General features: G+C 47.0%; 2 protein-coding genes, 2 long non-coding RNA genes and 1 pseudogene across 4 annotated transcripts; 2 read left to right on the top strand and 3 right to left on the bottom strand.

Annotated features, from left to right (window-relative positions):
• Positions 1-4407: 4407 nt before the first annotated feature.
• On the top strand, positions 4408-6150 carry LOC123158256 (E3 ubiquitin-protein ligase WAV3-like; annotated as a pseudogene).
• A 4715-nt stretch (positions 6151-10865) lies between these two features.
• Positions 10866-12525, bottom strand: LOC123158255 (myricetin 3-O-rhamnoside 1,2-glucosyltransferase UGT709G2). Its single transcript, XM_044576318.1, has 2 exons — positions 12210-12525; positions 10866-11914 (listed from the first exon to the last, which is right to left on the bottom strand). Exons 1-2 carry the CDS (start codon positions 12523-12525, stop codon positions 10866-10868), a joined length of 1365 nt encoding a protein of 454 aa, XP_044432253.1.
• A 22651-nt stretch (positions 12526-35176) lies between these two features.
• Positions 35177-38076, bottom strand: LOC123163049 (uncharacterized). Its single transcript, XM_044580807.1, has 3 exons — positions 37515-38076; positions 36591-37423; positions 35177-36259 (listed from the first exon to the last, which is right to left on the bottom strand). Exons 1-3 carry the CDS (start codon positions 38074-38076, stop codon positions 35369-35371), a joined length of 2286 nt encoding a protein of 761 aa, XP_044436742.1. The 3' UTR covers positions 35177-35368.
• Positions 38077-63182: 25106 nt separating this feature from the next.
• On the top strand, positions 63183-68030 carry LOC123155671 (uncharacterized). Its single transcript, XR_006477563.1, has 4 exons — positions 63183-64307; positions 64514-66930; positions 67320-67382; positions 67812-68030. It is a non-coding gene; the product is annotated as an uncharacterized lncRNA (long non-coding RNA).
• Positions 66356-67805, bottom strand: LOC123155672 (uncharacterized). The gene is made up of 2 exons (XR_006477564.1): positions 67551-67805; positions 66356-66433 (listed from the first exon to the last, which is right to left on the bottom strand). It is a non-coding gene; the product is annotated as an uncharacterized lncRNA (long non-coding RNA).
• Positions 68031-72089: the final 4059 nt, after the last annotated feature.

Genomic DNA, 72089 nt, shown 5'->3' with positions numbered 1-72089 from the left:
GTGCACTGCAAGCCAGGGCGGCTGGACTGCAAGGGGAGGAGGGGTACACACCCACTGCAGTGTACGTGGGAGTCACGGCGCACTGCATCGGCAAGGTCGTGCTGCTCCAGTGGCGGATGAGATGGCTAGCGGCTCCACTCGATCCAGAGCTTTGCCGCCGGCAACTTGGGGCCTCCAGATCCGCTTGCTGATGGGTAGCAAATCCCGGGAGACTCCGCTGCAGTTCACTCGAGGCCACCGGGGTCCCTGGAGAAGCACCACAATCAAGGCCGCCGGTGACACATCAGGAGGCAAACCGGTGGCCCATGTGGACAAAAAATATGACGGCAAGGAAGACACCGACGCGTTGAACGGGTGGTGAGAGGATCGAGAGGAGGGCACTGCACCGGGCCTGGCTCTCCGCCATGGTCGTCGTGGTGGAGCTGCTCCATTACGTGCACCAAACGGTGTTGTTTTCTCGTGGCTCACGTCGACAGATCCGCTCGGGATCGAACGATCTGTGCCCTCGGCCACTGGATCCGGCGAGGCGAATCTCACCAGCAGCACGAGGGAGAGGTGGATGCGAGGTATCTCGCCGGACTGAGGGAGATGCGAAGCAAGGTGGCGGTCGGAGCGGGCGGTGGCGCACAAACGCGGGGTTGGCAGCGCCGCGGGGGGGGGGGGGGGGGGGGGGGGGGGGGGGGGGGCGAGCAAGCTGGCCAGAGCAGCTCCCCGCCGCTGGGTCGGGATCCACTGGGAAGGAAGTAGGTAGGGGAGGGAAGCACCTGCCCGCTGTGGGGCAGCCTCGGCTTCCCGCCCGCCGCCCCGCCCTCCGCCATGTGAGCTCCCCTGCTCAAGGTAGCGTTGAACAGGGAGCCGCCGGATCCAATCGGGGGAGGAAGGTGAGTCTGGGGGATGAAGAGAGGAGTGGGGTGGGTAGCGTGACGGGGCTCAGAGGCCTCGGCGGCGCGGAATGGCGGCTTGGTGTGGGCTGGATCCCGGCGGGCGGCACTGGGAGTTGGCCGGGGCAGTCGGCTGGGGCGGTCGGCGCCAGTAGTGGCTGGGGCATGCGGAGCGAAGAAGATGGGGAGAGGAAGAAGGTGGGAGGAGTGGGGATGATGGTGGATCCGGCCGTGGTGACGCGGATCTGGCCAGGATGAGGCGGATGCGGCTGCCGGCGGCGTGGTAGGTGAGGTGGAGGGTTGTGCCGTGGGGCGCCGCGGCTGGAAAACGACATGGGAGGTGGGGGAAAAGGAGTGCGTGCAGTTCTGTTCGGTACAGGCATGGGTTCGGTTTAGGTGGGCGGTGCCATGATTAAGTGTTATCAGAATAAACAATTCGATGTGCAGAATAAGGTCTTAAGGGGCGTTATCATAATAGACCCACCCTATATATATATATATATAGACACACACCTAGTAGTCATGAATTAAACAAATAGTCATCATATCAAAGTTATACATGGCATACTCCCCTCCATACGATGCACCAACAGGACACTACTAACACGTGGATGGGGTGAACATCATGAATGTCACAGAAAATAATAAGGGATAAACACTTCTCTCACACGAGATTTAATTGAAAATAAAATCACGAGGATGAATGTTCAAAACAAATTGATCGACAAATACTAGGGGTCTAGAGGATCTATGATGATGAATACACCTCCAAGCTACATAAAAACTCCAAGTGACAATGAGTGATGGCAGCCTTCCGATGGACTCCGAGTTGATCTCTGGTGGTGGACTGTGGTGGGGGTGGAGTTCTAGAGCTCTAGAGAAACTGTGACAAAAAACATGTTGTATTCGGATCCATGAAAAATACAAATATATAGGAATTAAAAGGGTAATGCTGTGATACAGTCCTGCTGCCCAAGTGCGGGGGCCATGTGAGCAATTTGTTCGCCTAGGGTCGGCTCTCGTGTACCCGCTTATGTGGCATTTCTTCCGCTAAGTCAATATCATTTCTTACAAAAAATAATTTATGAGATTTGGTGTACGTATAAAAGTTACCATATCATATGGAATAAGGAGTGACATAAAGAAAAAAGTTGCACAAAGTGCACGAAGGTGCCTATGTTATTTCAAACTATGCGAGGAAGGCACGTAGATTTAATGTAAGTTGGATATTTTTACTATCATAATGTGTTAAAAGAACAATATTACGGGAAAAAATAGATATAGTTGACAAAAAACTAAAAACCAGGATTTCCATTCGGCAGTCATTCTTTTTATTCAAGAGATCATCATAAGTGTAATTACACATACCACAGCTAATAGATCTTCGTGATGCAACTAGATGTGTCACAAATGAATATCCAAGGCGGAATACGATAAAATTATATAGCAATGTGTGCTAGAAATTTTGATCAAAAACAATACGTGTGATTGTTAACATGGTAGATCTACTTTTTGGTATAGCACAACTTATAAACTTGAAAGCATTACTGGCAACTTAAACATTCATGTTCAAGTTGGTGTTAGTAAGATCAATAGGATTAATCTAATCTTACTGGCAACCGACTAGAGATCATATATTGGTGGTGCCATTGGATTTGAAATGATTAGGTGGATGATGACACACAATAAAAACCCATAACCGAACATAAGATGTGAGAACTATACCATCCCAAGCCACTATATATAGTCACGTTACATGAAAAAAAAATCATGCTAGGGTGATTGAAAGATGATTGGATTTTAAAAGTGGGGAATATCTAGGAGAAAGACAGTAAAAATGGATATATGAATTGCATGTTCAAAAATAAGTAAATGAATCTAAATTTCCCTAAAGGGGACAATATCATTCGATTTGTTTTAGGAAATACTTGAAACTTTTTTAGCATATTCGTATACAAAATTATATTCAAAGTTGCCTCTTGGTTATATTCAAAAACATGCATCTAGATTATTATGACTGTGTGTTTTGTAGTGAGCATGCCGAAGAGACTCCGAGACACTTGTTCTATGATTGCAATTTTGCCCATGACTCTCGATCGGGACAACATTATTCCTTCTAGAAAGCCTGGGATCTCATGCTTTGATGATATTATGTTCATCCATTGTATGTTGCCAGCAGCAATTGCAATGGTCATTAATTCAAGGTTGTTGGAGAATTTGGACCCAACAAAGTGGCAAGATATTCAGGAGAGAAGTGCCAAGCATAAACTGCTGGAAATTCAGACTCAAAGAAGATCTTTTATTCTTGCAGCATAGAATAAAAGAAAAGCATTTAAGTAAGCTAAATCAGTGGATTACTGATGCTTGCAGTAGTTTGTAGACATCTACATTAGTTTTATCATGTTCCCCTCCCCCCCCCCCCCCCCAAAAAAAGGCATTGTTTGACTTTAATTTTGTTTTTTTGTTGCTTGTAAATATTTATATTTGGATTTTAATTAAATTACTGTAGAAATATTATTCTATGGTTGGTGCATAAAAAAAGTTGTATTAAATGAGCGATAGTACGATTCATATATTTTTCCTTGAAAGAAAAAAATTATGGGTCGGAGGGAGTATCAAACGAAGACAGGCGTGGCGACACCTTAGAGCGGGAAATTGAGTATCAGGCTATCAGTTGCAGTTGATGGTGAGCATCTTATGATGCAGATCCACATCCATGGAACGAATTCGATTTTAGTACTAAAAATAGCAACCAAAAAATAGCACGCTATTTCGCCGTTAAAGCGTATTTGAAGAGAAAACGCTACGTATTAGAGAATTCAGCCGCTATGGCGCTATTCGCGTTATTAGCATGGTACACCGCGCTATAACGTTGTAGTGTGTAACGTTATAGCGTGCATGGTGAAAAAGAAACAGAAAATAAGGCAAGCACAACTGCGCAGCCCAGCAGGCACAAATTCACCCGTCGGCCACGACCCTCTCGCGCTCATTCTCACTTCCCCCCGCCACAACCACAACCCTAGTTCTCATCATCTATTCCGCCGAGATGAGTGGCGGAGGCGGCAGCGCTAGAATCTGCTTGTGAGCGGGGGCAGCGGCATAATCTGGTCGCGAGCGACGGCAGTGGAAAGACCTGGCCGTGAGCGGAAACACCTGGCGGTCACATCATCTATTTCTAGATATATTTCAAAAAAAAATTCAAACATTATTTTGAAATATAGCATATGCTATTAGTGTGCTATAACTTGTGTAGCATTTGAAGAAGGGCCTCGCTATATTTTGTAGCGTGCTATTTTTTTCATTGAAAAATGGACATGCAGTCTCTAAGTCGTGTGAGCTACAGGCCCCCATCGAGATCCAGGACAGGACTACAGCTAGCATTAGTAGATATTTATATATAAATATGTTGTTAGGTTATGCATCCACAAGCACCAAGACAGTAGCTCACTGAGTAAGCTGCTAGCTGCTAGCTGCTAAACAGACCAGCACTCTGCCGGTTCTAGCAGCTAGCCATCGCAAGCTCAGGATGATGTTCGCCGACGATGAGAACCCTGCTCCCTTGAATAAAGGTACAGTCATGCGGTTTGATAGACAAGAGTGTTTATAGGAATAATGATCGGATATGTGCATGATCATGAATTATATGCATGCATGCAGGGAGCACCAAGGGGCTAGTAAAGATCAAGAAGCCGGCGTACAGCAGGGACGACGTGTCGCTGAAGGCCGACGAGGTGACGGCGGTGGTAGAGCTGAACGCCGCGCCCAGCGCCGTGGTGAGGGAGGGGCTGGACCTGGTGGTGGTGCTGGATGTGAGCGGCAGCATGGCGGAGGAGAAGCTCGTCAGCATGAAGCAGGCGATGCAGTTCGTGATCATGAAGCTCACCCCGGTGGACCGTCTCTCCATCGTCACCTGCAACAACAGCGCCAAACGGCACTGCCCGCTGCGCTCCATGACGGAGGATGCCCAGAAGGACCTCAAGGCCGTCGTCGACGGCCTGGAGGCCTACGGCGGGTCTAACATCAAGAGTGGTCTCGAGACCGCGCGGGCAATCTTCGACGGCCGCAAGATCGTAAAATCCCGCAGCGCCAACGTCTTCCTCCTGTCCGACGGTCTGCAGACCGCCAATGAAGCCAGGGAGACCGATCTCGGCAGCGCGGGCGTCTACACGTTCGGTCTCGGCAAGGACTCAGATCACCAGGTAACTGCTCGATCTATCTCTGCCTAGCAAAGTCCAGCTGTTTAAGGTGGTGATAGATGATGAAGCTGATGATTTATCCCATTTCTAGCTGCTCAACGACATCGCCAAGAAATCCCCCGGCGGGGACGTTCAGTACCGTGGTGGACGGGTCGAACCTGACCAAGCCATTCGCCCAGATGCTGGGTGGCCTCCTCACCGTGGTCGCGCAGGACGTGCGGCTCATCCTCACACCCAAGAAAGCGGACGGCCTGAAGGATATGGTGGTGCCCGAAGACACCGACTACACCAAGACCACGGACGCCGCCGGCGTCATCACCATCCACTTCGGCACCCTCTTCAGCGGAGAGTCGCGCAAGGTCACCGTCAAGATGACGCTCTCGGAGTGCGCCGTCGGCACGACGCGGCACGACGCGGTCTTGGCCGAGGCCCAGCACAGCTACAGCGCCCAGTCGATTGTGCAGGGTCTCCAAACCCCCGAGAACCTCAAGATCTTCCGCACCCCGAACCCAGCCACCGTCGCCGGCAGCAAGGCGCGTTGGGTGCTGGCCGAGCTGGCGCGGCGGCGGCAGGCTGAGGCGATCAGGAAGGCCATGGCCCTGGCGGACAACGGTGACCTCGACGGGGCGCGCTACTTGCTTGTAGACGCGCAGAATGCACTGGAGGACGTCTTGCTGGACGACGGCCAGAAGCTGATCGACTCGCTTCGCGCCGAGCTCGTGCAGCTCATCAAGCTCATGGCCTCCAAGGAGCTCTACGAGGCGCAGGGCCGCCCCTACGCGCTCGCCTCCGATACCTCCCACGCCCGCCAGCGGTTCGCTGACAGGGGAGACGTCACGGACACCGCCCGCCTCTTCGCCACGCCGCGCATGGACACCTACCTCGAGCAGGCCAAGCAGTTCGACAAGGACCCCACCAAGCCGCTGCCCTCCGCCGCCGATGACGTCAAGGAAGAGATCGCCGCCAACCCCATGGCCGCCTTCTCCTCCGAGCTCGCCTTTTACCTCCGGAACGCAATCGAGGCTCTGCAGGCCATCGAGAAGATGGTAGCCGCCCCCACCGCCACCGCCTAGGCCATTTGTGCCTCAATTTGCTTTCGTAGTTTCTCTCTCCTGCGCGCTGCTCTAATAATTTGTTCCTTTAGTTAATTACTCCTCCAATAAGCGCGGACGCCCCTAAAATCCTAGTACTGGTAGTACTACCATCCAATATCCATCTGTTTCATCTACTTGTCAACCCATTTGCTTCACTGGAATAATTTCACTACCATCATCGATCCTGTTTAATTTCACTTCCCCCCACGGATGCGTCTACATTCTTTTTCTCATTTCTGTATTTTAACCAGCTTGTTTACTTTACATTAAGCACTGATTTGTCATGCTTGCCAACTAAACTTGCCATCCACGCATCACTAAAACTGCCACACAAAAAAAACATTTGATTTGCCATGCTCAAATCCCGAATGTTCGGGATTTATAGGGGTCTTTGTTGAAATCATTGTATTTTATTCAGTTATTTCGGTGTTCATTTCGGCCAAAAGGACAAAAGTTTCAACTTGAATTTGACTGAGATACAACGATTTTTTTTTAGAAAAATCTAAAACTAATTTGAATTTATGTGTACTACCGAAATTGCGTAAATGTTTTAACCGAAAGGAAATTATTTCAGTATGTGCCGAAATTTCTCAGATTCCTGGACTGCATACACTTCAAATGGAAGGATTGTCCATATGCTGAGCACCGCCAATACTAAGGCCATCATTTTTGAAGTAGTTGTGTCACAAGACCTCTTAATTTGACACTCTTTCTTTGGTGTGTCAGTGTCTCACAATCACATCAATGTGTTGCAACGGCCTCCATTGTTTGCGAGATTGTGTGTGGACCAAGATCTTGCGTGCAACTACACAATTAATGGGCGTGAGTATAGCATGAGATACTATTTTAGTTTTGCTGTGATGGTATCTATCCTTCGTGGGTGACCTTTTTCAAGACCATTTCTGATCCGATAGGTAACCAAAAATCACTTTTCAGCAAAGTAAAAGTGTACTGGAAAGGATGTGGAGAGTGCACCAAGCCTATCTTTTAGAAATGGGTCCAGAGACATCGCGGGAGGTGACGATAGTTTGTGTAATCATTTGCAACATAATTGTGGATGATGAGGGTAAGGCAGTTCACCATTGCCTACATTTTCATCAAATGTGTGATCTTGTCAAGCTTCCAGGGCAGAATCCAACAATGTTTGACCAAATTCTCTAGATGCACCATCAGTTCTCAATTGAGGAACTCATACGCAACTTCAAAATGATCTAATTGAGCATTTGTGGGCGTCTCGTATGGATAATAAGAACATGTGCCCGAATAAATTGAATTCAAATTTGAACTATGTTATTTCTGAACTTTATGTTTGGATTGTAGTTTTTTTTTATTTGAATTATTGTTGCATTGGAATATTTATCTTTGAGTTATTTTGCATTGTGGAATTCAAATTTTAAAAGATGGTGAAACTTTATGAAACTTAGTGATACATGATACACCACAAGATAACATAATAAAATTTGATACATGGTGTATTCGACTCATTACATACTAACCTTGTGAAACATGGCTCCTAACTAGAGAACATAAATAACATAATAAAACTTTATAATATTGTTCATAGCTTTTGGGAAAAATAATATTTTCCGTCATGTACCATACTTATCATGTATTTACATGGTTTCAAAATGATGGATATGGAACTTGAAGAAGAAACGGTTTTTTTCCTCCTAATTTTTATTTTCAAAACGGTTTTTTATCTCTCCCGGTTTTATGCTAGTTAATTTAGGTGGGAAGAAAAAGAAATAATAAAGTGCTAAAAGGGGACTTGAACTCAGGTCAAATGCATGCCCGCTATGCCTAATAATCATCCCACCCATCTTAACTTGTTGTCCATAGTATGCAAACAACGGTATTTGAACCCTTCTTCTTTCTACTACCATGCCAACGAAAAGCTTAATTTTAGGCTTGATAACTTTGGCCGAGCAGCATGATAACTATGACATGTGCATGCTGATAACTTCAAACATTAACACCCCTGGTTAAAAAATGACATGATAAAGTTGGTAACTATATCATGAGAAGGCCGGTAACTACAACGTGAAAATCACAATAACTTTGACATGTGCAACATCATAATTTTTGCACAAAATTTAAAGTGCGCGCCGGGGGGGGGGGTGTATGTTTTAACAACCCCCTTCCCCTTCGTGAAAGTTACCATGCCGTTTTTAGTGTAGGTTATGGTTTTGAGAGGAAGCCTGATAGCATACAAAAAGAGGACAAAAAACATGAAGTTTTGACATACTACATCCCATGTTTCAAATTACCGCGATGTTTATACAGTTATCAAGTTTCACTTTAGCTATTATATTGCAATTTTCACATAAGTTACTAGGGTAAAATTTCCAATAATTTTTTCTCATAGGTCAAAAAATAACGCAGTGTTTCCCCGAAAAAATTACCACGGTGTTTGTAAATAAGTTGTCAGTTCTTCGGTTTGTGTATTAACGTGTTATTTGCACACAATTTACCAAGGGTATGTTTTTCAACCACCTTTCCTCCTTTTGGTCAATGTTACCGTGGTGTTTATACCCAAGTTATCAGATCTGCAGTTCATATATTATCATGGCACTTACACACAAGTTATCGAGTGTATGTTTTTCAACAACTTTTGCCCTTTGTAAAACATGTTACCGCGGTGCTTATTCGTATATTACCATGCTATTTTCACATAAGTTACCAAGGGTGTGTTTTTAAACAAAATTTTCTTGTTTGGTCAATGGAACCGCGGTGTTCTGTACGTAAATTATCGGGTATGTGACACATATATTACCGTACTATTTACACATAAATTAGCGAGCATATGTTTATCAACGAAAAGTTTTCCGGGTCAGAAAGTTATCATCATGTTTTGTATGTAAGTTATCAGTTAAGCGGTGCTTATATTACCACGTTATTTACATAGAGATTACCGGTGGCACATTTGTAATACATCCCTTGGGGTCAAAGTTATTGGGGTGTTTGTATGTATTCTATCAAGTCCGCGGAGCGTTAATTATCATCTTATTTACCCATAAGTTAATGTGGTTAATTATGTTTTTCAACCACTTTTTTCCTGGGGTCAAAATTACCATGTTGTTTGCGGGTAAAATTATCAGGTCTGCGGGGTATGTTTCTAATAACTTTTTTCCTTGGTTCAAAATTACCGCGGTGTTTTTGCGCAAGTTATCATGTCTACAGTGCGTATTATTACCGTGCTATTTGCATAGAGTTACCGGGGTTTGTTTTCAATAATAATTTTCTATGTCAAATTTATCATGGTGTTTGTACGTAAATTATCATATCAATTGTATATAAATTATCATGGTATTTACATAGAAGTTACCGAGGGTATATTTCTACATCAATCTTTCTTCAATCAAAGTTAGCATGATATTTATATGTAAGTCGTTAGGTCTTAAAATGTAGTACAAATGATGCACCCGTGAAGCTAAAAAAACCACAAAACATGTTTTTTTTAGCCAACATTAACTTTTCCTAACTAGGCCTCTACATAGCATTGGGCATAGCCCAACTCTTTTCTCTTTCTGAAGCCCATTGAGAATGTTGTCTTCAACCTCCAACCAATGGAACCTGTATCTGAAAACTGAAAACTGAAAACACAGATATAAAGAACTCCCAATTATCCATCTTAGTTGTTGATTTAGGCTACGAATCGTGTCGACTTCAACATGAAATTCATAGATCTCTTCATTGCGAATCCATTTTAGATGAGCACAGAACTTATTGTTAAAAGATGAAGGAGATCGATGCAAGTGTCCTATCTTCAAGTCGGCGCTGGCCGGAGCCTATGGCCTTGGCTAGAAGCTCGGCCAGCAGAACAGCGGGCAGCAGTGGCTGCTATGGCCGAGACGTGTGGAGGACGTGGTCCTCGATGGGCTGCAGGGGAGGCAGGAATCCCATGGAGATGGTGATGGAGCTCCTGCACCGGCAAGTGTTGGCCGTGGAAGGGCTATGGCGGCGACTTGAGGAGGCACTGGTGCTCGAGGGGTGCAAGGGAACAAGTGGTTCGACCGAAGCTACTGATGGCCGGTCAATGCGTGCTCGCGGCGCCATGCCTGGGCGCTCGGGCGTAGGAGTTGCGAACGGGGGAGATGCAGATCGAGCGGTTGCCCGATCTGACGGCGCAGGATGCGGTAGATCGTTTTGCAAACTGCCACATGGTTGCCAGATACATATTTCGTCTTTTAAAATGTATTCGAAAAGTGGTGTTGTCTCGAAGTCCTCATTGCGTGAAACACAAAGATGCAAACGTATCATAAATTAGCCTCTTTGTTCAAAAGATAAATTAGATTCAAACTTTGAAATCATGTGAAGAAAGCATGGGAGGGTGAAGTATTATTGTGTGCACTCTGATAGGGAAAGGAGGAGAATGGTTTCAGGAATATGACGAAAGTTGTCATGATGATGGAGAAAAAGTGACGTGACTGATGCATACTTAAAACTACTCCATCCGTTTCTAAATATTTGTTTTTTTAGAGACTTCAAATGGACTACCATATACGGATGTGCATAGATATATTTCAGAGTGTAGATTCACTTATTTTGCTTAGTATGTAGTTATTTGTTGAAATATCTAGAAAGACAAATATTTGAAAGGAAGTGAGTAATAATTAAGCAGTACGACTGAGATACATCATCATAGGCTCACGCACGCACGGGACCTCCACCGGAGAACGGCCTTCCCCACATCTTCATCCTGACTGGACTTGCATGGGTCTGAGCTCCCTGATGAAGCCGACGAGCCGCTCCAGGTCGCATGACGACGAACCCCCCACCGCAACGTCTAGCTTCAACTGCTGCGCCATTGCATGGGCCCTGCCTCTGAGCTCGCCGGACTCCATGGCTTCCCTCACCTTCCCCTCTACGATGGCCCTGTCGCAAAGGTCCTTCATGTCCAAACCCGTCCTCCACACCGCGCCTACGAAGCGGCTGTTTATCTGCTGGTCGGCGAAGAAGGGCCAGCACACCATCGGCACGCCCTCGGCCGCGGCCTCCAGCGTCGAGTTCCACCCACCGTGCGTCAGGAAGCACCCCACCGCGCGGTGCCGCAGCACGCCCCTCTGCGGCGCCCACTCCACCACGCGCGCCTTGCTGCCCGCCTCTTTGACGGCTTCTCGGAGCACGGAGCTTGTGGTCTTGACCATGTCCGGCCGGAGCACCCAGAGGAAGGCGTAGCCGGTGGCGACGAGGCCGGCCAGGAACTCGGTGAACTGCTCGTGCGAGATGACGGCGAGGCTCCCTAGGCTCACGTACACAACGGAGCGGTCCCCGTGGCCGTCGAGCCACGCCATGCAGCTGTCGTCCTCGCTCCACAGGCTAGCGGCTGCGTCATGCTCTGCATGGAGAGGGCCTATGGCGAAGAGGTCGCGCATGTGCGGCGCGATGCGCGCGAGCGCCGGACCCTCCATGGACGCGGCGGTGTTTATTATGAGTGCCCGCGCCTTGCCGGCGTGAGCGATGCCCTCGGCGATCGCCAGCAGCATGGGGTCGAAGGCGCCGTCCTCGCTGCGGCCGACTCCACGTGGAAGGTCTCGCCGCCGTAGGAAGCCCTCCATCCCTGGGACGCCGCGCACCGGGTCGTCTGCAGGGAAGGGGACCTCGCCGAGCTCCACGAGCCTTGGCACGGACAGGTACGCCAAGTAGCTGCACGCGCTGGCCGTGCGGAAGGCGAGAGCCGGGACGCCGAGCTCCTCCGCGATGTCGACTGCGAACGGCATGATGCCGTCGGCGATAACGCAGGCATGGTTTTCAATTTCAGTTTCAGAAAAATTTCAGCACCAACCGAAATCACTGAAATTCAATGAATTTCAGTGATTTCAGTTTCCATTTCAGCCAAATGATCGAAATATTCACTTGAATTCAATTAAAAATTTGAATTTTTTTTAAAATATTTTGAAAAATATTGGAATTGTTGTTCTATACTGAAATTGCTGAAATATTTTGGCCGAAACATAATATTTCAGTGTCGACTGAAATTACTGAAATTCAATGAATTTCATCGAAATCTCACTGAAAGTGAAAACCATGAACGCAGGTCAACGGCGGTGCATCGGATCGAAGCGACAGGAGCAGGGCGCGGTACGCAGCGCTGCCCGTCGTGAACATGGACTCCGAGAGCTCCTTGAGGCTGCGTACTGAGCGGGGGTGGTCGTCCGGGAGGCCGTCGGGAACGGACAGCAGGCGGAGGCCCGGCGGCAGCGCCGCTGGGACAAGGCGGCTGAGGTTGTGCTCGGTGTGGAGGAAGGTGACGCGGAAGCCGGCGTCGAGGAGGGCGGCTGTGAGATGGAGCATGCAGTTGATGTGGCCCTGCAGCGGCCACGGGAACACGAGAACATGCACCGGCGCGTCCATTCCTTGGGTCAAAGCTATGCTTTTTGTGTGAGAGGGCGTCCCTTCGACTCCAACAAAAGAAGCGGTATTGACGATAAATCACCAGTGGACATGGTGCCACGCGAGGATGTAATTCTGTCCATCAGCTCTCACGTGATTCGTGCAGTTTTAATACACAAAGCTTGTATACTAATATCTCTTGACCGTATACAGGTAGTATAATTTTCTTTTCCGCTCTGAGCGCATTTAGTTTTGTCAGTCTGGATGGGTACCTGCAACACGCATTGAGTTACTCTCCATTTATGTGCTACCAGCTTCCGGCGATAGGGAAAATATTAGATGCTATCACACATTACATGCTACCATGCACCCGTTTTTCAAAATTCGTTTTTAAACGTTTCATAAAATTCCAAAAAAAATTGTGAGTGTTCAAAAGGCATGTGTCTACAATCTGTAAAAAGGTCGAATCAAAATTTGGAACACACATTGAGAAACAAAAAAGACAAATTTAGTATGAATAGTGCCACAAAAAGACAAAAGCCAGAATGAAAATATTTACATACGGATTTTGTCCTTTTTGTTTCCCCATGTGTATTTCGAATTTTTGACTTGAACTTTTAACAGGTTGTCGACATATGTCTTATGAACACTCATAATTATTTTCAGAATGTTTTGAAACATCTAAATATGTTTTTTGAAAAATTGTATCATGGGAACACCTAATGTGTGGGAGCATAGGATATCCTCCCCAGGCGAGAGGAGGAGATGGGTAGAAGTGGCAGTTGTGAAAATAATCCAAAAACTATGTCAGAGACCAGACGTATGCTGGCCTTTCGGCAACAATGATGATACCTGGCCCACATCCTAGTGATCCCATCATAATGATGTTTGTCGGTGTCAAAACCGGCGGATCTCGGGTAGGGGTTCCCGAACTGTGCGTCTAGGCGGATGGTAACAGGAGACAAGGGACACGATGTTTTTACCCAGGTTCGGACCCTCTCGATGGAGGTAAAACCCTAGTCCTGCTTAATTAATATTGATGATATGGGTAGTACAAGAGTAGATCTACCACGAGATCAAAGAGGCTAAACCCTAGAAGCTAGCCTATGGTATGATTGTTGTTCGTCCTACGGACTAAAACCCTCCGGTTTATATAGACACCGGAGAGGGTTAGGGTTACACAGAGTCGGTTACAATGGTAGGAGATCTACATATCCGTATTGCCAAGCTTGCCTTCCACGCCAAGGAAAGTCCCATCCGGACACGGGACGAAGTCTTCAATCTTGTATCTTCATAGTCCAGGAGTCCGGCCAACGGTGATAGTTCGGCTATCCGGACACCCCCTAATCCAGGACTCCCTCAGTAGCCCTGAACCAGGCTTCAATGACGACGAGTCCGGCGCACATATTATCTTCGGCATTGCAAGGCGGGTTCCTCCTCCAAATACTTCATAGAAAATTTTGAACACAAGGATAGTGTCCGGCTCTGCAAAATAAGTTCCACATACCACCGTAGAGAGAATAATATTTACACAAATTTAATCTGCTGACGTATTTCGTGGCGTGACACCACACCACGGCCAAGCCTTTATTTACTGCTCCACCTCAGCGCGTTTAGCAAAGCGGTTTCCTTGGCACGTCTTGTCAAAGTAGAGATCGTGTCCCTTATTCCAGGATTCTCATTAATACGGGCGTGGGTAACCCAACCGCGCCATTGATTACAGTGCTTGGGAGATAAGCGAGTTTTACCAGGCTGGTGGGGACGCATAGTTTCGTCCGTCCATATAAGGGGATAAGGATCCACCTTTTTACCTACGCCTTCTTCCTCCTTTGCTTATCCATTTCCGTGCACTCGAGCTCCAGCGCCCAAGTCCGCACATCTCGCCTCAACCTTCCCCAGCCATGTCCGGAGCGGGAGGCAAGTGGATGGCCTCCTCCGTCACGGAGGGGCACATCAAAAGGCTGCGAAAGGTCGGATACTTGTCCAGCGACATCGCGCATCGACTCCCCGACAAGGGGCAGCTCATCCCCACCCCCGGGCCCCATGAGAGGGTGGTGTTCCTCACCCACTTCCTCCACGGACTAGGTTTTCCACTTCATCCATTTGTCTGGGGGCTCATGTTTTACTACGTCCTGGATTTCCACGATCTGGCCCCGAATTTCATCCTCAACATCTCGGCGTTCATCGTCGTGTGCGAGGCCTTCCTCTGCATCCAGCCCCACTTCGGCTTATGGCTGAAGACCTTCAATGTCAAGCCGAAGGTGGTGGGCGGCCGCCAAGCGGAGTGCGGAGGTGCCATGGTGGGCAAGATGCCCAACGTCCTATGGCTCGAGGGCTCCTTTGTGGAGACTATAAAGGGGTGGCAATCGGGGTGGTTCTACATTACCGAGCCGCATGACCCTAAATGGGTAGCGGCCCCCGAATTCCGATCTGGCTTCCCTACACGGCTCACCTCTTGAAAAGAGAAGGGCCTATCATGGGGTGATTCGGAGGAGCTGACCGGACTCCAATCCTGCGTCGAAACCTTGGTGAACAAGAAGCTCAAGCTCATCAACGTAGTCCAGGTCATGCTCATCCGCCGGATCCTCCCGTGCCAAAAACGGGACTTTAATTTGTGGGAGTTTGATCCGGCACAGCACCAAACCTTGAGCAGGCTCTTTGACACTACGTACGAAGATGCCTGGAAGGTGCTGTTCAAGGGCGCCGAGGCTCCCGCATCCGCTACCGAAGATCGCGGATTCGGCTCGCAGCGTCAAGCCGGCGAGGTAAGCTATTTTACCCTTTACAGGACGTTTATTTTCCATAGTTTGACTCTATGCGGGATCTAAACTCCCCTACCTTTGACAGGCCTGGCAGAAGAAGTCCGGGCAGGTTAACTGTCCGGCTCCCTTACCAGAAGACCCAGCGGGCGCCTGATTGACGGGGCTGCTGGTTCCGACACCTCACGTGGTGCCGGATAAGAAGGCCAAGAAGAAGGCCACGGGAACCCGAAAGAGTTCCCGGCGTCAGGTGTTATCGGACTCATCGTCCGATGACTCCGAGGCGGACTCCTCCCGCGAAGACGAGGAGGAGAAAAAAGAGGCTTCTCCCCCAGCGGGGGGAGAGAAGAAAAGGAAGGCCTCCCCAGTGGGTCCAAGAAGGGAAGGACCCTTCCTCCGGACTACTCCACCAACGCCGACGACGGCGAAGAGGAGTGGCCACCGAGGGCTAAGCCCCTGGCGACATCGTAAGTGTCCGGATACCAGAATAATTCATGGCGTTTCGTTTGTCGCATAGAATCTCCTAACGCCGAATACAACCCTGCAGCCCGCCCAAGGACGGGCTCGACATTTCAACGAGCGGCTCCCTGGCTCCATCGGACATGAACATCACTTCACTTCCGGCCGCCTCCTCTCCTCGCGCTGCTGATGACGCCGAGGTGGGGTCCCAAAAGGGGCCCAGCCAGGAGGAGGAGGTCTCGAAGGTGCCGCAAGGCAACCTCCCGGACTTTGGGCTTAAGGGGGATCAAACCCCAAGGGGTTCTAAGTCCGGCCCTGGGCCGGACTCCGCACCGGAACCTTCAGTGGTTCCGGAGTTCGACGGGAGGTCCCTTCTTAAGAAGGGCGAGACTGCGACACCGGTCTGCCGAACAGGGCTTCTGGAAAATGGAGTCCTGAGAATAAGAAAAAAAAGAATGACACAATTGGGAGCCCCTTGTGCGGTTGAGCCGCACTTTGGGCATGTCGTGGTCGCGCCCCTCCCCCTATGCCCATGGTATCTCCAGAGCGTAGTTATGTACGCGTGGTACTGGTCTCGCGATTTCGCGAGGGTTGGGGTGGGGGCCGCATTGCTACGCGTGCTCGGAACGTGCCAGGTGGTCTTGTTGTAAGTTACTTCGGGCGCGCTTGACGGTGTCCGGAAGTTTAGTAGTCGGACTCGAGAATTGCCTTAAGAGGCTGCTTTGTACTTCCGTCGCGAGGGCCGCCGTATGCTCCTCCATTCAGAGAGAGCGTTCGGTGTTTCCATTGACCGTGATTACTCCTCAAGGGCCTGGCATCTTGAGCTTGAGGTATGCGTAGTGCGGCACCGCATTGAACTTTGCAAATGCGGTTCGTCCGAGCAGTGCGTGATAGCCGCTGCGGAACGGGACTATGTCGAAGATTAATTCCTCGCTTCGGAAGTTATCCGGGGATCCGAAGACCACTTCGAGTGTAATTGAGCTTGTACAGTTGGCCTCTACACCTGGTATGACGCCTTTAAAGGTCGATTTTGTGGGTTTAATCCTTGATGGGTCTATGCCCATTTTGCGCACTGTATCCTGGTAAAGCAGGTTCAGGCTGCTGCCACCGTCCATCAGGACTCTAGTGAGGTGAAATCCGTCAATGATTGGGTCAAGAACCAATGCGGTGAATCCACCGTGGCGGATGCTAGTGGGGTAGTCCCTTCGATCAAAAGTGATCGGGCAGGAGGACCACGGGTTGAACTTTGGGGCGACTGGCTCCATCGCGTATACGTCCGTTAGTGCACGCTTTCGCTCCCTTTTGGGTATGTGGGTTGCGTATATCATGTTCACTGTCCGCACTTGTGGGGGAAAGCCCTTCTGTCCTCTATTGTTCGGCGGCCGGGGCTCCTCCTCGTCATCGCTATGCAGCCCCTTGTCGTTGTTTTCGGCATTTAACTTGCCTGCCTGCTTGAATACCCAACAATCCCTGTAGGTGTGGTTGGCTGGTTTTTTGGGGGTGCCATGTATCTGGCACGAGCGATCGAGTATTCAGTCCAGGTTGGACGGGCCATGAGTATTTCTTTTGAACGGCTTTTTCCGCTGACCGGGTTTAGAGCCTCTGAATCCGGCATTGACTGTCGTATCTTCAGTATTATCGCCGTTAATGTGGCGCTTGTGCTTGTTGCAACGCGACCTGCCATTGCTGTCCTTGGTATCCGAACTACCAGGGTTTTTGGTCAGGTTGTTACTGCGAACTAGCCAGCTGTCCTATCCCGCGCAGAAGCGGGTCATGAGTTATGTGAGGGCTACCATGGATTTCGGCTTTTCCTGTCCTAGGTGCCGGGCAAGCCACTCGTCGTGGATCTTATGTTTGAAGGCTGCAAGGGCCTCTGCATCCGGACAGTCAACAATTTGATTTTTCTTGATTAAGAACCGTGTCCAGAATTGTCTGGCCGATTCATCTGGCTGCTGAATTATGTGGCTTAGGTCATCAGCGTCTGGTGGTCGCACATATGTGCCCTGGAAATTATCAAGGAATGCGGCTTCCAGGTCTTCCCAACAACCAATTGATTCTGCTGGCAAGCTGTTGAGCCAATACCGAGCTGATCCTTTAAGCTTGAGTGGGAGGTATTTGATGGCGTGTAGATCATCACCGCGGGCCATGTGGATGTGAAGGAGATAGTCCTCGATCCAAACCGCAGGATCTGTTGTGCCGTCGTATGATTCAATGTTTACGGGTTTGAAACCCTCGGGGATTTGATGATCCATTACTTCATCTGTGAAGCATAGTGGGTGTGTGGCGTCTCTGTATTGGGCTATATCACGACGCAGCTCAAATGAGCTTTGTCTACTGTGTTCGGCCCAGCCAGAATTGTTGTATCCGGTGTGACGGTTTTCATCACGTGTCGTGGGGCGCCCACGCGATCCGTAGATCGATCTTATTTGCCTTGCCTTGTCCTCCAATATGTCTCGCAAGTTTGGCGCATTTCCTCGTGGCTTTGTACTTTTCGAGCGACGCTGGGGTGCGGCTTTAGTGGAGGGCCTAGAGGCCTCTCTGTTGCGGCCACGAGGTGGCCGGTCGGCCGCGTCATGCACTGGTGATGTAGGTTTGGGTGCTTCCTCCTCTAATTGGGGTAGCAGCCTGCGTTTTGGGTAGCTCTTGGAGGGGCGATCGAGTTTGTACTCTTCGGCTGCAAGGACTTCGGTCCATCTGTCAGCTAGCAAGTCTTGGTCAGCTCTAAGCTGCTGCTGCTTTTTTTTGAGGTTGCTTGCTGTGGCCATAAGCCTGCATTTGAAATGCTCTTGTTCGACGGGATCCTCGGGCACGACAAATTCGTCGTCGTCGAGGCTTACTTCATCTTCGGAGGGAGGCATATAATTATCGTCCTCTACCTCTCTGTCTGCCGCTCTATCATGAGGGATGGCTTTTTCCTCCTCCTGTGTTGAATCCTGCTGGAGGGGGTTGTCTTCGGCACTGTCCGGGGTGTTATTATCTCCCATGCCGGAATCACCGTTTTTGCTGTTGCGGGATTTAGAGCGGCGCCGCTGACGCCGGCGCTTGGGCTGTTTCTTGGAGGGGTCATCCTCCGTTGTTCCATTGTCATTCTCATCTTTTGGGGTGTCCACCATGTATATGTCGTATGACGAGGTGGCCTTCCAGTGCCCTATAGGCGCTGGTTCTTGGTTGTCTCCTGCATCGTCGTCCATACCGTCGATGTCTTTGGAGTCGAAGTCGAGCATGTCGGTTAAATCGTCGACAGTGGCGACAAAGTGGGTGGTGAGTAGGCGTTGAATTCCTTCGTCGTCTGCATCCCAACCTTCCTGACCATAGTCCGGCCAGGGCTCTCCTGATAAAGAGAGAGACTTTAGTGAATTTAGGATGTCGCCAAAGGGCGAGTGCTGACAGATGTCCGCGGCAGTGAACTCCATAACCGGCGCCCAATCGGATTTGATTGGCAGGGGCGCGGGAGGTTCGGAGTCCGGAGAGGAGTCCGGCACCTCGGAGTCACGGGCTTTGCAAAGGACAGGGATGGTGTTCGGCTCAATCGCCGTAGAGATTGTAGTCCCCGAGGCGGTGTCCAGCCACTCGTCCTCGATCGGCGAAGTCAGCTCTGAGCTAAGGGTCGGAGCGGACGCTGGTGCGGCCTCCAGGGCACTGTTCGGCGGCAGAGCTAGATCATACCCATCGAGACAGTGCGGCGCGCTTGGCTGTGGCTCGAATCCGTCGAAGATCAAGTCTCCGCGGATGTCATTCGTGTAGTTCAAACTCCCAAATCTGACCTGATGGCCAGGGGCGTAGCTTTCGATCTGCTCCAGATGGCCAAGCGAATTGGCCCGCAGTGCAAAGCCGCCGAATACGAAGATCTGTCCGGGGAGAAAAGTCTCACCCTGGACCGCGTCGTTGTTGATGATCGGAGGAGCCATTGGGCCTAAAGGTGACGACACAGAGGAACTCTCAATGAAAGCATCAATGTCGGTGTCAAAACCGGCGGATCTTGGGTAGGGTTCCCGAACTGTGCTTCTAGGCGGATGGTAACAGGAGACAAGGGACACGATGTTTTTACCTAGGTTCGGGCCCTCTCGATGGAGGTAAAACCCTACTCCTGCTTGATTAATATTAATGATATGGGTAGTACAAGAGTAGATCTACCACGAGATCAAAGAGGCTAAACCCTAGAAGCTAGCCTATGGTATGATTGTTGTTCGTCCTACGGACTAAAACCCTCCAGTTTATATAGACACCGGAGAGGGTTAGGGTTACACAGAGTCGGTTACAATGGTAGGAGATCTACATATCCGTATCGCCAAGCTTGCCTTCCACGCCAAGAAAAGTCCCATCCGGACACGGGACAAAGTCTTCAATCTTGTATCTTCATAGTCCAGGAGTCCGGCCAACGGTGATAGTTCGGCTATCCGGACACCATCTAATCCAGGACTCCCTCAATGTTGATTATGGCTCATTATCAAAATCCACACTAGCAGATGTACTCACGTTCATGTTAATTTGCTAGTATTATTTGCATCCTTATCATGTCCGTTTAGTAGTAATGAAGACCACAATGCTGCTGCTCCTAAATGTAATACTAGTTTCTTGCAATCCAGTTTTTAAAGCACGGCATATATACATATTTGTGTTAACATTTTTTATTTCAAGAAAGACTAGTAACTAAATTGTCTTAGACCCCTAACACCATGTATATGACATTTGAAAAAATAAAACATCATATATATGTCGAACCTTACCGTCTCCACTAGGGGAGGCACTATCACAATCCCGGAAAAAAAGTTATCTAGAGTAAGGAAAAGTATTTTGTTTCCGTTCGCCCTACAGTGGCATATTTAATGGACGACGGAAGAAATTTAGCAACACTTTTCCCACAGGATCTCTTGTAAGAACAAGTACTATGAACAACTTAAAAAAAGTACTATGAACAACGGTTGACCAAAGAAAAAGAAATGAGTCGTTAACCCATGCGGTTTAATTACCAACATTCAAGGTGTGCAGGAAAACCACTGGGCATTAAAGATGCGCAGCACCTCACATTGATCTCTCAAGTTAGGGATGGCAATGGGTAGGGTATGGGTTGGTACGACCTTCTTCTACCCAAACCCATACCCATAGAAACCTTCTATACCCACCCACTTCAATACCCATGGGTATATATTTATACCCATGCCCATACCCATCGGGTATCCTATACCCAATGTGTATCCAATGGGTACAATGTATAGCATTTAATTTTTTTAAGAGGTAGATAGATAAGTCCGAAATTCAAGTGATGACGGGCAAGCAGCATAGCGCTGATGCGGCCTCCTTCGATGGGAAGCCTCTTGCAGGAATCAAGCGAGTATGAGCAATAGCTGGTGGAAACCCGGTGCAATGGGAGCCGATGGTGGGAGTCGGCGATCGAGAGATTAGTAGGAGTCTGGTGAGGATAAGTCGAGATTTTATCGTTTTGAGGAGACGTGTAGGACGTAGGAGGAGTGCCGAGCATGTGCCTATGGGCCTATGAGCTATAGCCAGTTTAGGGAGTACGGGATTTAGGGTTGGGCCATAGGAGCTGGATGTTGACCCCACATGTCATAGGAGTTATTTTCATTTATTAACTATCTGTGGGTATCCATTGGATTACCCATGGGTGTATTTTCATACCCATGCCCTATCCATATATTTTTCGGGTATGGATACCCATTACCCGTGGGTACAAAATCTCTCAAACTCTTACCCATGCCCACTATTTTTGGGTAGGGTACCCGCGGGTACCCATACCCATGGGCAAAACTGCCATCCCTATCTCAAGTACCAGCTTCAATTAAGATGCCCAACCACCAGCTCATATACCCGTATTTGCTGAATTAACGTAGCGTAGCGTTGGCATATTCATTTAAGGGAAAACTTTGTTTTTGCCACTCTAGTTTTTGCCAACTTTTCTTATGCCACTCTATAATTTGACATTTCACTTTTGCCACTCTTAGCTTTTGACAATATATCACTTTTGCCATTCTGTGGCAAAAGCAAAAGTTTTAGAGTGGCAATTGTGATACATATCAAAAGCTAAGAGTGGCAAAAGTGAAATGAAAAATTATTGTTTTTTCCACGAAATGGCATTTGTGATGTATTGTCAAAAGCTAAGAGTGGCAAAAGTGAGATGTCAAATTCTAGAGTGGCATAAGCAAAGTTGGCAAAAACAAAGTTTTCCCTTCATTTAACCGCTATATAAAGTGTTAATCACATAGCATGCATGGACTGCCCAAATTACATCCTCGCGTGGCACCATGTCCCAAAAATCCACGTCCGTGGTATTGATGGCAACTCAGAGCATCTCCAACTACCACACAAAAATATCGCGCCCAATAAAAGTTATAGCGCGTCACTGTAGCACTTTTAATGCGCCGGGACCAACGTTGCTTTAGTATACGCTCAAAAACGCGCGCCCAAAAAGCACACAGTGCAAATTGTGAAGCACGCGCAATCCGGAGCCCAAAATATGTTGCGTGCGATAGCGTTTTCAGAGCGCGTCCAAAAACTTTTAGCACTACACCTTCTGTTGAAGATGTGCGGCGCCCAAAAAAACAACTTTTTAGTGTGCAAAGCTCTTTTTGGGCGTCTGTTGGAGATGCTCTCAGTGCTTTCGTATCATATTTTGCCCTCTAGAAGTATAGTTTAAAAAACCGGACCAGACCGGTGGTCGGACCTAAAAAACCCGGAACCAGCGCCCCTATCGGTTTTAAGCTAAAAAGACCGACTTGTAATTGGACCAAAAACTCATGTAAATCGGCCGGTTTTTGCATCAACCGAAGATATAAAACCGGCGGTTGAACCAGTGCCTCACACAAAATAGAAAAATGACCTGCGTCAAAGGGAATTCAAACCAATGATGCTATATACAGGTGCATAAGTTGCACCTCTGGCCCAATAATCATCTTGGTTGGCCAACTTTCTAGTCAAATTTATGTACGTGATTGTCACATCTGTTTAGTATGACACTAGTTCACAAAACGTATTATTTGTACTCCCTCCGTCCCAAAATTCTTGTCTTAAATTTGTCTAGATACGGATGTATCTAATACTAAAATATGATTTGATACATCCATATTTAGACAAATTTAAGACAAAGATTTTGGGACGGATGGAGTAGTATAAAAGCCAAACATCGAACCGGTGAACTGGCGGCCTCGCCTGTTCGATCACCAATTCAGTTTTTATGCCTAGAAGGGTGATAACTAGAGGAAATGCAGGTTGCATCAAAGAATGGTTGAGATTCCCATTGCACATGCGACCAAGTTTTGTTTTGTCTTCGCTGAAGTTTTTCTTCTAACTTGTGTTCGCTGAAGAGTTGACCACCTAAGCAAACCATGTACAACTTCATTTATGCCGAGGGAAGAGGTTTTCAAGTCGCGAGGGCCTGATTGGTTCCTTATCTTCTTGGATCAGTTAACCCATTCAGTATATAAATCTTACTTCATGTTCTAGAAAGCTTGGCACTTACGATATGATTTATTTTTGCTAAGAGAAAAAGTCTATTTTGGATTCAGCTAGCTTTGTGGATAACTATTGGACGACGTTTCCTTCCCGTCCTACCATTCCAATGTGGAGTTCATCCCTGGCGTCAAAGGAAAGGGATTTGAAGATGGGTTCAAATCTGTTAATGTTCCTCCGATTAGTCGTGAGGTATGGCAGCCTCGGCCTTTTGGTCATATTAAAATTAATGTGGACGCCAGTTTTATGGATACAATTGTACTGCGAGTGTCTTGTTGTTGCTAGAGATTCGGTGGACAAACTCATTGTCTCCTCGTAATATTATATTGATTTGTGTACCAGCGTTGATGAAGTGGAGCTTCAGGCGTTTCTCGCAAGTGTTTATATTGATATCACTCTCCATAAGCATGTTATTTCGGAAACGGGTTGCGCTTTTGTGGTCTCCTTCCTTGCACATGATAATCTTGATAGGTCTTCTCTCGTGGATCTGGAGGAGGAAGCGGTAGCCATTGATACGTTTTGGATGTATCTATTTTTCCAAACATTTTTGCTATTATTTTGGCATCTAATTTGTATGATTTGAGTGAAACTAATCCGGGCTGACGCTATTTTTAGCAAAACTGCCATAGTGTTGTTTCTGTGTAGAAATAAAAGTGCTCCGAATTGGACGGGAATTTCTGGAGATTTGCTTTGGAATAAATAAAAACACTGGAGTAAAGAAGTACTTGAGGGGGGCACCAGGCCATCACATGGCCAGGTGGCGGCCGCCAACCCCCAGGGCGTGACACCTTCCCGTGTCGGGCTCCTGGCCACCGCCTTGACCTGATTCCAGCACTATAAATTCACATCTCCTCCGAAAAAATCACAAGAGAAATTTCATCGTGTTTTACGATACGGAGTCACCGCCACCTTCGGTTCTTCGTCAGGAGCCGTAATCTGGAGTCTGTTCTTGGTTTCGGAGAGAGGGATTCGTCGATATTGTCATCACCAACCCTTCTACATCAACAATTTCGTGATGCTCACATCCAAGTGTGAGTACTCTTATGTAGGCATATGGAGGTAGATGGGATTTTGATAAGATTTCTTATGTAATCGGTGTCAGATTTCTTAGGGCTTGATCCCTAGTATCCACTATGTTTTGAGATTTATGTTGCTTTGACTTAGCTATGCTTAATGCTTGTCACTAAGGACCTAGTTTCATAATTTCAGATTTGAACCTATTATGTTTTCATGAATATACTTGGGTTATTGATTATACTTGCAAGTTATATATACCAGTTATTGTTCTCAATCCTGGACCCCGAAATGACAACAATTGGGATACTCTAACGGGATGAAGATAATTTGAGGATTACATGTATCCACTATATGTTAATACTTTGTCCCAGTTCTTTATTAAAAGGAGCGCCTTAATTGCCTTTAGTTTCCAGGGACCCCGCCGCCATGGGAGAGTAGGACAAAAAATGTTATGCAAGTTCCTATTGCAAGCACGGATGACTATATACTGAATACATGTCAAGCTAGTTTGTATCGCTCTAAGTTATGACTGTTGCATATTGAATCTCATCTGAATGCCCCATCGTTACTCCATGCCAACACTTTTCCTGCTATAGTTGCTTCCGTTATAATCATTACTACTCCACTTTGCTACTGCTTTGCAATCATGTTGCTATTTCTACTTCTGCTACTGTTACTCTATCACTACTACTATCATATTACTGTGCTACTAGTAAATTGTTACAAGAAAGTTATCTCTCCAGGCGTGGTTGAATCGACAATTCAATTGAGGGCTCATAAATATTCTTTGGCACCCCTTGTGTCGAATCAATGAATTTGGCTGAAATACTATCCACGAAGACTGTTGCGATTCGCTATACTTTTGGGCCATCAAGACTATTTTTTTGGTGTCGTTGCTTGGGAGCACAACTCTATTTATTAAGTTCACTTAGGAGTTATTTATCATCTGCAATTTCTCTTTACTATGAAAAATATCAAGGATTCCAAAAACAAGATCATCCCTGTAAGACAAGAGGAGGTAAGAACCTTCCAAAAACAAGATCATCCCTATTTTTCTTACCTTTTCTATACTGTCTTACTTTTGCTATTCTCTTTTCATTCTTTTATTTTATTTTATTTTTTATTTATTTTCTTATCTTTGTTAAGGCCTTAAGAAATACTAAAGTATTTTCAACCTTACTTTGCCAACTTTTTCATGCACTAGAAAATTACATTTTCATTGTCTTGACTAATTGCTTGTAAATACACATTATGGCTTAAATATAACAAATGAACCCTAAAAAAGAAAATTTTGATATGAAACATGTAATGGTGTATACTGAGTGTGACATTCAAGGACAATCAATGAAGCAACCGTCACTTTGTATTCAAACCTAACTTGTTCCATCTCGAAACATAGATTGTTCCTTAGAGATAGTCTTATTTCTAAGCAATGTATGCTATAACTTTTGTTAAACTTCCTCAAACTTTTACCATGGCCTCTAGGGATCATACTTTTCACACTTAGTTTACTTTTTTTAATTAATAAGATCAACGATTTCCATGTTCGACGTCGAGTGTTGGCACCCTGCTTCAATAAGGCCCAAACAAGATTCAAGAACACAAACAGAAATTTTCAACCATTTTTTCAGCTTATTTATGCACTTGTAGTTCCGATTTTAATTATATCCTTTAAATGCCTAGAAGTGCACTAAATGACTTAAATATAACAAACAAACCTATAAATGCCAAATTTTGACATGGAAAATTTAATTATGTATGTTGAGTTTATAAAGTTTTTAAGGTCAACGTATGAAGCAACGGTCAATTGGTACTGAAACTTAATCCATTCCATCTCGAAACATAGATTCTTTTGAGGAAGGTCTGGTGTCTAAACATGTAAGTTGCACAAACAAAAATCAAACCTTCTAATAAATTTATCACATCCTCTAGGCACCATATTAGGTTTCATGTTTTTTAGACATTTTTGCATTTTTGGAATTAAAAAAGTACATGTTCAGGGTCGAGTGTTGGCCCGCTGACTTTGGAATTCCTTTTCCCTTTAATACTGCCTAAACATAGACTCAGGAATATAAATAGGGTTTTATCCAATATTTCCAACTTTTACATGCACTTGCAGTTTAAATTTTAATTTATCCATTTAGTGTGTAGAAATACACTAAATGACTTTAATATAGCAAATGAACCCCAAAATGTGTCAATTTTTTACATGAAACATACATGTAATGGTGTATGTTGGGTTTAGAAATAAATTCAGCGTCAATCGATGAAGCAATTATCACTTCACCTTCAACCCTGACTCGTTCCATCTGGAAATCTAGATTTATCCTTGGAAATGGTCTGATTGTAAACAATGTATGTCCAAACTTTTGCAAAACCTTCTGAAATCTTTACCACATCCTCTATGGACCATATAATGATATCATGCCATGTTTCATGTTTTTGAGACTTCATTTGCTTTTTTTTAATTATAAAAACCAACAATCTCCTTGTTCGGGATTGAGTCTTGGCACCACACAAATGTTTGAAATTCCTTTTCATTTTGTTGGATTATGCCTAAACATAGACTCAAAACACAAATAGGATCTTTCAACCCAAATTTTTCAAAATTTCATGCACTTCCATTTCAAATTTTAGTTAGGTTTGTTAAATGCCTAGATATACACTAATGATTTATTAGCAAATGATCACTAAAATTACCAAATTTGACATGAATATGTAATTGTGTATGTTAATTTTACAAAAAGAAATTCAAGGTCAACTGGCCGGCAGTGATCACTTCGCCTTCAAATCTATTCTGTTCTTTCTTCCTCGGTGATTGTCTGATTTCTAAGACGTGTACGTTAAAACTTTGTGAAACATTCTCAAAAGTTTACCACATCCTCTAGGTATCATATCATGGCACCATATGATGTTTCATTTTTTTTCATTCTTCATTTCCATTTTCAGAATTAAAAAAAACAAAGAGCTCATTGTTCATGGAGGAATCTTCGCACACTGATGTATGGAATCCTCTTCTTTTTTTTGTATGAGGCCTAACATAGACTCAAAAACACAAATATGATTTTTCATCCCTATGCTTTCAGCTTTTTCATGCACATGCAGTACAGTTTTTCTTATATTCGTTAAATGCCTAGAAATGCATTAAATGACTTAAATATAGCATCAAATTTTTATCTGGAACATCCCTAATTTTTCCCTTATGAAACATATTACATTATATTACTAGTGCCAAATTTTGATTCTTTTTGGAACCTTTTGCTAGTTTTATGACATGAATTGCATTTCTAGTTATTTATGAAATAATATTATATTTTGAACTTCATGTATATAAGAATTAATCTATACATACAAAAAAAACAAATAGTTAGATGCTTACATATATTTATGGCAACCTCCAAAAAATAAATTATTTTAAAAAAATGCTCTTGAAATCCAAATGAACACATGTTTTTATTGCTTTTAATTATTTGCTGAGTGTCTTATAAAAAACACTCGGCAAAGACCGTGCTTTCTCAGGTTTTATGTTTGTCGAGTCCCGAGTGTAACACTCAGCAACGCCGGAGAATATTATACGGAAACCAATATTCAATAAGAACTTCGTGGAAACCATATTTTAAAGTTTCGAAAAAATCTGAGAAAAATATGAGATGTTAAGAGGGTGATGTTTTATTGTCATGCAAAATTTCAAGTTGAAACACATTAGGAGATGTGAGCTATGAAAAAGACAAATTCAGCCCTAAATAGTGACATTACTGTTCAACACTATTCAACCTGTTCAACACTATTCAACGCTGATTTTGTCTTTTTCATAGCTCACACCTCGTAATGTGTTTCAACTTGAATTTTTGTGTGGCAATAAAACATCATCCTCTTAACATTCCATATTTTTTTCAATTTTTTTTGAAACTTCAAAGCATCTTTTTCTCGTGGTTTTTATCGGTTTTCACCGAATGTTGGTTTTCGTATGATATTCTCCCAAGCAATGTACATGTTTGCCGAGTTCTACTTTTCACCAGCTGTTTTGTTCGGAGCACTTGGCGAAGGCCTTGTTTGACGAGAGCCTGACAAAATGCACTCGACAAATCGCCTGGCACTGGACAAACAACCTTTCTTCCCCATAGTAAGGGCATTATTCATTCAATAGAGGGGAGGGCGGTAATAGTGTTGTGGAGTCATGATCGATATGGTCAAAGACAATATCTACGTACTCTTAACACATTGCTGGGGAGCATGCATGGTATACAAGATAAGTGGAATTGTTTGTCCCCACCGCAGTGTCACAACCTTTAAGAACCATTCTTGATGGTAAATTTCTGTCACACTTACCTAAAGTACATGTTCTACCATAAGCGCTATGTTTCCCAAGCAACCACGGCCAAAAAAAATAACTCTTCACTTAATACACATTTTTTATTAGAAAAGGAGGCTAAACCCCGTCTCTGCATCAATAGATGCATACAATCATATTTATTAATTATTCAACAAAGGTATGACAAGAACATACATCAAGCCACCCGAAGCCACCACTCACAAATACAAACTCGATAGTATAGAGTTCTCTCGCTCCCCGTATCTAAAACCGGTGTCGTTGCCGATCCATCTCTATAATGTATCGGAACCAACAGCCGGTGCAGTAGACCTAAAACATACACCACATGCACATGTTTTAGAAGCCGCCATCATCATCGGACCGCTGATCCATCTTCAGGAGAGAGATCCGCATCACCCTTGCCAGTCCGGCCATCCTTCGCGCCACCACGGCGCCTAACGGCGCCACCGCCCTGCGCTCGTCCATCCAAACATGAAGACTCTGGAATATCTGTCGTGCATAGCCCTGTCGACCAGGCATGACACAGTGTAGCACCTGTCGGTCAGGCATGACTTGATATCTCCACCGAAACTCCGTGCAAGACGAAGCCTCTTCACCTCCTGCCTCTGTCTTCCCTGAAAATATTATTCAGTAATAAGAAATTTATTTCATGCAATTCAATGAAGTGCCATCTATCTACCGTCGTGTCCCTCTATTTCTCATTTACTTGGTAACTCATTGCCTTGCTTTTTGAGTAATTCCACAAACAAATGTTCCTAGTTTGTGTCACAGCGAATCAAATTTTGCAGATTCCCAACACACAATTTATTTACGGGGTAAAGTTTCTAAAGAGATTCCCTTTGCCAACAAAGTAAGGTATCCTTATAATTCTAGTTTGCAATGTTCCCGAACCATACTGCACCAAGGTAGTACCACCGAAGCACCGGCTAGCTGACTGCTATAATCATGCCACATGCATGTACAGTCCACCTACCTCATCAGCCTCGCAAACCTGCAATGGGGCGATGACCAACCGCTGCCACTTCCATTTTACGTTTCCTTTTTATGTGCCATTTGCATGTCTAATCAATTTAGCGTCCTCGCATATTGCACTATATTTTTGCCTATGGGATAATGAACACTGTCTCCAAAGTATTTTATCAGTTATGACCAAGCACACCATGTTACCCAAAAATTTGTCTGTGTCATCTCACATGTGAAGGATGGGATGGCGTCGAGATGCTAATAGTTTTGTTGCAATAAATTATAAGGACCTTGAGGAGACTAATTATAAATTCAGCAAGTCCTTGATGGGATCTCATCGGGTCTTCTCTTATTTTCTTACGATTCCAACTTGACATGCCACATGCATGTACTGTCCACTCGTCAACTTAATCACGGTGATGAACACAAAGATGTGGGTCAATCCAAAGGGATGTGGATCCAATTAATGTGCTGATTCCATTTTTGATGTGAAGGGTCGGATAGCATCGATCGAGATGCTAACTTGCAGTAAATTAGAAGGACCTTGAGGAGACTAGGTATAAAATAAGCTAAGTCCTTGATGGGATCTTGTAGATGGTGATCCAGATGTCTTAAACTTAATCTCGGTGATGAACATAACGACAGCAAACATAATATCTCTTGACAGGGAATCACGTGGCCTGTTATCCTGGCGTCAAATGGAAAACAAAGCTTACTTTTAACGACCTAGAGTCTGCCCTTGATTATGACAAGAAAATAAAGGCGATTTTTTTGGCGGGAAAAGAAAATAAAGCCGATTGATTTTCAAGGGGAATAAGCTGGTTGCTACTTTTTTTTTTGAGGGGCAAGCTGATTGTTTTTTAAGAGCGGGCAAGCATTTTTGGACAAATCCAAGAATGGATGCGAGCACCAGGATTTAAACCTTGGGGAGCTGGGATATCATTGTCCACCTAACCATCCAACCACGGGCAAACTGATTGGTACTGCTCATCCATGAAGATATTTTTTTAATCTAAACCCACTTTATTAAACAACAATTTTCATGGGATACAATGGAGATCTGAAGGATTAAGAAACCAATGATGACGACCCATGTCCAGACCGAAAACATGTTTGCTAGGCTATGTGCCTCAATATTTGAGCCTCTTTCTTGTTCATCCATTAAGATGGTGACAAAATTCTAGTTCGCTAACCTACTTGGCCCATGAGCAAGCCCATTTTAAAAAGCCACAAGCCCACAAACACGTGAGAAAAGCCCCCTCCCCACCTACAGTTCTAGCGCCCACTCAGCTACAGCGATGGGCCCGCCCATTCCAACACTCGTAATGCAGTACCTTGCCAGGTCACATTTAGTTGTTGGTCGACGGTTGACCGGTCAAACATTGACTTTTGAAAAAAAATGATTTTTAAAAGAACCCACAAAAAAATCAAAAGAAATCATGAAATAAAATGTTCACGGATTTCTTGAGCACGAGACGGCCGTCTGGAAGGGCCTAGGGGTCCCCCTTGCTACGGCAAGGGGCTCTATTTTGGGTTTTGTCGTTGCGTCCCTTGTCACCAAGGTTTCTCGAGCATGAGGCTTCACCCAATGAAAACCCTAAAGTTCACACATGGCGCTCAAATGTACTTGTAGATCCTTGGGATCTAGTGTTATGTGAAGGCAAGTTTTTCCCTTTCCAAAGGCAACACATGAATGGAAGGTGTCGCATGACGAACGAAGCAATAGGCACCATCAGATCATGGGCCTCTTTCTCCTCGCAAAAAAAAAGATCATGGGCCTCTACAAATGGAGAAGCTGAAATCACCCCACATTGAATTCTTTGGCTAGTAAGGCTTCCCGCTGAGGGGGTTTCTATTTAAAATATCTGCCATGTACGACACCATGAATCCAATTGTTTCAATCAGGCCCGCCGGCCACCTTGGGCACTAGCAATCACTCCTACCCAGGAATTCCTCATGACCTGGGGGCAGTACCTTGACTTACATGCCTCCAAGCGGTGGTGGAGTGCTTGCGACCCCTCAGCAACATCAGCAGGATCCCCGTGAGGGTGAGAGCCGCCTTGGTCGTCAAGATCTAGCAAGGCACCACGAGCACCGACGTACACAAGAAGCTCCAATTACCGATGGTGCCCCTACCCCTAGGAGCGGCAAGAACTACGACATCTGCCAACAATGATATGTAGCATCTCTGACCACAGGGCCTCGGGGCTAATCTTTGCAAGCCAGCACTTTTGAACGAACCTTGACTGCTGGTAATGGATATCCGGCTTGGCAACGCTCCTTGAGCTACCCGCCTGGCAGCCTCTTCTTCCAACGTCGCACGACTTGTTGCTTGGAGGGGTAAGGCATCACGAGAATTTGTTGGGTTGCACCAGTGTCCCCCCTCTGCCCATCAGAGTGTCAAACAAGGTTAGCATCATGCATTCAAGAAGTAGTGGACGGAATGTGGGTGTCCAACAAGGGCAATCTCAAATCACACCCTCCATAGTAGGCAGGGGGCACCCTCAAAAGAATAGTAAAAGATACCAAAGCCAATGGACATATCTACAAAAGGGAGAAAGTGAGAACAAAGCTAGAAGAAGTTCAAAATGTGAGCCATCTCCTGTGGTGGTGCCCACGTCTTCGAGAAGGTCACAAGTTTCCAGGCCTGCCCACGAGCCCTAGGAGGAAGGAGAGTCATCCATCACGAGGGGGGGGGGAGATAGGGCATCTTCTCAAAGGGGCATTCCCACTGGCCCTTCCTAATGGGGTCCATAGAGCCTGTTTCCAGGGATTCCTATAGCAAAAGATCTCCTTTGGCTCTGTGGGGAGCTTGGAGAACTTCATGGATCTATGCTCCTCAGGGGTGGTCTCCAGAAGGATGCGAGTTGCCAAGTGGTGCATCTTGGATGCCTCCTATCACTCCAGTTCATTGAGCTCCGCCCTCATTGGCTTGTCAAGGGGATAGTGCCCGGTCGTGTTCTGGGGTTGTCTCGAGTTCCTTCCAAGTGGCATATCGGGGTCGGGCTGCGTCTCGCAGGGCTCCACCCTCTTACACCATTGGCACTCCAGAGTCCTCTCATGCCGCTGCAACGTCCTTCGATGAACCAAGGGATACGCCCTTGTCATCCAGTATGCCGCCGCGGGGGGGTTGGCCGCCATGTTTGGCGGTTGGCCGCCATGTTGGTCGGCACTCATCCCGTATGAGCAAGATTTCCTTTCTCTTTGTTGGGAGCAAGGAGCGACGGGGGGCGGTGGTGGAAGCAGCTACATGACATGGATGCCTTTATGGCTCGAGGACGCCATGCGTGCAGCTAAAAGAAAAGAAAGAAGAAAGCTCAAGGAGGGAGGTATTATGAAAAGAGTGGAAATGCCTCTCCCCTAGCTCGCTCCTTATATAGGACTAAGAGTATCCCCAACGATAAATGAGCAATGGGGGGCCGTGTGGGTCTCCATGCCGCACCATTGGTCGGGGAGCGTCTTGTCATTAATTCGTCATTGGGTAGCGGAAGAGCCCGCCATGACGGAGGAGAAGCATTGAGCCAAGTGCTCGTGGGCTGGCGCTTCAGCAAAAAGCACAACCTATCTCTAGCTCTCCCCACCAGTGGAACCCATCCCCGTTTCCATTGATGGGTCGGGCCAGGGGACACTACTCCCTCCGTCACGGTTTAGAAGACGCGCTTGGAAATTCTCTGGGACCTAGGTGATTATCTATTGGTTGTGAGATGGGCTAAAAAAATAGCATTCACGCATGCATATAGAAATAGTATATCGGAGTACTAATTAGCTAATAGAAATAAATGCAATGCGCCCTAAACCTTGTCTATTGTGAAAACGCACGCAAATTTAACTGTGTCTTCTAAACTATGACAGAGGGAGTATCGGCGATATGAGGAAGGGAGTCCCCTCTCCCTCTCGTTTCTTGGGTGGACCATAAAATGGATCTCGAAGATGTTCATTGCTATCAATAGTACGGGGTCAGGGTCCCTACCTCCAATTTCTTCGAGCAGGCCATGGTCGACCCCACCCGACCCCTGCCACGCTGCTTACCTAGGGCTCCATAAACCATACCCCGAAGCGGTCCCTCACTATCAACAGTACGGCCCAGGGGTCCCCTCCTTCAATGGCTCCAAGCAGGTTGTAGTCGGCCCCGGTGACCACCGCCACACTACGGGTGTGTTGGGTTGAAGGCCTGGGCGCTCTTCCTGAGAAAACTTGTTCTTGGATAATGCCTGGGACGAACGAAAATTGTGCCTGGCCAGGCTAGCCTGGTAGGTGGACGTTTGGTTCCTGTCCTTGCTAGCTGTTATGTCGTTTAGTGGTTCTAGAATTTTTAAATAGGTCTTTGCAGCTAGTGGCTCCGATTAGCTCCAGGTTGGTGTCGAAGCATGTCCAGGCATACGAGATGGGATGCCTGGGCCAGGCAAATCACGCTGCCTGGGCTAATTAGGCTCTCCTTTTTTACTAGCCATGCTAATTAATCACAGTATAGGCATGGCCAGGCAAGGCAAGTACTTTTTTCTCACGACGCCATCCAAACAATCACCAGGAAGGTTCCAGGCACAGCTTAGGCTAGGCATACAATGGCGAGGACATCAACCAAACACGCCCTACTTGCCTCGCGGCTCCGTGAGCGAACCCCGTGCACCTACGCCTCTCGTGACCTCGACCAACATCCGAGGTGATATATGATGATGAGCCTGCTCAGCCATCCCTGTCCGGATGAGCTTGGGTGAAGAGGGCAACATGCATCTACATGGGAGCAACATCACCCAAGATGACCATGCCTTGTCGAATCGGCTGACGATTGCAGTCCTGGCAGCCCAGGGCAAGGCGATATGACAACAAGAGCGTACCTCCACTACAGCCCGTCCTCTTTGGGTCATGGAGTACGGTTCCGGCAACCTCCAAAAAGCGCTCCCTGCTTCGGTTATGTGGGAGGGGGGGCGTCATTTGTAAAGGGTTGGAGAAAAGAGAGGAATACATAGAAAAATACATTAAAGGAGGAGTAGGGTGCTTCATTGCTACGATGGTCAGAACTTGGTTAAATTCCTTGTCACATGTGTGAAGCGTTTGGAGCATTCAAGACCAGCATCTTAGCTCCGATCTCGACGATCATCAGCCGACAGGTGTCTTAGGCCGTGTCGTGACGTCTTTTCAAGCCTACCTGTGTTACATTTCGGCAACGTAGTCGCCTGAGTTTATGTTGTCCGGTTATCCAGATATCTGTTGTGTAAGAGAGCTCGCTCAGTGCCTTGTATTGTTCGGTCGGGTAATTTGGTTTTTACTTTATTTATAAAGTGGGGCTAGAGACTGTTCGAGAGAGTTTTAGCATTTAAAACCTGATGAAGTTTTGAAACTTGTAAAAACCTATTCAAGAGTGGTCTTGTTCGAAAGCCCTAGTGGCAAGAAACACAAATATGCAAACAAAACATAAATTGGATTTTTGATTCAAAAGATATAACAGATTCAAATTATTAAGCACGCCAACACCAACACGAACACGAACAACAACAATGGTCACATCTATATTTTATGATGAAAAACAGAATAGAACAGCAGCACTAGTACTATTACTATATAGGGGTGACACAGAGAGTAAGTGTAACATGAATAGTAGTGGAGTACAAATTAACGGAAGTGTGTAATGTGTATATGCTACTACCTTCGTCACAAAATATAAGACGTTTTTGTAGGCTAGTTAGTAGAAGCTACACATATGACTGGATGACGCTACTTTTCCTGATGGAAACAAATTGGGAATGCAAAAAAATATGAAACAAACTAAGCTTGGTAGGTGCCGCGCGCTGCGCGAGTTTATTGTCGGTCGTCGGATGGATCGATGAAAGTCGATCTGAAATGAGATGCATGAAATGGAAAGGGAAATAAACTAGCACCTCCCGGCGGGGCACTCCGCTGCACCGCTACCGGCCGTTTTCCACTTGTTGTTGGGGTCGTCACCCAAATAGGTCGTCCAGGTGGGCGTGGAGTACTCGTAGCGGGTGTGTGTGATGCGGTCGAACTCCATGATGTCCTTGTTCTTCATGATGTCCTTCTTGTCTCGGAGTTTGATGGTGAAGATGTCGCCGTAGGGCCTGACGGAGTGGATGAAGATGGGCAGAGAGACCGGGTCGGCCGAGACGCCGGCGACGTCGGAGGTGATGACGATGCTGTCCTTGAAGGGGCTGAAGACGGGGTGGCAGACATGGCCGGCCAGGGAGTCGGCGCTGTGCATGACCCGCACCAACACACTGGGGTCGGTGGCTTTGACGAGAAAGATGGAGAAGCAGCCGGCGTCGAGGATGTCCCTCTCTGGCGCGCCAGCCGCCCTGTCGCGGGAGGAGGAGAAGACGATCCAATCATCAGTGGGCGACCAGGTGCAGTGACTGTCGATCCAGGGCCCGTTAGTGAGCTGCCTCACTGCCGTGCCTTCTTCATCTTCACTCCACTCCCCGTATACCGCGTCCTCCATGATGTAGAGGTTCTTGTACTTGGCGTCCTCCAGCTTACCGGATCTGTCGCGCGTCGACCGGAACACGAACTTGCTCCCATCCCGGTTGCTCGAGGGGAAGGCGTTGTTGAAATTGCCCTTGGTGAGGCGCCTCATGGTCCGTTCATTGTGTGAGGGATTGGAGGCGTCTTCGAGAGCATAGATCTGTATTGGGCCGGTGCCGAAGGCCGTGCCCACGCAGAAGTAGACGATGTCCTTTAACTTGCCCGTTTCCTCGTCCTTGCCTTGGTTCCACGTTGTGGACAAGATGTTGTTGTTGCTCCTGTCCTGCTCATACATACGAGCGTTGTATTAATTGGATCCGAAAATGCTAGACCTAGCATAATTCATCTACTAAACCTTACGTAAATTGTATCTATGTGAGTGATCATCCTGTAGATAGCTAGAGATATATACTATTTGATTTGATGAACCAACAATTAGGAGAATAGCTCTTTGACGTACCGTATGGGCTTCTTGCGGCTCGTGTCCATCGTCGGCGACCCACACGGTTTTGAACCAATGAAAAAAATAGCGCGCTACAGAAAATAGCGCGGCCTCTGAAAATATGCTATTAGCGTGCTATAGCGCGCTACAACGTGCTATTAGCGAGACATTATACAAAAATTAATTTAGCGAGGCAATTCTCTACACGCCATAGCGTGCTATTAGCGGCGCTATAGCGTGCTATTTTTTTCAGTGTTTTGAACTCGTTGTCCACGTAGGTGATCTTGGTGCCCGCCATGTGGATGCTTGGGAACACGCCGGCCATCCGGTAGATCCCGACGTCCTTGTGCGTCGCCGGGCTCTGCAGCTTGCTGAAGTTCTTCTGAGCGGTAGTATTCTCCTTCTTGGTTAGCTGGCGGTGGAAACCGATACGGCTGCCGCCGTCGAGCACGAACGGGCTGTAGTGGTCTGCCAGCCCCTCGGGCACCGTGCCCGTCCTATGGGTGATTATCACCGGGCTGGCAGGCTTGCCGACCTCATAGATCTCGATGTGACGGTACTGTTCCTTTTTATCGCGATCCACGACCGCTATAGCTATCCGGGTGCCCTCCCGGGTGACGGCCGCCGCCACCTTGGTCTCGCTGATGGCCGCCGGAGTCATGGCTTGGATGCCGTCAGGGGTCACCTTGAAGGGGTTGTTCTTGTCCTGCTTGGCGGTGAGGTCGTACCGGTACACACCCCAGTCAGTATTGGTCCTCCCACTGACTGTGTCTATGCTATCCACCCCTCGGTGGAAGAAGATGACAGTGTCGCTGCCCCACGTCGGCCACCCGCCGTCCTTGATGAGGACGCTGCGCCCAAGCCCACCCTGCGCCTGCCGGTCCACGTTCATCACCACGATATCGGTCTTGAGGCGGCCGATCTCGCCGGTCCACTGGTTGAACCGGAAATTGGCCACCGCCACCCTCTTCCCGGACGGCGACACGGCCGGGTTCAGGTCGTATTGATCTGCAAGCAGACGCATCAGTCGCTGCATGGCCATGGCCAAGTGCCCAAATATATACACGACGAGAGACCACCAGATTAGATAGTTTCTTACCCGGCGGAGTGAGGCGCTCCGTCCTGCCATCGGCAAGGTTGGTCTTGTACACCACGGTCCACGGAGTGCGCCGTGCTGCCGCCGGCTCCTTGGTGGACACGTACACCAGCGAGTGCCCGACGGTGCGACCGCCCACCTGGAAGCCACCGGCCAAGCAGCCGCTGTCCTCCATTCGGACCCCGCCGAAGGTGTCGGTGCCGTAGATGTCGGCCAGCGACACCACCGTGGTCTTGCCTGCGGCGCGCAGGGCCACATGGAGCGTCTCCAGGCCGTTGTCCCTCTCGGAGACAAAGACGATGCCGGTGACACGGCCCTTGTCCACGTCATCCGGAGTGGCAACGCCGGCCAGCGCGGGGCTGTTCTTGGCCAGGAGCTCCTTGAGAGCCGCCGGCGTGATGGCCTGGCCGTTCTGGTTGTACGACTTACCGTCGGTGAGGCGCTGCTCGTCCGGCGCAGACGTTGTCGTCGGGTTCACTGGGCATGAGAAGAGGTCCAGCGCCACCGCTGGCCTGAAGGTCCCGAAGAAGGCGATGGTGCTGCGGTTCTCCACCATTGTGCTCATAACGCCTGTGGGTTGTGTTTGTGTTTGTGTTTGTGTGCTCTCATGAAGAGCTCTGGATGCCGGATTTATAGGTCCTTGGCAGCTTCGACATCTCCATTAACTAATAATCTATTAATTGCTACATGTACTTGGGGTGGTACATACTTTGTATTTTCACACAGGATGGATAGCTAATCTTCCGCAAGATGCCATTCTACAATCAAATGGAGCTCTCGACGAACGACGCAAATTCTTCAAATTACTCCCCTCTTCTTTGTTCTTCGTTTTTGAAAACTCATTATCATAATGAATCAAACTTTAGTAAACAAGATCAATGTTAGCACGTAATTTACATCATCTACTTTTTCTCAGCAGCGCATCAACGGATAGTTGCATCCCTAGGCTTTCTTCATGCTCCTAAACAAATAGTTGATCTGTATTGCATTGCATGTGATACCTTCAAGGCCAACTACAAGCAACATGCAGATAAATATCCTTGTTGCCTTCTGACGCTATTTTTTTTTAGAAATGGAGGAAGACCCCCGGACTCTGCATCTGGACGATGCATGCAGCCATTTTATTTATTGTTCACACAAGATCTTACAAAATAATACAACAGTAAGACTAAAGATACCATCTAGGCAACATCTGTCGCTACTCCTATCCAATTGATGAAGGAATGCTAATAGTCTGAGCCTAATACCAAACAGACCTCGCAGCCAAACCTACCATCTAAGACCTGAGGTCCCATCCAGGACGCCTGCCGGGTATGGGGCACCCACCGGTCCGGCGCACTCCTCAACCAGGACACCTGCCGGGTATGAGGCCGCCGCAGCCACCTGCCACCAAATCCATCTTCAGAACTGTACTGCTGCATCTACCTTGTCCAGTCTAGCTGTTGTCGACGTCACCACGATGCCAGACCGCGTCACCCTCCTGCGCGAGTCCATCTCCGCGCATCGGACGACGAGTCACCACGGCGTCATGCCGTCGAGATCCGCCGCCATCAATGAGTGAGATGAAGCACCGCTCCACCAAAGAATCCGTCCTCAGGTCCCTCGATCACGTGTGTACCTCCAAGAATGACGCCCCAAAGGGCGGAATGACACTAGAGCGCCGCCGTCATCCGATCGTCCAATCTAGGGTTTCCTTGGAGGTAGCATAGAGTGGCCTTGAACTTCTCCCCGACGATGCCTTCAAGAAGGGAACGATGCAGATAGCGCCGCCACCGCCGACCTTGGCAATAGCCGAAAGCAAGTTTTCACCCAGATCTGTTCGAAGGAATCCAAACTCCCGTGCATGGCCACCGCCATCACCAGGCTAAGCACTCGCCGCCGACGGCACCTCCATGATGCCCAGAGGCCTCGAGACTCGCCGCCACCACGCCTGGGCCGCCGGCCACCGCTGCCAACACCAGCCCCACCATCCATCAGATCTGGGCAGGGATCCCAGATCCATCCCCCAACACCCACCACCATGGACGGGAGGAGGCTGCGCCAGCAAGGGATGCCAGGAAGGGGAGAAGGAGCCGAGACAGGGCCAACCCGACGCCCGGCACCACCAAGAAGATGGGAACGCCCCGCAGAGTCCCCAACTGCGTGCGGGAGAGAGCCACCCCGCCGCCGCCACTGCCACACGACCTTTGGCCGGAGACGCCCCAGGCGGCGACGAGGGAGGGGGTTGAGGCGAAGGGGGCGACGGGGGCGGCGCTAGGGTTCCTCCGGGGTCTCCCGCAGGAGCGCCTCGGGGAGGGGAGGGTTATGGGGGCGCCTGCGGGAGCGCCTCGGGGAGGGGAGGGTTTTGACGCTATCTAATAGGATAAATGAACCTGGACCTCCTCACCAAGTGGATTTGGAAAATTTCTCAAAATGATTCCGGCCTTTGGGCTCAGATGTTGAAAGCAAAATACTGCCAAATACCCGCTTTGACTCTTCGATCAAGAGCTCGCAATTTTGGAATGGGGTCCAAAAATGAAAGGAGGTTTTCAACCTTGGCGCCGATTCTTGGTCGGTGATAGAGACGACACTGAGTTTTTTGGCTCTTGAGTTGGTTGTCAGACATGCCGTCGTATGCAATTTACCGAAGCTCTACACTATTGCTTCTGACCCTGAGATCCTTGTCAAAGATGCCCTTCGTAATGACCAGATCAACCAGCTTGTCTTCCTCCACAACCTCACCGTAGAAGAAGCAACTTCGCAGGAGTCACTTGTGCTAGCCTTGGGGCAGTTTCAGCTATTAGGAAATGAAGACACCATCAGGTGGGACCTTAAGGCATTAGGAAGGTTCTCGCTCAAATCCACCTATTCTAAACCGATCCAACATCCTAAGATTTATGACGCTGAAGCCCTTTGGGATACGTCGGTGCCACTTAAAATTTGAATTTTCTTATGGTTGTCTCCTGTCGGCAATCCAACATGAATTTTTCGGTTTTCTCCTATCACCACTTAACATTCAAAAACACAACTGACCTGGTAATGCTACTTGTGCCCTTTGTGGAGAGTACTATTTTGTAGTGGTGTGTTCCATGGTTTGTGATGCCAAGATATGTGTGAAGGAAATATGCCCTAGAGGCAATAATAAAGTTATTATTTATTTACTTATTTCATGATAAATGTTTATTATTCATGCTAGAATTGTATTAACCGGAAACATAATACATGTGTGAATACATAGACAAACATAGTGTCACTAGTATGCCTCTACTTGACTAGCTCGTGAATCAAAGATGGTTAAGTTTCCTAGCCATAGACATGAGTTGTCATATGATTAACGGGATCACATCATTAGGAGAATGATGTGATTGACTTGACCCATTCTGTTAGCTTAGCACTTGATCGTTTAGTATGTTGCTATTGCTTTCTTCATGACTTATACATGTTCCTAAAACTATGAGATTATGCAACTCCCGTTTACCGGAGGAACACTTTGTGTGCTACCAAACGTCACAATGTAACTGGGTGATTATAAAGGAGCTCTACAGGTGTCTCCAAAGGTACATGTTGAGTTGGCGTATTTCGAGATTAAGTTTTGTCACTCCGATTGTCGGAGAGGTATCTCTGGGCCCTCTCGGTAATGCACATCACTATAAGCCTTGCAAGCAATGTAGCTAATGAGTTAGTTACGGAATGATGCATTACGTAACGAGTAAAGAGACTTGCCGGTAACGAGATTGAACTAGGTATTGGGATACCGACGATCGAATCTTGGGCAAGTAACATACCGATGACAAAGGGAACAACGTATTTTGTTATGCGGTTTGACCGATAAAGATCTTCGTAGAATATGTAGGAGCCAATATGAGCATCCAGGTTCCGCTATTGGTTATTGAACAGAAACGAGTCTCGGTCATGTCTACATAGTTCTCGAACCCGTAGGGTCCGCACGCTTAAGGTTTCGATGACAGTTATATTATGAGTTTATGTGTTTTGATGTACCGAAGGAGTTCGGAGTCCCGGATGAGATCGGGGACATGACGAGGAGTCTCGAAATGGTCGAGACGTAAAGATCAATATATTGTACGACTATATTCGGAGTTCGGAAAGGTTCCGAGTGATTCGGGTATTTTTCGGAGTACCGGAGAGTTACGGGAATTCGCCGGGGAGTATATGGGCCTTATTGGGCCATACGGGAATAGAGGAGAGAGGCCAAAAGGAAGGAGGCCTGCGCCCCTCCTCTGGTCCGAATTGGACAAGGGGTGCAGCCCCCTTTTCCTTCTTCCTCTTCTCCTCTTTCCTTCTCTCCTACTCCAACAAGGAAAGGAGGAGTCCTACTCCCGGTGGGACTAGGACTCCCCCCTTGGCGCGCCCTCATCCTTGGCCGGCCGCCTCCCCCTTGCTCCTTTATATACGGGGGCAGGGGGGCACCCCAGAGGCACAACAATTGATCTCTTAGCCATGTGCGGTGCCCCCCTCCACCATAGTCCTCCTCGATAATATTGTAGCGGTGCTTAGGTGAAGCCCTGTGACGGTAGAACATCAAGATCGTCACTACGCCGTCGTGCTGATGGAACTCTCCCTCGACACTCGGCTGGATCGGAGTTCGAGGGACGTCATCAAGCTGAACGTGTGCTAGAACTCGGAGGTGCCGTAGTTTTGGTGCTTGATCGGTCAAGCCATGAAGACGTACGACTACATCAACCGCATTGTTCTAACACTTCCGCTTTCGGTCTACGAGGGTACATGGACATACTCTCCCCTCTCGTTGCTATGCATCACCATGATCTTGCGTGTGCGTAGGAAATTTTGAAATTACTATGTTCCCCAACAGTGGCATCCGAGCCTGGTTTTATGCGTAGATGTTATATGCACGAGTAGAACACAAGTGAGTTGTGGGCGACACAAGTCATACTGCTTACCAGCATGTTATACTTTGGTTCGGCAGTATTGTTAGATGAAGCGGCCCGGACCGACATTACGCGTATGCTTACGCGAGACTGGTTCTACCGACGTGCTTTGCACACAGGTGGCTGGCGGGTGTCTGTTTCTCCAACTTCAGTTGAACCGAGTGTGGCTACGCCCGGTCCTTGCGAAGGTTAAAACAGCACTAACTTCACGAACTATCTTTGTGGTTTTGATGCGTAGGTAAGAACAGTTCTTGCTCAGCCCGTAGCGGCCACGTAAATTTGCAACAACAAAGTAGAGGACGTCTAACTTGTTTTTGTAGGGCATGTTGTGATGTGATATGGTCAAGATGTGATGCTATATTTTATTGTATGAGATGATCATGTTTTGTAACCGAAGTTATCGGCAACTAGCAGGAGCCATATGGTTGTCGCTTTATTGTATGAAATGCAAACGCCCTGTAATTGCTTTACTTTATCACTAAGTGGTAGCGATAGTTGTAGAAGCAATAGATGGAGGAATGACAACGATGCTACGATGGAGATCAAGGTGTCGCGCTGGTGACGATGGTGATCACGATGGTGCTTCGAAGATGGAGATCACAATCACAAGATGATGATGGCCATATCATATCACTTATATTGATTGCATGTGATGTTTATCCTTTATGCATCTTATCTTGCTTTGATTGACGGTAGCATTTTAAGATGATCTCTCACTAATTATCAAGAAGTGTTCTCCCTGAGTATGCACCGTTGCGAAAGTTCTTCGTGCTGAGACACCACGTGATGATCGGGTGTGATAGGCTCTACGTTCAAATACAACGGGTGCAAAACAGTTGCACACGCGGAATACTCAGGTTAAACTTGATGAGTCTAGCATATACACATATGGCCTCGGAACACGGAGAACGAAAGGTCGAGCGTGAATCATATAGTAGATATGATCAATATAGTGATGTTCACCATTGAAAACTACTCCATCTCACGTGATGATCGGACATGGTTTAGTTGATTTGGATCACGTGATCACTTAGATGACTAGAGAGATGTCTGTCTAAGTGGGAGTTCTTAAGTAATATGATTAATTGAACTTAAATTTATCATGAACTTAGTCCTGGTAGTATTTTGCAAATTATGTTGTAGATCAATAGCTCGCGTTGTTGCTTTCATATGTTTATTTTGATATGTTCCTAGAGAAAATTGTGTTGAAAAATGTTAGTAGCAATGATGCGGATTGGATCCGTGATCTGAGGTTTATCCTCATTGTTGCACAGAAAAATTATGTCCTTAATGCACCGCTAGGTGACAGACCTATTGCAGGAGCAGATGCAGACGTTATGAATGTTTGGCTAGCTCAATATGATGACTAGTTGATAGTTTAGTGCACCATGCTTAACGGCTTAGAATCAGGACTTCAAAAACATTTTGAACGTCATGGACCATATGAGATGTTCCAGGAATTGAAGTTAATATTTCAAGAAAATACCCGAGTTGAGAGATATGAAGTCTCTAACAAGTTCTATAGCTAAAAGATGGAGGGGAATCGCTCCACTAGTGAGCATGTGCTCAGATTGTCTGGGTACTACAATCGCTTGAATCAAGTGGGAGTTAATCTTCCAGATAAGATAGTGATTGACAGAGTTCTCTAGTCACCATCACCAAGTTACTAGAACTTCGAGATGAACTATAGTATGCAAGGGATGACGAAAACGATTCCCGAGCTCTTCGTGATGTTGAAATCGATGAAGGTAGAAATCAAGAAAGAGCATCAAGTGTTGATGATTGACAATACCACTAGTTTCAAGAGAAGGGCAAAGGGAAAGAAAGTGAACTTCAAGTAGAATGACAAGCAAGTTTTCACTCCTGCGAAGAAGTCCAAAGCTGGACCAAAGCCTGAAACTGAGTGCTTCCACTGCAAAGGAAATGGTCACTAGAAGCGGAAATGCCCTGAATATTTGGTGGAGAAGAAGGATGGCAAATTGAACAAGGGCATATTTGATATACAGGTTATTGATGTGTGCCTTCCTAGTGTTTATAGTAGCCCCTGAGTATTTGATACTTGTCCGGTTGCTAAGATTAGTAACTCGAAACAAGAGTTACAGAATAAACAGAGACTAGTTGAAAGGGAAGTGACAATGAGTGTTGGAAGTAGTTCCAAGATTGATATGATCATCATCACACACTCCCTATATTTTCGACATTAGTGTTAAACCTGAATAAATGTTATTTGGTGTTTGCGTTGAGCATAAATATGATAAGATCATGTTTATTGCGATACGATTATTCATCTAAGATAGATAATAAATTGTTATTCTGTTTACATGAATAAAACCTTCTATGGTCATATACCCAATGGTGATGGTTTATTGAATCTTGATCATAGTGATAAACATATTCATAATGTTGATGCCAAAAGATGCAAAGTTAATAATGATAGTGCAACTTATTTGTGGCACTGCCGTTTGGGTCATATCGGTGTAAAGCGCATGAAGAAACTCCATAAAGATGGATTTTCGGAATCACTTGGTTATGAATCATTTGATGCTTGTGAACCGTGCCTTTTGGGCAAGATGACTAAAACTCTATTCTCCGGAACAATGGAACGAGCGACTAACTTGTTGGAAATAATACATACCGATGTATGCGGTCCAATGAGTATTGATGCTCGTGGCAGGGTATCGTTATTTTCTGACCTTCACAGATGATTTGAGCAGATATGCATATATCTACTTAATGAAGCACAAGTCTGAAACATTTGATAAGTTCAAAGAATTTCAGAGTGAAGTGGAGAATCATCGTAACAAGAAAATAAAAGTATCTACAATCTGATCGTAGAGAAGAATATTTGAGTCACGAGTTTGGCCTTCATTTTAAACAATGTGGAATAGTTTCACAGCTCATGCCACATGGAACACCACAGCGTAATGGTGTGTCCAAACGTCGTAACCGCACTTTACTGGATATGGTGCGATCTATGATGTATCTTACCGATTTACCACTATCGTTTTGGGGTTATGCATTAGAGATAGCTGCATTCACTTTAAATAGGGCACCATCTAAATCCGTTGAGACGACACCATATGAACTATGGTTTAGCAGTAAACCTAAGCTGTCGTTTCTTAAAGTTTGGAGTTGCGATGCTTATGTGAAAAAGGTTTCAACCTGATAAGCTCGAACCCAAATCGGAGAAGTGTGTCTTCATAGAATACCCAAAGGAAACTGTTGGGTACACCTTCTATCACAGATCTGAAGGCAAAACATTCGTTGCTAAGAATGGATCCTTTCTAGAGAAGGAGTTTCTCTCGAAAGAAGTGAGTGGGAGGAAAGTAGAGCTTTATAAGGTAATTTGTACCTTCTCTCGAATTGGAAAGTAGTTCATCACAGAAATCAGTTCCAGTGATTCCTACACCAATTAGTGAGGAAGCTAATGATGATGATCATGAAACTTCAGATTAAGTTACTACAAAACCTCGTAGGTCTTCCAAAGTACAGTCCGCACCAAAGTGGTACAGTAATCCTGTTCTGGAAGTCATGTTACTAGAACATGATGAACCTACGAACTATGAGGAAGCGATGATAAGCCCAGATTCCGCGAAATGGCTTGAGGCCATGAAATCTGAGATGGGATCCATGTATGAGAACAAAGTGTGGACTTTGGTGGAGGTGCCCGATGATCGGCAAGCCATATTGTATAAATGGATCTTTAAGAGGAAAACAAACGCTGATAGTAGTGTTACTATCTACAAAGCTCGACTTGTCACAAAAAGGTTCTCGACAAGTTCAAAGTGTTAACTACAATGAGATTTTCTCAACTGTAGCAATGCTTAAGTCTGTCCGAATCATGTTAGCAATTGCCACATTTTATGAAATCTGGCAAATGGATGTCAAAACTGCATTCCTTAATGGTTTTCTTAAAGAAAAGTTGTATATGATGCAACCAGAAGGTTTTGTCAATCCTAAAGGTGCTAGCAAAATGTGCAAGCTCCAGTGATCCATCTGGACTGGTGCAAGCATCTCAGAGTTGGAATATACGCTTTGATAAGTTGATCAAAGCATATAGTTTTATACAGATTTGCGGTGAAGCCTGTATTTACAATAAAGTGAGTGGGAGCACTACTGCCTTTCTGATAAATATATGCGAGTAACATATTGTTGATCAGAAATGATGTAAAATTTTTCTGGAAAGCATAAAGGAGTATTTGAAAGGAGTTCTTTAAAAGAAAGACCTCAGTAAAGCTACTTACATATTGAGCATCAAGATCTATTGAGATAGATCAAGACACTCGATAAGTTTTTCAATAAGTACATACCTTATCAAGATTTTGAAATAGTTCAAAATGGAACAGTCAAAGAAAGAGTTCTTGCCTGTGTTGCAAAGGTGTGAAATTGAGTAAGACTCAAATCCCGACCACGGCAGAAAATAGAGAAGAGAATGAAAGTCATTCCCTATGCCTCAGTCATAAGTTCTATAGAGTATGCTATGTTATGTACCAGACCTATTGTATACCTTGCTCTGAATTTGGCAAGGGAGTACAATAGTGATTTAGGAGTAGATCACTGGACATTGGTCAAGAATATCCTTAGTGAGGACTAAGGAAATATTTCTCGATTATGGAGATGATAAAAGAGCCCGTCATAAAGAGTTATATCGGTGCAAGCTTTCACACCGATCCAGATGACTCTAAGTCTCAATCTGGATACATATTGAAAGTGGGAGCAATTAGCTAGAGTAGCTCCGTGCAGAGCATTGTAGACATAGAATATTTGCAAAATACATACGGCTCTGAATGTGACAGACCCGTTGACTAAGCTTCTCTCACGAGCAAAACATGATCACATCTTAGTACTCTTTGGGTGTTAATCACATAGGGATGTGAACTAGATTATTGACTCTAGTAAACCCTTTGGGTGTTGGTCACATGACGATGTGAACTATGGGTGTTAATCATATACAGATATGAATATTGGTGTTAAATCACATGCCGATGTGAAATAGATTATTGACTCTAGTGCAAGTGGGAGACTAAAGAAAATATGCCCTGGAGGCAATAATAAAGTTATTATTTATTTACTTATTTCATGATAAATGTTTATTATTCATGCTAGAATTGTATTAACCGGGAACATAATACATGTGTGAATACATAGACAAACATAGTGTCACTAGTATGCCTCTACTTGACTAGCTCGTGAATCAAAGATGGTTAAGTTTCCTAGACATAGACATGAGTTGTCATTTGATTAACGGGATCACATTATTAGGAGAATGATGTGATTGACTTGACCCATTCCGTTAGCTTAGCACTTGATCATTTAGTATGTTGCTATTGCTTTCTTCATGACTTATACATGTTCCTACAACTATGAGATTATGCAACTCCCGTTTACCGGAGGAACACTTTGTGTGCTACCAAACTTCACAACGTAACTGGGTGATTATAAAGGAGCTCTACAGGTGTCTCAAAAGGTACATGCTGAGTTGGCGTATTTCGAGATTAGGTTTTGTCACTCCGATTGTCGGAGAGGTATCTCTGGGCCCTCTCGGTAATGCACATCACTATAAGCCTTGCAAGTAATGTAGCTAATAATATAGTTACGGAATGATGCATTACGTAACGAGTAAAGAGACTTGCCGGTAATGAGATTGAACTAGGTATTGGGATACCAACGATCGAATCTTGGGCAAGTCACATACCGATGACAAAGGGAACAACGTATGTTGTTATGCGGTTTGACCGATAAAGATCTTCGTAGAATATGTAGGAGCTAATATGAGCATCCATGTTCCGCTATTGGTTATTGATCGGAAATGAGTCTCGGTCATGTCTACATAGTTCTCGAACCCGTAGGGTCCGCATGCTTAAGGTTTCGATGACAGTTATATTATGAGTTTATGTGTTTTGATGTACCGAAGGAGTTCGGAGTCCTGGATGAGATCGGGGACATGAAGAGGAGTCTCGAAATGGTCGAGACGTAAAGATTGATATATTGGACGACTATATTCGGAGTTCGGAAAGGTTCCGAGTGATTCGGGTATTTTTCGGAGTACCGGAGAGTTACGGGAATTCGCCGGGGAGTATATGGGCCTTATTGGGCCATACGGGAATAGAGGAGAGAGGCCAAAAGGAAGGAGGCCTGCGCTCCCCCTCTGGTCCGAATTGGACAAGGGGTGGAGCCCCCTTTTCCTTCTCCCTCTCCTCCTCTTTCCTTCTCTCCTACTCCAACAAGGAAAGGAGGAGTCCTACTCCCCGTGGGAGTAGGACTCCCCCCTTGGCGCGCCCTCATCCTTGGCCGGCCGCCTCCCCCTTGCTCCTTTATATACGGGGGCAGGGGGTACTACAAAAAAAGACACATCCGTGACATTTTGGGCCGAACGAATTTTTTTCTGTCATACATATGACACTTCTATGACGATAATTGTGACAAAACCCGGTATCATCATAGATGTGGTGGGCTCCTACTTCTATGACAAAAAATCATGACAGAAAATTGGCTTTTCGTCCTGGGCGGGCCGGAGACGCAGCTGCATGACATTCTTTGGGCCGTCCATGACGGAAAAAACCGTGGTAGAAGCGAGGGGGAGGAGAATTTCGGGGAGTTGCCGGTTACGGTGGGAGGTCAGGGGCAGAGCGATGCGCGTTTCTCTCGTACAGGTACGCGTGTGTGTGCGAGGCGTTGGCTCTAACTGAACCCGAGCGAGGCATTGGTCTCTAACTGAACTCGAGCGATTGCACTGCAGGCTACGCGTTACTGAACCCGAGCGATCAATCGATGGCTGTTAACTGAACCCAATGGAGCGATTCCTTCGCTACTGCTGCTAACTGAAGCCGATCGATGCTGCCTCTGGGATGAACAGTGAGCGTTGCGGGGGGGGGGGGTTGGATGAACAGTGAGTGGTGGCGTTGCCTCTGGATGAACAGGACCCCGTGGTGTGGAGGGCTGGATGAACAGTAGACGGTGGAGGGGTGGCCGTGGAGGGGTGGTTGAACAGGACCCCGTGGTGTGGAGGGTTGGATGAACAGTAGACGGTGGAGGGCTGGATGAACAGTAGACGGTGGAGGGGTGGTTGAACAGTAGCCGGTGGAGTAGCGCGCGGTTGAGGCTGGATGAACAGGAGCCCGTGGAGGCTGGAGGAGGTCGACAGTAGCCCGTGGAGGCTGGAGGAGGTCGACAGTAGCCCATGGAGGCTGGAGGAGGTCGACGGTGGAGAGGAACAGTATCCCGTGGAGTCCCGTTTTGCGGTACGCCACACCCCTCCCGATGAACAGGACCCCCGTTTTGACCGTAGCGCTCCAACACAAGTCCGTTTCGTCCGTTTTGTGGTACGCCACACCCCTCCCGATCAACAGGACCCCGTTTCGACCGTAGGAGGTCCGTTTCCTCTGTTTTGCGGTATGCCACACCCCTCCCGATCAACAGGACCCCCGTTTCGACCGTAGGAAGTCTGTTTCCTCCGTTTTGCAGTATGCCAGGCCCCTCCCGATCAACAGGACCCCGTTTCGAACGTGGCCGATCGAACACAAGGCCATTTCCTCCGTTGTGCGGTACGCCATGCCTCATTTCCATCGCCTGTTCCATCCAAGCCCTCCCGATGAACACGACCATGCATTCCGTTCCGACCCAGCCGGTTGGCTCCCATGCGTTCCGTTGCCTCCCGATGAACACGACGCATTCTGTTGCCTCCCCATGAACATGACGCATTCCGTTGCCTCCCCATGAACACGACGACGACGTTGTTTCTCCGTTTCGACCCAGCCATGTACGTATGCGTGAGTAGGCGTTTGAGACCCCGCCCATATGTACACATACGTGGCCGTATTTTCTTTTTTGCACCTTGGGCGCTGTACGTACGTGTACATGCTACATGTGCGCCTGTACTACGACACGTGCGCGCCTCTACAACGACTAGTATATACGTACACGTTCGCGACCAGAATGACAATGCTACATACGCTTCGACCAGGTGGGTCCCGACTGTCACGCACTTCCTTGCCTGCGAAGATGTAGCTGGTGGGTCCCAGCAGTCAGGGGGGCGAATCGTTTTTTTGCCCGGACGCACTTCCTTGTGTGTGAAGATGTAGCTGGTGGGCCCTAGCAGTCAGGGGGGCGAATCGTTTTTTTTGCCCGGACGCACTTCCTTGCGTGCGAAGGTGTCGTTGGTGGGTCCCAGCGGTTAGGGGGGCGAATCATTTTGTTTTTTTTGCCCGGACGAACTTCCTTGTGTGTGAAGATGTAGCTGGTGGGTCCCAGCAGTCAGGGGGAAACATTTTTTTCGTGAAATACAGTGGCCCGTCTGGTGGGTCCCAGCTGTCAGGTGGAGGAATCATTATTTTCCGCGTAATAAGGAGCCACTTCCTTGCTGCGGCCGTGGACCCAGCTGTCAGCCTCTCCACGTATAGTCCACGTCCGATGGAAGTCGTTCCTTGACCACTTTGACCACGCCGCGCCGAGAGCACCAGGGCGGTGGACGACGGCGAGGCCTAGGAAGGGGACGACGGGGAGCCGGGGAAGACGCGGCAGTGGAAGCCCGCACGGAGAGGAGTACGAGGGTTCACTGGTTCGGCTGCGGTGTGAGGCTGCCGTCGCCGCAGGGCCTGGCCAGCGGTGGGAATAGTAGGGGGCAGTGAGGCCTCCGCGGCAGCACAGCCGGCCACGGGAGGCAGGAGCATGCGGCACGACCGGCGCTGCTTTGGGCGGCTGGAGCAAGAAGACCAGAGGTTGAAGAAGCACTACGGCCGTTGGATGGACATCGTACGGTCACTGGAGCTAGAATCGTTCATATTGACTAAAGTTGACAAAGGCCCCCGTCCCAGTCAACTTAGTAGGCCCACAAGTCAGCCTCCCACCATGGTGGGTCCCAGCTAGCAAGGGGAGTATTCATTTTTTTTGTGCGTAATAAGGAGGCACTTCCGGTGGGTCCGAGCTGACAGCGCGGGGAACGTTTTTTTCGCGAAATACGCTGGCCCGTCCGGTGGGTCCCAGCAGTAAGGGGGGAAACGTTTTTTTTCGCGAAATAAGGTGGCCCGTCCGGTGGGTCCCTGCTGTCAGGTGGAGGAATAATTATTTTGCGCGTAATAAGGAGGCACTTCCTTGCGGCCGCCTGGACCCAGCTGTCAGCCTCTCCATGTACAGTACTCTTCCGATGGAAGTCGGTCGTTGACCACGTTGACCACGCCGCGCTGAGAGCACCAGGGCGGTGGTTTGGACGACGGCGAGGCCTAGGAAGGGGACGACTCGGAGCCGAGGAAGACGCAGCAGTGGTAGCCCGCGCGAAGAGGAGTACGAGGGTTCACTGGTTCGGCTACGGCGTGAGGCTGCCGTCGCCGCAGAATAACATGGGGTGTGGTGAGTAGAGGGATACCCTGGGCCAGCGGTGGGAGTAGTAGGGGGCGGTGAGGCCTCCGCGGCATCACAGCCGGCCACGAGAGGCAGGAGCACGCGGCACGACCGGCGCTGCTTTGGGCGGCTGGAGCAAGAAGACCAGAGGTTGAAGAAGCACTATGGCCGTTGGATGGACATCGTACGATCACTGGAGTTAGAATCGTTCATATTGACTAAGTTGACAAAGCCCTCCGTCCCCGTCAACTTAGTTGGCCCACAAATGATCCTCCCACTATGGTGGGTCCCATCTAGCAGGGTAGGTATTCATTTTTTTGTGCGTAATAAGGAGGCACTTCCTTGCGTGCGAAGATATAGCTGGTGGGTCCGACATGTCAGCGGGGGGAACGTTTTTTTCGCGAAATACAGAGGCCCTTCCGGTGGGTCCCAGCTGTTAGGTGGAGGAATCATTATTTTGCGCGTATAGTCCACGGCCGATGGATGTCGTTCGTTGACCACGTTGACCAGGCCACGCCAAGAGCACCATGGTAGTGGACGACGGCGAGGCCTAGGAAGGGAACGACACGGATCCAGGGAAGACTCGGCAATGGTTGCCCACGCGGTGGGGAGTACAAGGGTTTACTGGTCCGGTTGCCGTCACCGAAAAATAACAGGAGGTGTGGGTGAGTAGAGGAATGGCCTGGCCAGCAATGAAGTAGGGTGGGGCGGTGCGGCATGTGCGGCAGCACAGCCGGCCACGAGAGGCGGGAGCAGGCAGTCCCAGCCGGGCTGGTTTGGGCGGCTGGAGCAAGAAGATCAGATATTGGAGAAATAGCACGGTTAGTTGACAAAGCCAAAGTACACGTCAACCTAGTAGACCCACAAGTTAACCTCCAAATCTGTCCCAAACAGCATACAACCCGAAATTTCTAGCCGGATTCAAATTAATTTTAAATCTAAATATACCTTAATTTAAATTCAATGAAATTTTACCAGAACAAAAACAATGAAATTTAAAATATCAAAATCCGAAAAAAATAGTATTTGGGAACTAATTGCCTGTTTGCTGTATTTTTTCATTTTACAACCCATTTATAATTACTTATAGCCCATTTCTTATTACTTATAGCCCATTTTCTGGGCAAAATGCATCCCTCCTCGTCTTGAAAGATTTCCGGCCCAGCAGGGCGTAGAAAAGTAAGTAGGCCTATGTTGGTTATTCTGTAAAAAACATAATAGCTGGCTAGCCATTTTTCAGAAAGGAAAAAAACAAACTGGACTGGTCATGTGCTAAACATATGAAATAAAAGCCTGGGCTAGACGGGCCACGGGTCCCGCACAACTCAGTTGATACCCTTCTCCGTCCCGAAAAAAACAAAATTACTGCGCGCGCTGTTGGGTCCCTACTGTCATCCTCACCATGTATAGTCATCTCCTTATTCCTCTTGGTTGTTGATCATGTTGACAACACCGGAGCGCGGCGCCACGGCGAGCGCGGAGGACGATGGTGAGGCCTCGGACGGGAACGAACAGGAGCCGGGGAAGATCATAGCCAGCCGTGGGAGGCGGGAGCAGGCGGTCCCGCCGGCGCTGGTTTGGTTTTGGCGGCTCGAGGAAGAAGAGACTGAAGAAACGCGACAGACGTTGAATGTCAATCGAATGGTCAAGGTTGGCACAATCGTTTTTTGACTAAGCGGACACCAAGTAGCATACTTTTTTATATATAGGAAGAAAACTGCGAGGAAAATGCGTTCGTCTGCCGTCCTCCTCACAGGGAACGTTCACCACATAAGTGACTAGCACCCTTGGTTTTCAACTGAGAGGTCTTGGGTTCGAGTCCGAGGAACTCTCAATTTTGTCCTCCTTCCTTCCTCGCAAAAAAAGGGAAAGAAAATCAAAGACTTGGGAAGGCGTACAGAACAAGCTAGTGTACCAGTAAAGAGACGTTGCCGAGTTTTAGAAAAAAGAAAGACGTGCTCCTGTAGCTGGTTCGAATCCAAACCTAGACTATGACTATATATGGTGCTATGCTACTCTGCAAGTAATGAAACTGACATATCCAACGTTCGCTTCTCCTCTTCTCTACTTACTCTGCCTAGCATCAGAAGCTCTGGCCGCAGCAACCATGTCCGCTGGCTGCTCGTCCACCTGCTCTTCAGCAGGCAACAACCAGATATGCGCCAAGTCGCCACCCGTACCATCGCCTGTGGGTCTCATCACACCCCCGCCGGCACGCGCACCGCAGCCGATTGCTCATCGCAACCCGCTGCCGTTGGTGTGGTGCCACTGCTGCAAATCACGCAGAGTCATCCGTCGCGTCTCAACCACAATCCGCAACCCTGGCCGAGTCTTCTACAAATGCCCGAATCATGGGGTAATAATATGTTTAAGTGTTGTTCTGCTGCTTTCAGTTGCTGATTTTTTTAATAGTTTGGTTGATGATCTTCCAATTTGATTCGTGCAGAAAAGGGAAGATTCGTGTGATTTGTATTTCTGGGAAGTTGCTGATGTGGGGAATGCAACTACGCTGATTATTTGGTTAGCCGAGGAATCCCAATACCAGCAGGTTGGGGTGTTGGACAAGTAACTGAAGGAACGACAGAAGAGGAAGATGCAGAGCAGAAGGTTAAAGATGCAGTTCCTCTGATCATGGCCAAGCAACAGCTGCTGAACGGCCTTGACAACAATGAGGAGATGAAAGAGCTTGTGAAGATAATGGGCAAAATCGATGTGCTCTGTAGGATGATTGTCTCTTTATTTGCAGTGTATGTAGCACTCGTGATGTATTCAGTGGCTACGACATGAGCACTTTGCTGAAACTAGTAATGAATGAAACCTGTGTAGCAGGCTGGGCGTAGTGTTGTGAACATCTAATGATTTCTATTAACGGAAATCAGGGGGTATCCCCTTTTGCTCATATAAATAAATAGATAGCAGAGGCCCTGTCGGGTCAGCTTTGTTCTCATTCGAAGACGTCGAGCAAATTGCAGTCCAACAGCAAACTATGTCATCAAATTCAAGTTTCACAGCCAAATATGAGTACAACTAAACAACAATGTCATCATGTTTTAGTTGTCATACAATCACCAAACACAAATCAGCATACATAACAAGTGATGTTCTCACAGCAAAATACTAAACAACATGTTCATCAGGTTTCAGTTGTCATAGCAAACACAATTTCACATAGTAGATAAAAAACGTCTTCTGACAGGCAAATACGACAAAAGCAATGTAATCATCATCCGCAGCAGCAGCGTCAACATCTTCGCCATGTGTATCAGTCTGAATCGTAATTCCCCATGGTGTCATCTTCTTCTTCGTCCTCAACGTCCTCGAACGTTGGCTTCTTCTTGATCAACTCTTGTATGTCCACAGCACGACAGGCAATCTTTTCGCCGGCGTCATTGACGTGATGGTTCTCAAAGATATTAGGAACATCTGTGTTATCTTGTACATCAGGAGCAGTGTAAGCATCATCTTGTTGTGCAACTTCATTAAACGAATTCCTCTGCTCAAACCTTTGCAATACTCTCCAGTCATCGCTACGTGCAAATGTGTCTTCCAAGAAAAATATCTGTGTTGCTTGATTTGCCAAAATAAAAGGCTCGTTGGTCTGGTACGCCGCCTTGACATTGATGGATTTGAAATAATCATCAGCTCTGGGTTTTGCGATCCTGGAAAACAGGTTATACCAACGACAGCACAACAGAACCACACACCGATGATCCTCGAAACTGGAGATATACTGCAACTGAACAATGTCTGTTATGTTAGCATACATTTCAGTTGTCTCTTTGTCATACGTATCCGTGCTCATGATGGCACTGTTTTGTGTCTTCCTGCCTTCGTCTCGTGCAAGGGTGTTGTAGCGCACATCTCCAACAACGCAAGATTCATAATGTCTTACCCGAGTATCAGGACCCATTGCTAGTGAGTAAAGGGCATCATCAACTGCCTGCCCATCCTCCCGCATCTTCTTAACCTATGGTTAGAAAATAGACAAGCTGATCATCTTATGTACTCAATATATTAAAAAAACTGACAGTGCACTTCAAAAGCTTACATGGTTCTTGAACCATTTCGCAAATCCTGCCATAACCAGTTTGTCAATGTTTCTTGGATTTTGCGGCAGTAACTCCTCTTTGTAGATGCTGCACAACATAGTGATCGCGTCAAACATCTAAATATATAAGAATGTGCTGCAAGTTTAGTAGATTACGATGTATAAGCTGCAGTACTGCACTTACTTGATATAAGGTAGTATCTCAGGACAGTTATTCAACACATACCAAACCATTTTGTCCAAATCTTTAGGTTTGTCCTCTTGTCGACTCTTCCCTGTAACTCGAACAGAATAATCGAAAACATTGAGCCCGGGATTGTCTTCACCCACCTCTTTGCTAAGCTGATCAGCTGTTTCAATGTATTTTGAGCAGAATGTCAACGCTTCTGTAGCAATGTAGGCCTCTGCAATGGAACCCTCGGGTCTAGCTCTGTTCCTAACATAGCCCTTGAAAGTGCCTAGCCGCCTTTCAATAGGGTACATCCAGCCATACTGTACTGGACCTCTAAGTAGTGCCTCATCAGGTAGATGAACAGCCAAATGCACCATCACATCAAAGAAGGCTGGAGGATATATCTTCTCAAGGTCGCATAGGATAGTTGGTATCTTGTCTCTAAGACGCTCCAAAGCATCTATCCTGATATTTCTACTGCAGAGTTCCCTGAAGAATTGTCCCAACTCTGCAACTGCTCTGTATAAGTCAGGGCGGCCCAATCCTCTAAGGATAACAGGTAAAACCCTTTGAAGTAGGACGTGGCAGTCATGAGTTTTCAACCCTTGTACCTTGTTTCCATCTGCACTGACTCTCCTTTCAGGGTTGGAAGCAAATCCATGTGGGAATCTCACACGTGACAGGACCTCGCAGAATTCTTTTCTTTTTACCTTGTCCAAGACGTACACAGCTGGTGCCATATCCCGTGGTTTACCTTCATCTTGCACCTGCAAATCCTTTCTGATACCCAGGTGTGTCAAATCAATCCTAGATTTTAAGGTATCTTTCGTCTTGCCTTCAATGTTAAGAAGTGTGCCGATAATGCTGTCACATATATTTTTCTCGATGTGCATCACATCAAGATTATGCCGCAGATCCAAATCTTTCCAATACTCCAAGTCCCACAAAGTGGACCTGCGGGTAAACAATAATCTCTCTTCTACCGTGCCACGCTTCCTTTTCCCGCTACCATTACCAGGATGGTTTCCTGGTGTAATATGCCTGACCTTCTCTAATTCCACTTGCAACTCATCGGCGGTGAGCCTCTTTGGCGCATCACGGTTTTCATGCTTTGCATTGAACACATGTCTTCGGTATTTTCTAGGATGCGGCTTGTCCTTGGCAAGGAAACGGCGGTGTCCAATGTAACAGATCTTGCTAAGTATTGCGTATGACAGCGGATTCCTGTCACAGCGAACACATGCATTGTAACCATGTGTCGTTCGCCCTGACATAGTGCCCAAAGCCGGATAATCATGGATGCACCAAATTACAACAGCACGCAGAAAGAAATCAGCTGGTGGGCTGCTATATAGGTCTCGAGTGAGAACACCCTTCCATAGCTGTTGAAGTTCCTCCACAAGAGGCTCCATGAACAAATCAAAATCCTTTCCAGGACTTTTTGGACCTGGGATGAGCAAGGCCATCATGTAGTTTGATTCTTTGGTGCAGACATTTGGAGGCATGTTGTAAGGGATAACAAGCACTGGCCACATGCTATATGTGGCGCTCTGGTGGCCAAATGGGTTAAATCCATCTGAAGCTAAGCCAAGTCTAATGTTTCTCGGGTCAGCAGCAAACTCTTTGTGTTTATCATTGAAGCTTTTCCACTCACTACCATGAGATGGATGGCTCATTACATTCTGATCTCTGTACTCCTGGTTCCTAGAATGCCACAGTACATCCTCTCTTGTTTCAGCATCATGAAACAACCTCTGCAATCTTGGTGTAATTGGAAAATGTCTCAGAACATTATGAGGAACCCTCTTCACAGCATCGCCATCTTTCCATCTTGATGATTTGCATTTCGGGCATTCACTTAAGTTGGCATAATCCTTCCGGAACAGAACACAATTATTCTTACAAACATGGATCATATCATATCCAATTCCAACTGCACGAAGGAAATTCTTCATTTTACTGTAGGTGTGTGGCAGCTCAGACGCATCTGGGAAAGATTTGCGGAAAGCAGCCAACATCGCATCGAATGATTTGTTGGTCATCCGCTCAGATGTCTTCACCTGAAGAAAGGTGACCATAGCTGAGAATACTGACAGCTTATTTCCTGGGGTGACAGCAACGTTGCATTGTTCCAACATGCGGGCCCACCGTTTTTCTTCTGCAGGTGAAAGTTCACGGAATGCACGAGCATTTCGTAGCATTGTTTCAATGTTGGTCAAACTCACTGGCTCCGCCACCACCACCTCCTCCTCCTCTTCCACCTGAGCATCAGGCAGATCAAGATGGTGATCTGCTGCTTCCACGTAGTCAATAACATTGACGTTCACAGCTTCACCATGATGAACCCACCTAGTATATGTGACCGACATCCCATACAAGTGTAGATGATTTTGCACAGTTGACTGGGGTCTTGTAACTGAATTCATACAACTGCTACACGGGCAGAGCACATCTGATTTCGGACCACCGTACTCAGCTCTGATAAAGTTCATGAAGTTTTCAACCCCCTCGACATATGCAGCGGAGAATCTTCGAGCAGAAGTTATCCAAGTCATGTCCATCTGTTAGACATAAAATTAGTTCTTCTACTAGATATTATAAGAAAAACATATATGCTTTTTTATGAAGTCCAGAAAAAAATACCTAGGTCGATGTCTAAAGCTATGGCAAGATATTTGGACGAGCAGATCTAAGTAACGAAATATATGTAAAGCTAATTCAGCAAACAGATTTGAGTGCTAAATTATGGCAGGCTGTTTCAGCAGTCAATGAGGCCGAGCACACAGCCATCGAACTATCGAAGGCCATCGCAGCAACAAAGATCGAGTATAAAACGGTGTAGAGCTATTTCACCTAACAGATTGGCTACTAGACCATGGCAATCTATGTCACAATAAATATATGGCAGGATATTTTAGCAACTAATCGGCCTTGGCATGCCATCACAGCTAAGCAGATTGAGTGCAGAAGAGGGCAAGGAAGCTTCTTAAGCAGAGCATATTGACAGTAAACTACTTCGGCAAACAGTGCGATTAACAGCATCTATCAGCTAACATTCAGCGCTACACCGACATGAACGGGGCCTCAGTCTAGAATGCGCGTATCATGGGAGAAGCTGACCGCCATGCGTCTCCACACGAATGTCGCCAGCGGTGGCGGCGCTGATCGCCGTGCGCCTCCACAAGAACGTAGCCAGAGGTGGCGGCATGGCTAGAGGACAGTAGTCTACGAGAGCGTACTATGGGAGCGAGAGGATCGCCATGCGTCCCCTCGACGAACCGCGGTGCCGACGTATCGGCGCGGCGGGGAGGGCGGCTTTGGCGGAGCGAATGGAGTGGAGGGGGACGGGGGGGGGGGGGAGAGGGGAATATTTGGCCGAAGGGCGGTTGAATCGAATTTGGGGGGAATTTTTGTGTGTGGGGGGGGAGGATTTTCGCGCGGTGGGCGGGGGGGGGGGTTTGGCGCATGGTCTGTTTCTCCAAGTGCAGTCCCACGTGTCAATGAAGAGGCAAGCCGAAGCGCGTTCCGTTTGCGTGAGCCGTGTGCAGACCGAACGTGTGTGGGGTGCAATGCGACCGCGACAGGAGTGTTGTGAGTGTACCGTCTTTTTTCCTTTTAAACTAGGTGCTTCGCCCCCTCAAAAAAAATGTTGCTTCGCGCGATCCATCGATACTACTACTACTAGTAATACGGTAATCCCGACTAAAACGGTGCGGCCGGTTCTTTTCCCGCGCGATATGCTGGGAGGTTGGCTTAGTTGGGTTTTTTTAGATTTGTCTCGGTTCAATAAAAAGCAGAGTTGGTGATGATGATGTGCCTGTCATCCTGCAATATAGGCCATTCGATCTATATCTAACGGATAGGAAGGAAACTATGACAATTTACCTGCAATCCTCTCCACATTTGCAGATAAGGCTTTCCCTCGTTCATCATTTTCTCCCACAAGATCTTGATCTTCCGTGCAACGCACGGGCATCTTGCTAGTACTCCTACAATATGTATATTATTGTGAAAGTTCATATACACCGGCTGAGATTAATGCAAACACGGTAGATTTTCATTACATTTCGAACTTTTATAAGACAAAAAAATAAAAGAAACCCGACCCTAAACCTATTCTACGGCGGCGATCGACGTCCTCCATCTGCGATCTGTATGTACGGGGGCGGGGTTCAAGACCCGTGAAGTGAAGGTGCGGTCTCCGGCGAGGAAGAGTAGAACACGGGATACGGACCGGCCAGTTGGCACACCATGCCCTGCCACCTCCCATGCCCTACTCATCCTCGGAGGAGTCCCCGACCTCGGCGGTGCCGGACGCTGGACGATGTCAAGTAGGACGCGTGGCTGACGGTGCTCCCGTCGTCGGCCGCCAGCGTGGCCACCGCTTTGTGCGGTCGCGTCCGAGTCCGGCTATGCCGCTATTGCATTGCGAGAGGCGACTTGAGCGAGGGCGGCGACCTCGAGCTTCATCCCCAAAGACAAGCTCTCTCGCAGAGCATTCGCACTTGCGGTCATGGCGGATGTGGTGCCAGGTAGGAGGACGATGCACTATGGTGTGGAGGTTAGCTGGACGTTGCCGCTTTAAGTAGCGCATTCCGGTGAGGCCAAGTGTCCGGATGCGTCATTAAGTCACCGGAGTTGGTTCCTCGGGCACCGAGCCTCTTAACGACGACATACGAACGGACGTCATGAATGCGGGTAGCTGGCGCCGGCTGGGAACGCACTGCGCGACGGCGCGAGGGACGAGGGCTTTGGTGTGCCAGGGTAGTCAGCTGCGGTCGTGGAAACGTTGGAGATGCCTTTTCTCAAATGCGATCCCCGCATGTCATTGAAAAAGCAAGACGACCCGGCATGATCTCAGGTCGAGAGGCTGCAGTTGGGCGCGCTACACCAATCCGCGGACGCGTCACGACACCCCGTGCATCCTCGACGAGCTGGGTGTTGGGGTGTGTTTGGATTGTGGCCAAAGTGCACCTTACCAAAATTTTGTTCATGACCCAAAGACTAGTCTTTGTTTGGATGGTTGCCATTTCTTTGGCATGCCAATGAACTCTAGAAAACTCTAGTTCATTTTTCTTGCCAATGTCAGCCAAATCATGGGCAACCAATACCTCAACCAAAATTTTGGCTACCCAATGCTTTGATGGGGCAACCTTGGGCACAAACCAAACATACCGTTGGTCGTGCCACAGCACAAACGCCACCCTCGGCACACTGAAACCGACCGTGTCTATCGATGATATGAGCGTGTCACTCACCGCGGTCGCCGTGTCCAGAGGCGGTGCTAGAGCTGCGCCCCGTTGTTGGCCCCAACGACCCACATGAATGGTTGTCGGTGGCGAGGAGGTCATGGGCCAGCTCCTCCATTGGACTAGTCCGCGCTACGTCGTCCCGATGGGTGTGCCCCACATGTCAGTTTCCCTGTTTTCCCGGCCATATTCGAGCGTTAGTGCTCCGCGTTGCGCATTAGGCCTTTCACTATGTAGGCCAAGCGAGACAACTTATTGTTTATTTGAGTCGTTCAAGTGTAATCATGTGGCGTTTGCTTATTTCTCATTCCTCTCCAACCCTCTTCTCCATCGATCATGTCGCCCTCCAGTCGAGTCCATCCTCCCGCATGCCTCATTTGAACATTCTGCCGAGTATCATTCGCATGTACCCACCCTAGTCCTTTTTCAATAGATCTTCGGACCCCGAGATAAAATCGAGAGGGAACGAGTGGGGGCACGTGATACCTAAGGCGGATTCAAAATTTTGAACCGGTGATCATGGCATCCGCAAATCATATATAAAGGGTATTCAATGTTTGTTTCGTTTTTGAACGTACAATATACTCCCTCCTATCCTTTCAACTTTACATATAAGTTTTATGTGTAGTCAAAGTATCTCTACTATGATAAAAAGGTATCAACATTCAACGCCCAATCAATATTGTTAGATTCGTACGTACTCCTAGATTTGCACTCGAGATGGTTTCCAATTTGACTATTGACAAGATTAATAGTACTCCTTTCACATAGGTGGGTAAGTCATCTTAGGCTGTGCACCGTGACCAAGGAGGAGGGGAAAACGAGAGACATTAATGTTTTTTGCTAATTAATAGTATTGCATGCAATAAACTAACCACTGCATGTCATGTTTGATAGTCTCAGATCATTAAAAGCATGCACACCCTCATCTCTTATTGGTTCATATGTCAAGAAACAAGAAACGAGGTAGAAGTTAATGCACCGCGCCTACGTGTTTTGGGATTATTTGGTTTTCGTAAGATGACTTACACACCTAGAAGGAGGGAGTACATGAGATGTATAATGTGAAAATTATATAATTGAAAACTCCTTTCACATACGAAATTGACCATATGCTTTGTGTAAGTTGCATGTCATATATTATTACTTTAACATTTGGTCAAAGTTAGCCTCGAAAAACGCATTAGACCCTGTATGCTTTGTGTAAGTTGCATATCATATATTATTACTCTAGCATTTGTGTAAGTTGCATGTCATATATTATTACTCTAACATTTGGTCAAAGTAGTATAGTGGAAGTGGATCCTCTGACGTAGGTATCCCTGCCTTACCCTCCCTTTCGGTCACTTACTAGCGGACCCCATGCTTGCTAGGCCATGCATGTCAGTTACACAATGGGTTCGGCCACGTTAGGGGATCCTCATCCGTAGTATACTCCATCTGTTTTTATTTACTCCGCATAAAATGGAGGGAGTGGTGGTATAATAAATGATGTGGGTGGGGGAGGGGGAGGGACGTCGATTTGCTCTCAACTGCGGTCCCAAAAGCAAGCGAAAATGCAAGACGAAGCGCGTTCCATTCGGTGAGCGACATGGAGGGTCCAGCGTGCTGGGCTGCAATGCGAACGCGATAAGAGCGATGTACAGTCAAAACCAATTGACCGGTCGTCACCGGAACCACTATTCATACTAGAACCTTCACTACACCATGAAATTGTATTCCCTACGGACGTATGTTGGAAAAAGTCAGTATTGCCGACCGACCGTGACGTGAGAAAACTTCTAATAGACAATTTGTTGGAAAATCACGTGAACAGTGAGTGACTGTCGGTCGGAAATAGTACGAAATTTGTTGTCGAATCATCGGTCGGGAAACGTCGTATGTCCATCAGCCCGTCGGTCGGTAAATAATGCCGACCCACAGTTCGTGGCAAATTGGCCAACGCGGGCTACAGAAATCTTTTAGCGCGAATATTTTGGCCCAAGCCCACGAACGCTCAGATCTAGATAAGGTGTACCACGCACGCAGCCAAATCCCTAATTCCCCTTCTCCTTCTCCTTCGATTCCCCACACCCGCCGCCGCCGGGCTCTCCACCGCGCCTCCGCGCTCCACCACGGCGTTGGCCTCTCCCTCGCGCCCCCGCGTCTCTACTCCACGCTGTCGACCTCTCCACCGCGCCGGCCACCTCTCCACCTACTCCAGAGGAGCGTTGCCCTGCGGAATGGCGTGACGGCCGTGGCGGCGCACGTCCCGGAGGTGCTGCTGCTCGTGGTGTCCAATCCCGTCGACGACCTCACCTACCTGGCCTGAAAGCTTTCAAGCTTCCCGGCGAGCAGCGTCGGCGGCTCCGGCACCAACCTCCACTCCTCCAGGTTCCGGTTCCTTATCAACCAGCTCCACGTCAACACCCAGGACGTGTAGGTAACTAACTGGATCCTGAATCCTGATCAAGACTTGTGCCCTCACTCGATATTCTAGGATGATGCATGGCTGGACATAGAAAATGGACTGCTTAAAAATTATGTGTGATTAGTAACTAAATGTATATAGAAAATGGTTGGGACAACTCTGCTGGAATATAAATGTAGGGCATTATTTACTTATAGAACAATTATGTGGTAGTGTTGGTCTTGCTGTCAATATTTATACAGGACAAAAGCAGAACTTCGATCCAGTAAGTAAAACGCGTAATTGCTATATGTGTACAATTGGTTCCATGCCGGATCCATGTAAAAGAACACCTAACAGATCAATTGAGAAAGTATCATTGTTTCCTTGCTTATTTACTGAAACTGAATCTCTTCCAGTGCAGTTAGGGCAACAATTTAATTCTGATAATCATTTTCAGTTTGAGAAGTTTCTGTTTTTAAATGCTTCTTTTAAAGGACCATGTTCAAATGACTAACCTGTGTTTTGTGCCCAGGCTATTTAACTTATTTCTTGATTAAGGTGTTGATGGGCTGTAACTATTTGCCACTCTGAAAATATAACACTTTTGTGCCCAGGCTATTTAACTTGTTTCTTGATTAAGGTGTTGATGGGCTGTAACTATTTGCCACTCTGAAGATATAAAGTGTTATTTCTTCAGGTATCGTATCACTGAGGTAAGACGATGAGAAGAATCCACACTGATGTCATTTTTTGCACAGTAAAATTACTTTCTGGTACACATATCTCATTATTAGATGTGGATATGTTTTCTATTGATACTTCCATCTGACAATACAAAAGAAAGCTATGTAGCTTCCATCACATTTGTTTTCTCCGCCAAGAAGAAAATGTAGCTCTGAGCACTAACCTATCTATGCAGGCACCCTCCCATGCACCTGCAAGCATGAATGAAGGACGTGTTTTGAGGTCTAGTGTAACACAAGATCATGATCATGTAGATCACGCGCATCAGCCTTCCAAAGTAAGCCATCCTGCTGTGTCAAAACTGTAGTATATTCATCCACACATTTTCATTTTTGGGTGGAAAGTAAATATAGGTAGAACATGAAGCAGTACAAACACGACTTGCTGAAGTCAGTGATATAGATTCTATTCTGTTCTAAAAATAGAACATTTAAACCACATGTGTGCTTTATGTGATTGCTTAGTTCCTGCCTGGTTTTCCTTTTTTACATTCTTCTTAAATTACTAAACCTTCTAGTTCTGTTATCTGGGCTAGACCTCCACATGTGTTTTATGTGATGGTTTAGTTCCTAGGTTATCTTGAAATTTGGAACTTCAACCCCCCCCCCCCCCCCCCAACTGTTGGTGAGTTCTTGCGGATTGCTTCAGTCTGCAACTAGATCTCCCTATCCTGCCCATCAAATCTGATTTACTACTGAGATGCAACTAGATTTATTTGTACAACTTCAGTTTTACGCTTAGTTATATTTATAACGGGGCATCATATTATTAACTATTTTTTTCATTCTCTATATACTGAACGAAAACAAGGTATTTTATGTTTTTATTCTCTGAATTGCACAAGTGGCATGCAACTGTTTCTATTCATTTTATTATCTAGAAGCAACAGCAAGGATATATCATACATGAGGGTACATAAAGGCCAGCTAGGAAATAGATTAGCTTTGAACACCAAAGTCAAGAATCTACTTTTGTAACTAGACTTTTTGTGTTGAACATCTCTCCTAGACTGAGATTTTTTGATAAAGTCAAAAAAATTGCTAAAAAAAAAGATGTGTTATGGGGTGGGAAACACAAAGTCTGAGATTCCTTGTTCTTGGTGCAGTGACTTTTTATTCCAGGTTTACAATCATTTACTATCTACAGGTAATAATCCAGAATGATTAGTATTTAGCTGAAAGAGATCAAGAAAAAAATTGCTCAACGGTTTGCTCAATTCTCGTGAAATTTGTAACTGGATTGCCACGGTTATTGTTGTGTATATTTGTTTCTTTCTAGAAACATAGGGGTTTTATGCCACCGTTCGCAGATACTGCCACAGATGTTGAGTGGCAACATGTTATTCCTTAGGTTCATGAAATGGAAAAAAAATCTTTTGAGTTTAAATTTTCTATATTACTGCATCAATTATGTAAGCAAATAAGTTCACCTTTGTTAGACCCCTCCAGCTATGTACTTTTGCTGCTACTAATCGTGAACTATATCAACATGGAGCATTCTAATTCTTCTGCATTGTTCTCTATCTCGACAACTACTGTAGTGTAGGCTAAAGCAATGACATGTATGATTGATGTAATTGCATCTCAATAGGAACTATTTGGTGCATAGTATATTGGTCCTAGCCTACTTGCTGTAAATGTCTGATTTTGATGGATTTTGTTTGGATTTGATTATACAATCAAGAATATTTACCCTTTTGAGCCATATTCAACAGGTATATCATCTAATACTAACGATTTCAATTATCATGGCGTATACAAGTCAAAACTAAATCCAGTAAATCTGTATATCTACTAAAAAGTCACAGTTATATATATTTAGCTTTCAGCTCAGTGTATATATATACTCCCTCCGTTTCTAAATATTTGTCTTTTTAGAGATTTCAAATGGACAACATGTACGGATGTATATAGACATATTTTAGAGTGTAGATTCACTCATTTTGCTTCGTACGTATTCACTTATTGAAATCTCTAAAAAGACAAATATTTAGGAACGGAGGGAGTATTTAACTTTCAGCTCACTGTATCCACTATCTGTAAAGTTGTATGTTTATTTTTTTGGAAACAAGTGTTGGAATATTGGCTGCTGGTACCTCTGTTTTCAAGGCGTCCCTAAGGCGTCGCCTAGGCGACGCTTAGGCGTCAGGGCGCCCTGCGAGGGCAAGGCGTCCACCTCGCCTTAGGTGGGTGTCTAAGGCGTCCGCCTTAAGCTATAAGGCGTCCGAGGCGTCTGCCTAGGCGTCCGAGGCGTTGCCTTAGTCCATTTTGGACGCCTTAGCTTGCCAGGCAGGCAGGGGAGCTGTTTTAGGCGGGAAACTGGAATCATGTTGGCGCCAACAGGTAAGAGGGGAGAAAGAGAGAGAGAGAAACAGCCCCCAATCCACACACTCCTCCCCCTCCTTCTCTTCAGTGGCTCCTCTCCAGCAGATCTGGTTCCTCCTCCTCTCCAGCAGCTCCTCCCCCTCCTCTCCAACGGTTCCTCCTCTCCAGCAGCTCCTCCTCTTCCTCCTGTCCAGCAGCTCCTCCTCATCCTCCTGTCCAGCAGCTCCTCCTCTGCAGTACAGCAACAACAAGCAAGAGCAACAGTAAGGTATACCTCCCTCTCCCTTCTCCCACACCCTCCTCTGCTCTCTTTCTTCTTTGCTGGACTGTTTTGTGCTAGCTGGTTGGTGGTTGCTCACTTGTCTCTTATAGTGGTTAGTGACTTTGAGAGTGGAGAGACATGAGAGAGCTGAGCTGGCCACCTTTATCCCTTTTGCTATGCTGGAATTATCTATTATTCTGTTTGTCTTATGTGGAATTATCTATTATTCTGTTTGTCTTATGTGGACCATTGCAGATTGCAGTTGCACTCATACTTGCTATCTTTCTTTCCACTTTTGTTTGCTGCCTCACTTTTATTTCTATTTTTTGTGGAATGTGCACTGGTAAGTGATACATTATTCTAACATATTTGTTCATGACTTCATGTTGATGCAGAATTCTGTTGGGGAGAAAAGCAAGTGCAAAGAGGATGGGGGCTCTACAACAATCAGTTGCAAGGTGTGTATGGCTGTATGCCTAGTTGCTTAATGCCTACCAAATTCTACTTAATTCTGTTGCTTACAAGTCTCTAAGGCGTCGCCTCGCCTTATGCCTCAGCGCTTAGGCAGTGAGGCGCCCCCCCAGCGCCTCGCCTCGCCTTACCGCCTTAAAAACATAGGCTGGTACCTATGCACAGTAACTAAGTATGTCCCCGGGAACACTAAATGCTCAGCAATCGGACAGAGAGCTTCTATGCCACATCCATGGCCACTACTGGGAGTTGATTGGTGGTCTTCATGTTCCGAAATGCTACTTTTATAGATTAGATAAGCGTATTCCTCATTTTGTGTTCTTGTGTGTGCATAATGCAGATATGAATTCTGGCTGCATTCAATTTCATAAACTAATTAAACATTCTAATAATTGAGACTTCTTTAACTTCTGTAGGAAGCAAACATAAGGACTGGACTCACAATGAACCATGAAGCCGGCGATCCGCGTCAACTGGATGCTTTAGCTTTCATTTTGTACAACCGATGTCTCATATTTGCGTCTTTTTGCTGTCATTTTGTAAACCTGATGTATGGTGTCTTGTCTTGGTGCTTAGAACAGACTGAAGTGTATGTATGTGACAATTAGTTAATGGAATAAAAATGGTTTGGTGCACATGATGTATGATGTCTTGATGGTTATGCTTAGAACACATGATCTATATGTATGTGACAATCAGTACCATATGCTAATTAAAATTGTGGTTGGCTGAACAAAATGTTGACGAATTATTGGCCGGGAAAAGAAAATGCCATCAGATTGTTGGTCGGCAAAACAAACACCATCAAATGGTTGGTTGGGAAAGGCTAACAACAGGCCCAACAAAATGTTGGTCGGGAAAGAATACCCATTCGATAGTCGGTCGGGAAAGGCCCATGGTTACCCCAATGGACTGTTGGTCGGGAAAGGCCCATGGTAGGCCCAATAGACTGTTGGTCGGGAAAAATACCCTTAGCCATCAAGCAGTGTGTCGGGAAAGATATGTCAGTCGGGAAAGGGTTTTCCCGTCTGGACTTTTCCTAACAGACATGATTGGTCGGCATTAGTCTTTCCCGACCGACTGTATGTCGGTGGAAGCTATATTTCCGACCAACCTAGCTGACGGGGATGTAGTGTTGTGGTGTAGTGCTTCGCTGCTCGGCCTACGCCAGCCACTGCCCTAAAACCACATCAAATCTCCAGCCCATTCCCCCACCTTTCGATCCCCTAGCCCGCATCAAGCGTCCCCTAGTTCGCCGGAAAGCCATGGTGCGCCGCAAGATCACTTACTACAAGATGTTGACGCCGGAGCGCCGCACAGAAATTGCGGCGGCGGTCGGTGCCACAGACCTCCGTTCCCAAGCTCGCCTGCGGTGGGCCAATCCCCGAGTTCTTTGGAGCCAAGCTACGAGGAGGAGGAAGCCGATCCAATGTTCACTGTGGAGGTCGCGGCGCAGAAGGCCCCCGATGGGTATGAGACGATGGACGTCGACTTCGTGCCGGCCTCCGACTCCCCCATGGTGCAGGCGGACCAGCGGTTCAACATGGCGATACTAAAGGAGGACCGGGAGGCAGAGGCTCAACTCGACGCGGAGCGCGCGCATGCCGCTGCCATCGAGGCTCTCTTGCAGGCGGAACCGGATGTCGTGGATGTGAACCGGGCGACGGAGGCTCAACTTGAGGCGGAGCGCGCGGATGCCGCTGCCATCGAGGCCCTCCTGCAGGCGGAACCGAACGTCCTGGACATGAACCGGGTGGCAGAGGCTTGACTCGACGCAGAGCGTGTGGATGCCGCTCTCATCGACGCCCTCCTGCAGGCGGAACCGGAAGTCCTGGACTTGAACCGGGCGGCAGAGGCTCGACTCGACGCAGAGCGCGCGGATGCCGCTCTCATCAACGCCCTCCTACAGGCGGAACCGGAAGTCCTGGACTTGAACCGGGCGGCGGAGGCTCGACTCGACGCGGAGCGCGCGGATGCCGCTGCCATCGAGGCCCTCTTGCAGGCGGAACCGGACGTCCTCGACTTGAACCGGGCTGTGCTCTCGTCCATGCAGAGTGCCTGCACGCTCCGCTTGAACCAGTAGCTGGAGGCCGAGGACAACCACGGTGCGGAGACACACGTCGGCAGCGACGGCTGGTTCGCGCCGGCAGCCAAAGACGACAAGGCCGTCTCTTTCCGCAAGCAGTGATAGTTTTTCTTTATGTTGTTGTTTTTTATTATTATGGATCTTTTGCTATGTAAAAACATACTATTTGTTATGCAAGTCGCCTGACTTGGGTCAGTCTATCATTTCAGGAGGTTGGATGAATATCCTACGTCTCCTAACCCTTCTTTCCTTCTTCCTCACCTCTTCTTCTTCCCCAATAGACCACCGCACGGGCCGTATGGATACTCCGGTTGGATAAACATACTCTATAAACGAAAATTATGTGTCAGCGATAGGATGACTGAGTTTGGTTTGTTCACATGCGACAACACGTGTCAGTGAGGGTGCGTTCCCTTGGTTGGGTTTGCGGCGTGTAGGAGCGACTGTGTGAGGGTGCGGTGCGACCGCGGCGTGCAGGAGCGACCGTGTGAGGGTGCGGTGCGACCGCGACAGCCGTGCGCAAGTGTACCTCCTTCTCATTTTGAAAACTTTAAGCAAGCTTGGCAAAAATGTGTGGCGAAGTTTGGCAATGCAAGGCCTAGACCCAAACAGCATAAGTACGTACGTACTAGGAGTACTAGTGTTAAAAAAGAAAGGCGGGGTTTTCCTTCGATACAAATCCTCGTTTCATGTGTCAATTAATGCGTATTTTTTTTCTCGAAAGACCAAAGAGCTAACCATCTCACTCCTCATCGCTTGATTAATGCAGCGCCATGCAAACAAACCTTCTCACTTCCGCATGCATACAGGGGATATTAATGTCCTTGGTTGCTAACCCCATCAATTTTGCCTCGATTAGTGTTAGTGGCCCTTTGCAAATTGTAATTTTGATATACTGGCCTTGTGTACAAAAAATGGAGGTAGTAACTATGTTTGAATTCCTTGCCCATTGCGGTGACGTCGACGATTTTTTTTGTGTGGTTTGGCGAAGTGCGTTCGACGGAGAACACCATTGAGGGAGACCATGGTAAGTCGTTCGCAAGTGCCGCCTGCAAGTCGAGACAACTTCCTTATTTGCATCCAGGAAGTCCTTTACTAGTACTACTACTAGGATTACTAGTGCGGTGAGATGGTTTCTCGAAGAAGACGATGGAGAAGCGGAGTCAGCAAAGAGTGAAATGATAGTTGCTTCGTCCGTGCTTTGTGATTTGACGCCTCACTGCTTTGTGATTTGTGATAGAAGGGACAGGGGAGTAGACTCTGTGCTCTATACTGTACTACTCCTACATGCGTCCAAGCATGAGAGAAAGAGGAGAGACATTGCATTTTTCTATTCCTTCAATCAATCAATCAATCAGGGAGCTTCGGTTCCATCTTTTTGGCTTTGGCAACACCGTCCACAATGGTTCCCATGATGCCAAAAGCTATTTTCACATTTGGCTACACATTGTGGATGCCCTTAACCGTACCACTTGGTTTTGCTCCTGTGTGCTATCTATACAAATCTCAATTATATTGATCTAAAAAATTATAGAATCAAAGATTAGTAAAAAGGAGGTGATTTTGCCGCGCGGATGGCGGGGGAGGTTTCTTATTTTCGGAGGACGTTGTCCTAGCGGTTTGCTAACATGCGGTCCCACGTGTCAGTGCTTTACCGAGCTGATCCGCGTCCCACATGAGGCAGAACAACGGCAGAAGCAACACGTGGTTAAGTTGAAGAAGATGAGGGAGAAGCGGATTCAGCAACGAGTGAAATGATGGTTGCTTCGTCCCTCCAACTTCTTTTTTAGCATTATTACTTCGTCCCTCCAACTTAACTACGGAAAAGGTGCATCTTTGTGATTTGATGCCTCATTGCTCATTACTACGCCGGCGCCATGATTGGGGTGCATCGCCCCGGCTGCTCTGCACTATATTCCGGTATGGCACGTGGACCCGGTAGCTTGATGTCCCACATGTCGGCGAAAGGGACTAGAAGATTTATGAAAGCGAGCAGTCCACTCTTACGACAGAGGAGTAGACGACACGACGGCCCAGTGAACTGTCACTTGTACTGTATAGTACTATAGTTTTGTTGTTTCGCACGATCCATCGATACAAACCCGATTAAACAGGAAAGGACGGGATTTTTCCCGCGCGGTAGATGATACTGGCCATACATTTCAAAGGCAATTTTAATGTATGCAAACTGAATAATTATAAGTAATAATATGATATCTAGTAAAACTAAAAACACATATGATTTATTGTGTTAGAGTGTAGTAGTAGTGCTGTATTGCATAGTTGTTAGATGTAAAATGCGAGAACGTGTAGAGATGTAGTTTTGGAGGGCCTACAGAGAGAAAAGCATAATATGGTCACCGAACTTCAGAATAAGCTGATTACGGTCACTATATACGTTTTGCGGTGATTATCCGGTCACTTGCTCACAGTTCAGCATCGGATTGCACTCTGTTGATCGGCCAAATAGTCTGCGTGGCGCCATGTTGACTAGTTAAATTGACCACGTTCCTTGTGGGTCCCACCTGTCAGTTCGCATAGGGAAAAGGTCAGATAAACACAAATTTATGCAGGCGGGACAAGGCTCCAACCCGTGCACGGGAATCAC

Source organism: Triticum aestivum, chromosome 7B, assembly GCF_018294505.1.
Source record: "Triticum aestivum cultivar Chinese Spring chromosome 7B, IWGSC CS RefSeq v2.1, whole genome shotgun sequence".
Lineage (NCBI taxonomy): Eukaryota > Viridiplantae > Streptophyta > Magnoliopsida > Poales > Poaceae > Triticum > Triticum aestivum.
This window is presented reverse-complemented; position numbering and strand designations above follow the sequence as displayed.

Excerpts from the sequence above, each read along its gene's own strand:
- LOC123158255 (XM_044576318.1), bottom strand. The coding sequence starts at position 12,525 with ATGGACGCGCCGGTGCATGTTCTCGTGTTCCCGTGGCCGCTGCAGGGC. Across the intron at positions 11,915-12,209 it reads ATCCGATGCACCGCCGTTGA|CCTGCGTTATCGCCGACGGC; the intron begins CCTGCGTTCATG and ends TTGAAAACCATG.
- LOC123163049 (XM_044580807.1), bottom strand. The coding sequence starts at position 38,076 with ATGAGCACAATGGTGGAGAACCGCAGCACCATCGCCTTCTTCGGGACC. Across the intron at positions 37,424-37,514 it reads GGAGCGCCTCACTCCGCCGG|ATCAATACGACCTGAACCCG; the intron begins GTAAGAAACTAT and ends GTCTGCTTGCAG. Across the intron at positions 36,260-36,590 it reads GCCTCGCTAAATTAATTTTT|CAGGACAGGAGCAACAACAA; the intron begins GTATAATGTCTC and ends CGTATGTATGAG.